Source organism: Anopheles moucheti, chromosome 3, assembly GCF_943734755.1.
Source record: "Anopheles moucheti chromosome 3, idAnoMoucSN_F20_07, whole genome shotgun sequence".
Lineage (NCBI taxonomy): Eukaryota > Metazoa > Arthropoda > Insecta > Diptera > Culicidae > Anopheles > Anopheles moucheti.
In genome coordinates this window covers 8,407,291-8,479,141 of record NC_069141.1, presented here as the reverse complement: position 1 = coordinate 8,479,141, position 71,851 = coordinate 8,407,291, and the positions used below count along the sequence as shown (strand labels likewise).

General features: G+C 43.9%; 5 protein-coding genes across 5 annotated transcripts; 4 read left to right on the top strand and 1 right to left on the bottom strand.

Moving 5' to 3' along the window:
- Positions 1-13,843: 13,843 nt before the first annotated feature.
- Positions 13,844-16,822, top strand: LOC128303248 (chitinase-like protein Idgf4). Its single transcript, XM_053040140.1, has 3 exons — positions 13,844-14,076; positions 15,449-16,172; positions 16,239-16,822. The coding sequence occupies exons 1-3, from the start codon at positions 13,959-13,961 to the stop codon at positions 16,711-16,713; spliced, it is 1,317 nt and encodes a 438-aa protein (XP_052896100.1). The 5' UTR covers positions 13,844-13,958; the 3' UTR covers positions 16,714-16,822.
- A 475-nt stretch (positions 16,823-17,297) lies between these two features.
- Positions 17,298-19,804, top strand: LOC128303247 (chitinase-like protein Idgf4). The gene is made up of 2 exons (XM_053040139.1): positions 17,298-17,821; positions 18,156-19,804. Exons 1-2 carry the CDS (start codon positions 17,692-17,694, stop codon positions 19,361-19,363), a joined length of 1,338 nt encoding a protein of 445 aa, XP_052896099.1. The 5' UTR covers positions 17,298-17,691; the 3' UTR covers positions 19,364-19,804.
- An 8,549-nt stretch (positions 19,805-28,353) lies between these two features.
- LOC128303264 (putative odorant-binding protein A10) lies at positions 28,354-50,114 on the bottom strand. Its single transcript, XM_053040159.1, has 2 exons — positions 49,619-50,114; positions 28,354-30,005 (listed from the first exon to the last, which is right to left on the bottom strand). The coding sequence occupies exons 1-2, from the start codon at positions 49,824-49,826 to the stop codon at positions 29,863-29,865; spliced, it is 351 nt and encodes a 116-aa protein (XP_052896119.1). The 5' UTR covers positions 49,827-50,114; the 3' UTR covers positions 28,354-29,862.
- A 1,019-nt stretch (positions 50,115-51,133) lies between these two features.
- LOC128303257 (exosome complex component CSL4) lies at positions 51,134-51,979 on the top strand. Its single transcript, XM_053040150.1, has one exon. It carries the CDS (start codon positions 51,225-51,227, stop codon positions 51,867-51,869), a length of 645 nt encoding a protein of 214 aa, XP_052896110.1. The 5' UTR covers positions 51,134-51,224; the 3' UTR covers positions 51,870-51,979.
- Positions 51,980-52,442: 463 nt separating this feature from the next.
- Positions 52,443-54,402, top strand: LOC128303254 (uroporphyrinogen-III synthase). The gene has a single exon (XM_053040148.1). It carries the CDS (start codon positions 52,453-52,455, stop codon positions 53,230-53,232), a length of 780 nt encoding a protein of 259 aa, XP_052896108.1. The 5' UTR covers positions 52,443-52,452; the 3' UTR covers positions 53,233-54,402.
- The last annotated feature ends 17,449 nt before the right edge of the window (positions 54,403-71,851 follow it).

The following is a 71,851-nucleotide window of genomic DNA, read 5'->3' as shown; positions in this document are numbered from 1 at the left end:
TGTGCTTTGCCCGGTTGCATTTGGTGTGAGTCCCATGTGTGGAAGAAATCATAGAAGTTGATCACTGTTCATGTCACCTCTTATGCTGCGTATTGAACTGTAAATTATGAATAGGAAATCAAATATGCATTTCACATGTTTCCAGCTAGTTTTCAAACTTTTTAAAACGTATGATCGTGTTTCGATAGAACTTTTGGGGTAAATGGAGAGAAGCACAATCCATGTTATGCACATTGCCTAAGCACAGGCGTTTTCGTGTTACTTCAGACAGTGACGCATAGATGGCGCTTTTGGGATTATATGCATTTGAGGATCACATTATAAATTGTAGTTTTTCGTTTATTTTAAGTAGTAAGATACACATTTTCTCTAATTTATCTTGTTCAAATTATACGGATCATTGCAACGAACACAGAGGCACGCATAAATTTCCATTACCCAAATGAAACAGCACCGATCACTGTTTGGCAACTTTCTTACGGAGAAGGTTAAATGTGAATGGCGACATAAACGATCCCAATCGCACACCGGCAAAAGATTGAAAATTGCAAGGCATTCACGAGTTGGTTGAAATTTTGACGGACAATCCACTTACCAACTCTCGAGCAATCACTCGATGGGAAGAAAACATGATGTGCGGGACAAAGTTTCAAACGTAATTTCGCTGATGCAGGTCCGGACGTTTGATGGCCATGAAAGTTTGGAATTAGATGGCACAGAGGTACCGCGCTCGTTTTGTCGTAGGGCTTTGCGGGGAGGGTTCTGAAAACGGAAGAGAAGAGCTATTGGATGAAGTTTTCCAAATGAAGATGGTAATTTCTTTCAGTTAAATGCATTGGAATTGCTGAACGCATATGGTAACTTAAACAATATTTTTACGAATAATAAAACATTTTGAACGATAGCGGTCCCTTGCCGCTGGAGGCATTTGAATGTCATCAGTTCGCACAGGAAGATGCGACCAACTTGCTGAATATTTATCATGCAGCGTGTGAGTAAGGACACACGTGTGGTGTGGATATGTTTTCATTTTTTAATTTCTGTTGAGCATCGCATTGCAAAACTCCTTCCATCAGGTAGGATTGACGTAGCTACTGGCGCTGATGCTCTGCTTTCTCGAGAACTAGCCCAATCCACCGGACTGTGTGCGGATTGTCGATGCAACGAACAAAGCGAAGAGGCGAAGTATTGCGAAGAAGAACACATATTGAAATTCCCGTCAGCTTGACTGCATTTGTTCACAGTGGAAAAAGGGTGAAAAAAAACAAACCAAACTCCAGAGAATTCCCTTCCACTCTGATGTGTGGGCCACGTGTGTGTGTCCATGCCTGTGGGGAGAAGGATGGTGAAAATCCATCTGATTACAAATCGTCTCGTACGGCGATGGACGCCGGGTTTTGGACGAATGCTGGTCGTATGCGTCACATTTTGGCGGTGTGAGGCGAATGAAATATTTATCAGACCATGTTGCAGATTGCGGATAGAGCAAAGAAACGTGTCGTGTTTCAAGAAAAGGATATAAAGGAAGGTTACAAAAATCTACAATACTCGGTCCAGACATGTTCCATACCCGGGCTGGTGGTGGTTCCATTTGGGTATGGAGATGAGATTACAGCACGATATGCTGATTGAGTGTAGCCGGAGATGTAGAAAGATTTTGTTGCAAGTTATATTCAGGAAAGCCTTTTTTTGTCATTGCTATTAAAAAGGAGAAATTATAAAGCTAATTCGGAAGGAATGGATTCTGTAGCGATTGAAGTCTCACTAGCATGCATAATCGATTGTTCACAAGGAACAATAAAATCAATGGTCCAATCGAAATGATTGTTTCGAACGATCGTGTTCCTCCATCAGTCGCGCTGCCTAGTGTACGTCTCCCAGTGGCTTGAGAGGCAATCGCCAACCATCGGTTAGGCTAATGAGCGCCAGGCTATGATGCATTAGCATACACTGTAGCTACCGCGCACTGATGAACCTGGACCGCATAATTATCGTTAACAAAATAGTACAATTGTTGTAACGCGTGTGGCTGTGGAGCCGACATTCCTGTACCCACAGCCATCAGGGGGCCTGCCTAATGGGCCGACCGTAGTGTGCCAGGGCACGTGGAAAGTGTATGGGAAAACCTGGATGAAATGTAGTCCCGTACACGCGGGAAAGTGCAATCACATGCGGGAGAGCGCACCCCAATGTGTGATGAGCAAAGCAAATAGAATCAAATGATTCGTTCCATTTCCGTTCGGGGCTTTTCCAGTTTTACCATTTTGTGTGCAAATGAATCCATTTCCCTGAGCAAAGCTGATTGTGGTGATATGATGAACTAATTTTATTGAAGATAAGGGCGAAAAGCAGTCTAATTGTATTATTCAGCACAAACATGCTAACCTCGTCCAGGAATCTGTCATTCGTGTTTGGGGTGTTTCCTTTCACACCCTTATCGAACTTTTGTTTGGTTTTTGCTATACAAATGGTGGGATTTCCACTGACATTACGAAAACTTAAATCGAAAACGATTTGCTTGCGCGATTTGCTTCCCCCCTTCTGATATCCATCCACGACGAGGTTGATGTGACTCGATCCATCTCGCTCAGTGCAATGAAAAGTCGAGAAGCTAAGGGCATGAGGCCAATTTGGGATTTCCCCCAAAAACCTATCCCTCCCAATGTGTCGACGGCACCAATAACCTTCATCCAAAAGTCACCATTCTCAGACAACAGACTAAAAAAATCACTTGCGCCTGGAAACACATCACACACGCACGCACGTACGCTGCCAAAAACACTACCGACATGGTACAATATTTATCCACCGTTTGGCGACATATGAAAACAAACCGGAGGCAGTTTTAGTTCAGCACCACCAAAACAAAAAAAAGGTACGAAAAACGAAACAAAAAGACGTTAAAACACGCCAACAACACCAGCAGACAGTCGAACGAAGAATTGCAAAAGTTACTCAACCACCGGCCGTGCTCTTTTCCCACCCCGGGCGGGAGGGCTCGCGGGATTTTCCAAACATGATGACACATGATGATAACAATGAGTACTTCCATACATGTTCGCACACACAAACACACCAGGCGGGGTGGTGTGGAAACCCTATGGGGTGGGAGGGAGAAGAATAAAAAAAAACAAAAGTTCCATATTCCAAGTGTCAAAGCTTGTCAGTTAAGCAAGACGATAAGGAAAGTGGATTTGGTTCCATTTTTTGTAGAGATGAGCGCTCCGGGCCGGAATCATGATTCCGATCCGATCCGATACAGTACTGAGTCCGATCCGATCCATAAAAGTGATTCCGATTGATTCCGAGTGATCCGGGTTCAATCAATATGCTTGCAATAATAGTTCAGGAAATTTTTTTATAGTGAGAACGCTTTCGATCAGAGTTATAATAAGCTAAACAGGGATTTAAATGCATTGAAAACATGTGAAAACGACAAGAAAACCATAGGACATTTTTTAAAAATCACTGGAACTACTGGACTATTTTTAAACAACAAAACTGAAAATCATGCGATTTAGCAAAACTACTCCTATAAAGTTGATTTAAAGATAACTTATAACATAACCCATAAGAAAACTGATGGATCTCGCATACTGCCAAAACTGCTTAGCAAACATACTCAACAATACAAAAAAAGTCAAATTAACCCAAGAAAATATTGCTGAAATTAGTTTGGCGAACTCAAATTCGTTCTATTTTGATTATAAATCACTGAGACTTTTTTTTTAATTACATGGAAATTTTTGCCACTTGGAAATAATTTTAAAATTTTTTGCTTAACCCCCTCAAAACCGTTTAATTTTCATATAAATCTATAATAAAATCGATAATTACCGACAATAAGTAACACACAATAATAACAGTCAAAGTAAACGACAAAACGCCGCAAAGCAACGCACACATGATAGATCCGGCGATCCGGATCAGCCGGAGTTTTCATAGTGAGAATAATTCCACTAGGTCCGGCTGTTTTGAGTCCGGCTTTTGTATGAAGATCCGGAGCAGCCGGAGTTTCTATAGTGAGAATAATTCCACTAGGTCCGGAGTTTTGAGTCCGGCTTTTGTATGAAGATCCGGAGCAGCCGGAGTTTCTATAGTGAGAATGATTCCGGTAGGTCCGGATTTTTTGAGTCCGGATCATCCAATTTTGTATGAAATTTCGTGGATCAGTCGGAGCGCCTATAGTGAGAATGTTTCCCATGTGAGATGAACTAGGTGAGAGCACACACAATTTGAGAGTATAAGCGAAGAGCAAGGAAGAAACGATCTCATGGTGGTCCTGTTGCTCAACCTGAAGTGTATATCTTTCCTGTTTGCACACGTATGTTAAAGCACGGCGAGCGGCTGTTTCATACACACGTGTCAGACTATTTGCGCTCAAAATTGTTTGTTCTCGTTCGTCTCTCTCGTAAGCTCTCTCCTTTTTTATGAATCCTTAACACGTTGATTATGCGCATTGGGGTGTTAGTATTTTTGCTACAAGAAGATCAAAAATATATTCAATAAATTTGCGTTAGATTCTTGCTTCCATTAACAAATTTACGCTTTACAAGCTAATTAATATCTGTAGTAAAAAGGAAACAAACATTTTATCGATCGATTAAAGAATGTTAAGTGTAAAATAATCACACAAATGCTCCTGTTACAATTACTACTCAATGGAATGTTACAACTGCCCACTATAGATTTCACAGGGCACATTAGATATCATAAAAGTTCTTGAAGTGTAAGGTTACTTTACTAATTCGGTCCATTGCACTGCATTGTTTTGCATTGCACGGGGTTGCATTGCATTGTTTTGCTAGGTTATGCTGTTGATAACCATGGTGAGTTTATTGACAAATATTTGTTTCAGTATTATGTCGCCATGTTTGTATTTTTTTTTCTATAAAACTTATGTATGGAATAGCATATTGGTATAAGCAATGGGGCGCAAAAGCCGCAAAGCCTGAAATTAAAATCCGGAGCGCGGAATCATGATCCGGAGCGCGCTCCGGCCCCGGAGCATACCGGATTGATCCGATCCGGCAAAAGGTCGGATCAACCCATCCCTAATTTTTTGTATTTGTCTGGTAAGTATTCCCAAGCAGAAGGGATGTAAGGGGGCCATTGGGTTCGTTGGGTGGGAGGAATGAAAATACAGCAACACTTCCGACAGCTTCCGAGACAATCAGATTTTGGAGGCGTGTGGAAAAAGTGATTTATTTTCCATCTTTTTTTTATCTTTCTCTTGCCACTAAAAGGCCTCAGCCTCACGTCCGTCTGCTCCAGTGTAGAAGCTGTTGCCATAACGACAACACACAGCAACCAGCTGTGTTTGGCGTGTGGGGTGGGAGAATCGTTTGAGTTTAATTCGATTTGGGGACGAAACCTACCGGGTAGGAGATACTTTTAGGATGGCTCAAGTGGGACAATACTAAACGACATCAAGCGTGACTGGATCGTGAACTTGAGGAGTTGGATAATTGAACTTAGCGAAAGCATTCTCGATAATCGATGTACCGTAATTGATATCCACACCAAATCTGGACGGATATCCAACTTCGTCCATCGTCATTATCCTCATCACCGTGTTTCCTAAATCTTTAAGTTCTCAGCCTAGATATTAAACCAAAAACACTAATTATAGACTCACCCCGCATCTGGCTTAACAACGGCACTCAACACAAAGAATTGCGGACATCATATGCCCCAAATGATGATGCTTTTCCACCTAATTGATTATGCGTGCATCGAGGGGTAGTTTTAGTTGAGTGAGTTTGAGCTTGTCTGGCAAGGTGGGGTAGTGCGATGCCGCGTATTCAAAGATGTGCACACCGTTCGCATCAGGCAACCGAGTGACCTTCGCGACCTAGCTTCCTACCAGGTAGATGCGTGGAAGCGTAACCATGCCCATAACTCCGACACCAACCTGAGCAGGCTTTTGTAGAGACGTAGGTCCATTGAAGGGTTGTTTTTTTTTTGTTCTCTCTCGCCTGTGCATTACTAACTGGAGCGTGTATTATCCTTACCCGATGATGGACGATAAAGTTGAAGTTGGATGACATTGATGCACGTGGCACTAATGAGAGGTACGTTGCACCGTACCGCACTTGATTCTAACGGATCGAGAATGTGGTTGTTTGATGCGAAGTATTGAGGCGCATTCGAGTGGCAATGTGGATCATCATGATTAATTAATTAGTGGATGTCGTATAGGTTTGATTTCCTAGAATACAGACAAAGCGCTTCGGTTTTAGGCAAATACGGAACAGCTTTGAAGTAGCGTTACTGATGGTTTCTAGAATGTACGTACCATGTGAACGTTTCCCAAAAAATCTAATCCATCATTTCCTTTCCGAAAAATTGATCGACATCTTCGTTCCGCTAGGCATCGGTTGGCAACGTTCTCTTTCCTTTTGGACCAATATCGCAAGAAACATCGAATCAACATCAAAAACACGTGACGCACGGAAATTCTGGGGGGAAATTCCCACCCGGCAGCAACCCACCAGCATAAAACCAGTCCAAAGTGAACGAACTCCCGGAGATGTATGCTGCAACATTGCATCTCCACTCCATACTGGGGGGGCATTGGGGGCGGTGTGGTCTGTGAAGTTGGTGGTGGAGTCTACGTTTCGTCAGCTGCAACTGCAAGGAACGCAACTGCCGTACCAGTTGGCAACGGTTTGGCTGCAACTGGACGAGAACCAGTTAGTGACACATGCATGGGTTCCAGGCACGTGGAGTTAAATCTTACGCTGGGCGCCATCCATCATTTCTGGTCGCCATACCCGCAACATCGATCATAATTTTTGGAAAGAATCTGTGTACCTGATTTCCCGAAAAATGTTCGTTTTTCTGGCTGATGAGGAACACACTAACAGTGTTAGGAAGGCAGTAGTGTAAGTCTTAAAAGAGCACGGATTGTTCTACGAATTACCGTTGCTGTGTCGGAACAACCTTAAACTCTTTTACCTGCAGTACGGCGGAGGTCTCGGTATGACATTAGCTTGCTGGCCATGTTTAGGGACTCGTCCGGTGTCCGGTTTTTGAGCAGACGACGGCTACCCTTAAACTGAAACGTGCCCAACATAGAGCGAGTCGAATGTGTGTTGTTTTTCTGTATTTTATGGCGCCCGGGTCTACAACACACAGCCAACGGGGTAGGTCCGTTCGATCGGGAGAGGGGACACCGCAACTACCCGGTGCAGTGTTGTTGCTGTTGGTGGTGGTGGTGGCGATGAGTGGTGGAACGTATAAAAACAACGGTACGGTCCGGCGGTAGCGCTTAGTAGTGACCGATAGAGAGTTGCGTACGGAGGTACCTCAGATTTCCGACGTTCGAGCAACGAAAGTGAAAACTAGCCGCGTGAAGTAGCCAGGTGAGAGCGAAAGCGTGTACCATTCCGTGCCCCTACCGTTTGTGTGTGTGTGTGTGTTTCGGTTCTTTGGAGTTGCTTCGGGCTGGTTTTGTGGGGTTTTTTTTTACGATGGAAAGTCATTTTCCATTGGCCAACGCGACGCATTTCCCTGGAGATGTTGTGTCGGTGATATAACATTGCATTTAAAGAGCCATTTCATAATCCATAACTGATGCATTTGCAGACCACTTGTAGCGCGTACGGATCCGTAAGTTGCCGTATTCAGATGCACAGCGCACATGACGATCACGGTTCGGACCATCCGGTGCGGCGCATTGAAATGAAGTGAACGTCATGACTGTGTGTGGCTGCGGTTGCTGTGGCGAGGATCACGGGTTCGATGTCGCGGGTGCGCAAATGTAGACCACGACCGTGCGCTTATGTAATTAGCGTGCTGGTTGTCGTCGGTTCTGCGCAACAGCGCCCACCACGGCACCACCGTATCAAACTCCCAAATTGGACCATAATGAATGAGCTAAGATCTGAGCGCGGGAAGGGGTGTCCACCAAGGGTGAGCAGTTTGCTATTGCAAAAGTGAAGCCAAAATGTAGCGCAAAAGCACACGATCTTACACGATCGTGGTGGTCGAATCGTAGGTCCAATCCACATGCTACCGGTATCTTGGAACGGTGGGATCATTGCCGCCCGCTGTGATGTTTCACCGAGTGATACGGCGACGCAGCCTACTTAGCCACATAATAGCTTAATAGTGCTGCCGTCCGTGGGGTCCGTCGGTTTAAGAGACCCAAGTGCCAAGAGTCTAATTAAAATGTACATGCAATGTTTGATATATTTAAAGGTCTGCCTGGGCCGTCTGGAATTAATGTTGTAGCCGCGTGCTGTACCTGTACCGGGCGGTGGAAGGTGAACAAGAAATTAGTTTTGTAATACCACTACCGCCTGTCGGGCGGGTGGGATTTACTTTTAATTGTTATGACATTTTTCACTCCAACGACAGTTATCTCCATTGCCGCCAGGCTGTGTGATGGACAAGTTTGGCAGAGCAGAGCGAAAAAGGGAATAGCCGGATAATAGTGCCGCTCGGGGGTGTTGGGGGTGCCGCGGGTAGGGTAGCCGAACAGTGAGGCACAATGTTGGCCAAGTTCATGCCATGGTCAGCTGACGTAGACACCCAGTCGACGCTGTGTTTGAGTCGCTGATTTTGTTTGTTTGTTTTGTGTCCACCTTCTGGCATGGGGTTTCCTCCCGCTCCAGACGTGTGAAGATGGACACCAAACACAATCGGTCACTCTGTGATGTGGAAAGCCGTGAATTGGATTGCGCTAGACATGAAAGCCATGTGGGTAGGGTTTATAGTTACCGTACATACAACGCATCACGCATTGTTTCATTATTGTGCGCTTTTAACGCGAGCTGCGGTCAACACAGTCAACATGCTGTACAATGTTTCTTTATTTTTATGGCTTACTGTTTTGTAAAATGTATGACGCAAAGTACGAGGTAAATATAGCGCTTGATGCTAAGGTGATTTTATCCTTTGACTCGCATATTTTTAGCACGTCGTGTATTAATCATGGAGAATTATTGACACGGAGTAGTATTTGCTCAATTACATGACTGAGAGGGTAGAAACGTCCACCGCCATCTTATACGCCAATAAGTTTCTCCGATCTACCTGTGAGCCCTTGAGGTGGTCAATGCACGTGGGAAGGTGGGGTGCCCAAGGTAGCGCGTAATGTGAACGGTAATTAGCATGCGAATCATCAGACTTCTGAGATTTGTGTTTTAAATGATTGAAGCCGTGATTTGTAAAGGGGAAAGCTAATGTAATTAACTTTCAACGGATATTTTCGTTTTCAAATAATAATAATTTAAAATGCCACATAAATCCTTGAAGAAATTTTTTTACAGACAATCCCAATCATCGCATGATCAAAGAGTTCCTCAAAGCAAACATAACCTCAAAATTGGTTCGATTTCTTGGAATCATTTCGCATTACTCTATGCGCCGTTAGTTAAACGTGGCAGGGCGAGTGTTTGCCAACGAGACGTCAATTTGCTTCAATTCTTCAAACGATTAGACTTTATTCGGTTGGAAAATCGAGTGTCGGGGAAAAAAGGCGCCACCATTATGCGGGCCTTGGTGTGTATGTGTCGCGAGGATTTTTGTTGACATGTACATGTTCGTTCCCAAGTTGTTATTTTTTTTTTGTTGGTGTCGCAAACATGTAAACCGCGAAATTGAATCTGTATCCTTCCTGCGTGGTGGAAGTGAGCGTGTAAAAGCTGTTTGGAAATTCTTACCCCCGCCGTGTCACAATGTTTGTGATAAAGCTTTTTCTTTTATTTACTTTAACAAAGAAACAAAAAAAAAATTGCGGGAACGTGCCTCAAAATGTTAATTTTCTACACGCCGTAAGCGTGTTGCCGTCTAGAACCGATTTATCATGTTTACCCGATGACCCGATGAAGGCGCCACATTCACGGACGAACGGGAAGCCCAACCGTTTGCCCAAGGCCGCCGGGAGTTGGCGTCGATGTAAATTTGGGTAATTTGTCGGATTTACATTAATTACCGGTACTAGTGGGGGGGTAGAGAAATCGCTTCCCTCGTCGCTTTCACGGTTGAAGAAAGGGGACGTTAATTTGATTTGGCAAAAAACGCGTAGAACGCGACCACGCTTCCGGTGGTGTAATTCTACTGTACATGTTGAAATGGTGAGCGATTTCAGCTCGCAACATCTTCCCTCAAACAAGCTCCTTTTGCTTGCTCCCCCCCCCCCCCCCCCATGCCTTCATTCCCTTAAGGGCCTTGGTTTCGGTATGCTAATGCAATAATGGTCCCATGCTTTTGCGTTATAATGGCAGAAGTAGCATCTGTAGCAGATTAAATTGAATCAACCTCGACAGGAGGATGAGAATCTTCGGGTGAGGATTCTTTAATGATCATCTAATCTCGTTACGAGAATTATTTGGCCAGAGCATCATTTACGGGGACAACTTTTCGGTACCGTCATGCTTGAGAAAGTGTCACCATCGGTAATAACGTTATCGAGTGCTTGTGCTTGCAGCAAATAAATACGTCGAGCGAATTGTTGTTCAAATGCGAACGGTGATTAAATGATGCTTCCGAAGCTTGTATTTGGCTGGCACAGTTCGGCAAGTTGTTTTGTTCGACGACCGCCGATTGGTTGCCTGTGGCTCAAGTTCAACGTTGAACAGCAGGTAGCTGGCCGAATAATGGGTATTTGGGGCGGGAATGGAATCGAATCCTTCAGCGTTTCGCTTGGTTTCGCTTGCTCGCAGTCGCCAGCCAGCGAGGCGTAAACTCCCGTGCGCCTGGGGCAGAAATGCTTGCACACGCCGTACCCGTGATTGGAATGATGATGAGCGATAATTTTTTTTATTGAAGTTGGAATGTGAGCGCATTGCGTAGTAATCGTTGCCAGTTAGCACGGTACACGGATGATGGAGGATTTAGTGGGTTGTTGTATTGTGTCGATATTTTTTATAGTCGATCAATGTCGGCACGTTGGCGTACGGGTTGGAAATGCCTTATGAAAAATACAATGCGCATGAAGTTGGTCTCAGAAAAAACCTCCCTGGAGTATTTATTCTTTCAGTATTATTAGCGAGCTGTCCGCTTAAATTAAATTAAACAAAACAGTAGCTTCCAATTTGTTGTGCTGTTTCTCGAGGAAGAGGAATATAAAATCAAGTTGGCCTTGACTAACACTAACAATGCTATTCCATACGTTTGCTTTCAGATAGGCAGCAGCGAAAGAAAGGAATTACAAACCATAACAACACAATGAAGCACCTGACGATGGTTGCCATTTTGGCGATGGTGGTAGTGCTGGCCAGCGCCCAGAAGTACACGGACAAGTTCGACAACATCGATGTAGACCGTGTGCTGTCAAACGATCGAATTCTCAACAACTACCTCAAGTGTCTGCTCGATAAGGGACCGTGCACCCAGGAGGGTCGTGAGCTGAAGAGTAAGTATCTGAATCTCGAAAGGGAGCAAAGGACTCTTGGAAGTCAGAATTAGAATTAAAATCTATTGAGCTAATTATGGTTTAATTTGATAGATTAAAACAAATGTTATAAGGCAATAATCAATGCAATCACAGAAAGAGCAAGAAACAAAAATCTTAACAGTAGCTATTCGGTTTTGCTACAGAAAAGAATCTCATAGGAATTTTCAAGAATTATTTACTTCAAGGGAGAATACTGCAGTCGAATGAATGCTAATTCAACGCTAATTTTCCAACCTATTTCCACAGAAACGCTTCCCGATGCGCTGAAAACCAACTGTGAGAAGTGCAGCGAGAAGCAGCGGACAAGCTCCCGCAAGGTAATCGCCCATCTCGAGGACCGTAAGCCACAGGAATGGAAGAAACTGCTGGACAAGTACGACCCGGAAGGTATCTACAAGAGCAAGTTCGAGAAGCTCAACAAGCGATCGTAAAGAGAGGGATAGATCTACCTATTTGGTCCAGCTCTGTTTGCACCGTACTGAGGAGATAAACATCCCCGTGGACAGCTGGTGGATCATGAGCGGCAATAGGGGAAATATAAGCAGAGGATTTTTACGTGAGGACTTTTTGAAGAATGTGATATAATTGTGCGCGTCGACCGTTGTCTGGGAGTGAGTGGAAGGAAGGAAATAGAGCAACAATCTATTGAGGATGCAAGTGAGCTGCAGATGCATTTGTGCTTTGTTTGTTAGGTCCCAGACAATGGCAGAGTTTATTGGAAGCATTTTTGTTTGAAAATTTATACTCATTTTGAACACAGTAGTTCCTCACGGCTATAGGGAAGTGAAACAAACAGTGACAGCGTGGTAGGAAGTGTAACGAGCCATAATTTATTTGACTTTCTATCCGAGAATTGATAATAAAACCAACCCTTAGAATAACAGAGAATTTCGTTTATTGAGTTGTCCTCTTAAATCTACAGGTAAACATACCCAGATGTGTCGATGTTGTAGAAGATTCGGAGAATTGTGGAGAAATAATATTTATCGTAATCGACAGCAACGAGAATTCAATTTCCTGCCATTTCCTAGTGTGCATCCGACAAGTTCTGGAAAACTCGAGAACCCGAATAAAATACACCACCCTGCACAGGACACGGGTGTAATCGTGTCTATTCCAAGTGTGTAAACATCGTCCATGAATAAATGCAGCACCGGGTGGGCAGAATCAGGGCGAGCTGACGATTGCATGCACATGTGAACGGCATGTTTTTCCAGCTCGTGTTTTCCCATGTCCTTTGGAAGGACCTTTCCGTTGCATCGCATGGGACGGTTGTTCGCTTTGGCTGCTGCAGTATTCTGGTTAGACAAACAATGCGTTCAAGCTGCACGAACGCTCGCCAAGCACACAAAGAATGTTATCGTTGAATGGACGTGTCCTTGCGAGTCCGCAGGACGACGGACACTACACACCGACATCGCGCTAAACAGGACGGACCTTATCCTTCCGTGCGAATCTTAACGACATGCAAAAAAAGAAGCTCTTGTTTGTTGGTGAAATGTCGCTGCTTACAACCTATTTCATTTCTATTAAGCATGTACAGCAGCCCGCAGGACAACTATGTTCCGGTTGGTGTTGTTTACATTCGCTTCCGTACTGCTTGCGCTTGGCAGTGGGAAAGTTGTTGGTGACTTGGACAGTAAATAAATTTACAACACCGACACCAACTCGAGTGGCCGATTAATGGTTACCACGAGGGTGAACCGTGTGCTCGAGTAACATGGACAGGGTATAACATTGTTGACAAGTTTGTGTTGCTTAAACGACAAACGATCCAGTAGTATTTAATTCTGGAAGTAATGTAGTTAAGTGAATATCTAAAATATAGTGCTGAGTGAATTTCAAAGTGCTGAGTCAAATTCATTAGTTTGAATCTTTGAACTAAATGAATGAATTAAAGAGTCGATTTTTAATACGAACGATTCCTCACTCCTTACTTTATTTAAAAGATTCAATAAGCACAACACTACTAAAATAGACTCTTCTACTCTGATACTACTCTTTTTGAGTTATACGACACGACTTCCTTGAGTCCTGTATTGAGAAAAGCTTAAGCTTTTGAACGATAAGAAACCCAAGTAAATATAGTTACAGTTATTTTTATTCATCATTTTCAACACGAACAGTTTTATGAAATGGATTGGAAAATATAGATTGAAGTTATTATCTTATTTATCACAAAAGTTACATTCCAAAGATTTGCGACCGTAACGTTCAGCCAATGATCAAAAAGATCGCCGAAGCTTTCGAGCTTTCGAACGATCATCTTTCACTCAGTTGACAGCTGAGGTGAAGCTGTCCGGTTGAGTGCCTTCGCTCGCGAGATCACACACCTTCCGGGTAGGGAGTGAGAGCACTGAGTGCACAACCCGACAGCCGTTACGTTATAAAAACGACCACCGACCATAGGAACTCGGCCATTTCGTTTTCTGCGGTCTGATCGGTGCAGTGATTGCGTAGCCGAAATCTTCTCTCGCTTCCTTAGTGTGTGTGTTTTTGTGTGCTACGGATCCCTTGTGAACCTGAAGGACATCGTCCAGTGGGGTGCAACATGTGGTGGAAGAAACTTGGCGTTGCCTTGCTGCTAGTGGTGGCCAGCAGCCAGTACGTGCAATCGCAGCAGGCGAAGGTTCTGTGTTACTATGATGCGGCCAACTTCCTGATCGAAGGTAAGTCACGGTCAACGGGCCGGTCGCGCCGGTATCCCATTGCCGGTCAATTGAGTACGGGTGCGTTGTAAGGTGATGTCATCTGCTGTCGACCTAGACCGATTTATGGCCACCGATGGTGTGTGCGCGTATGCGGAGACGAGCCTCGAATTGGTAATGGTGTGACTTTTTTCTTCATTCGTTGTTGCTTTCTCAACAACATCTCTTTCCATTTTCAATTGTTACAAACGGGCATAAGGCAGATGCCGGCAGCCATGAGCTGGTAAAGATAGAGGAGAGGGGATTCGTTATAGTTGTGATTTGATTTGATGATTAGCCGGTTTGGAGGTTGCACGATACGATCAAGAATAGTAAAGCGATCTTTCAGAACAGTGAAGCAAATGGAAGCTTTTCAAGGAACGGAAGAAGAAGCTACTTAAAATGTTAATAAGTTTTGTTACGATACGCATCTCACACAGCAGGGAACATTGAAGAAATAGTATGCAATGTAACAGTATTTATAAATTGGCACTTCAACTGCAATTAAATTTTATGCAGATTGCTTGAAAACGTTTTACAGGCAGGCATCTTATTAAACGATCTATCAATTTGTCAGACAAGCTGTAATTACTTTTGTCGTGTGTAATTCGAGACACAAGTGTCACATTCCCGCGAGTTGTCGGTAAATAATGTAAGACGTATTATCATAAACATTTGAATACCTAAACGATATTTGCCACGTAGGAGCGACAATATTTATTATTCCCAGCAGTGCTGAGACTAAAGATGATTGTTTGGCCGCAAGCGAGCAATTATCACCCTTCCAACAGTGCGAGTCTATGAAGTCCATGTTTAACGAAGCTTGACAAGTGCTAGAACATTCAAAAACGCATCAAAAACACTTTTCGGACATTTTGTAAACACATCAGCCGTGTTGTTTTGTTCTGCAGGAATCACCGCAATTTACGTAATCACCACCGAACTCATTTGGCCACTGTTTGATTGCTTTGTCAAGGGATTGGGTAAGCCAACCGGGTAGATGACAAAATGGGTCTCGGGGATTTTTTGTGTGTGCCCCGTTCGTTATCGGCTGCAAAACGAACGGTTGGTACCGCACAGCTGAGAAGAAAACTTGAAAAAACAGTAATGGAAGTTCCGTGGTTGAAGCATGGGGGATACTTTCGCCATTTGATTATCACTTTTGGAAGCGAAGATTCAACGGTGAATGGCGATAACCTTTTACCGGGTGTGTGGATTAGTTTGAATTGGCCTGCCCTCTGAGATCATGCAGGAATTGCGATAAGAAGGCACACGAGCGATGCGCTGTTTTTGGGGCCATGAGTTCCTTTTACATTAACATTGTGATTATTATTCTTGTCTGTCCTATGAACAGGATTGGGAAAGGTATCCCTTGCTGACATTGACGTTGCCCTGCCCTTCTGCACACATCTCGTCTACGGTTATGCGGGAATTGATGTTGAGACGAACAAAGCGGTTAGCCGTCAACCGAACCTGGATTTGGACACTGGCAAGGGCAACTACCGCACGGTGACGCAGCTCAAGAGCAAATATCCCTCGCTGAAGGTGCTGCTCGGACTCGGTGGCTACAAGTTCTCCGAACCTTCAATAAAGTACCTCACACTGCTTGAATCTTCAGCGGCTCGTATCACCTTCATCAACTCAGTGTACTCGCTCCTGAAGACGTACGGATTCGATGGCGTCGATCTGGAATGGCAGTTCCCCATGAACAAACCGAAGAAGATTCGCTCCACGGTCGGCAGTGTGTGGCACGGATTCAAGAAAGTGTTCAGCGGTGATAGCGTACTGGACGAAAAGGCCGATGAACATCGGGAGGAATTTACGGCTCTGCTTCGTGAGCTGAAGAATGCGTTCCGATCGGATGGATATCTGCTGGGTGTTACGGTACTGCCGCACGTCAACTCGTCAATCTTCATGGACATTCCGGCCATTATCAACTATCTGGACTTTGTGAACATTGCCGCGTATGATCAGCAGACACCGTCGCGCAACGGCAAGGAGGCAGACCATGTGGCACCACTGTACGAGCTGAGCGATCGTGTTCCCGGCAACAATGTGGATGGGCAGGTCCGCCAATGGTGAGTGACTGTTCCTTGGGAAATCTCAGGATCTATGTCTAATTGGTACCTTCACACATCTCACAGGCTGTCACAAAATGCTCCCGCTTCGAAGTTGATCGTTTCCATTCCCACGTACGGCCGTGGCTGGAAGATGACCGGAGATTCGGGAATTACTGGAGTTCCACCGCTTCCCGCCGACGGTCCATCGAATCCTGGTCCTCAGACACAAACCGAGGGCTTCTACAGCTGGGCTGAAGTGTGTTCCATGTTGCCGAATCCGAGCAATACCGCACTGAAGGGTGCCGAGGGCCCGTTGCGCAAGGTTGGTGATCCAACGAAGCGCTTCGGATCGTACGCGTTCCGTCTGCCGGACAGCAATGGTGAGCACGGTGTGTGGGTGTCCTATGAGGATCCCGACACGGCAGGCAACAAGGCAGGATACGTGAAGGCCAAGAATCTAGGTGGCATCGCTATCAACGATCTGTCGTACGATGACTTCCGTGGTAGCTGCGCTGGGGAAAAGTTCCCGATTCTGCGTGCGGCCAAATATCGGCTGTGAAAAGATGTTGATTGAAGCAATCGATCGTTCTTTGGGAGTATGCTTGTTGTTATGTCTGCGACACGTTTAGCGGATAATAATTTGAATAAAACTAATCAGTGAATGAATGCACGAAGATCTTTTTTATTTACACTTAGTATATTCCATGGGTTATTCCCATTTTTGATTGAATTATGTACAGTAGCACAATTTGCAATCCTATCAGGGAGTTTTATTAATCCATGGCGATCTTCAGCTGTTCAATTCCTCGAAACGTCTCTTAACCCTAGGGCAAAACAATCTCGTTACGAAACGTTACCAATTGAGCTACTCTGTAGGGGTGCAAAATAAACAACCGGCATTATCATTGGGTCGGTTCTTCGCTAACAAGAAAAGTGACACAGCATCAACAAAACATCACCATCTACCGTGTGTTGTGTCTAAATAAACGCACAATCATGTTTATTACCATGGGTCGTTGAAGGCAAAAACAAATCAAACCGGCTTCAAGAAGAGTTCGACACTACGTTCAATCTATCGAGTGATGAGATCTTGTCAAGGCGGGCCAAACACTATAAATCATTCTAAGGTCGAACTAGTTCCGATTCGGGAGTCAAGATAGGAAAAAAAACGCACACGTCTGTAAATAAATAAATTTAAACAAATCCAGTTTGAAAGAGAATCTCAAAAACCGGTCCGGCAAATAGGATTGATAGCAAGAAGCAAAGCATCGTGTACTGCTGAACTCTCTGGAACTCTCGATTTTGCAAGCATCTGTTTTGGTCTGGATGCTGTTGTTCCATTACTGCGAGTGATCGGGCGAGAGATGATCACTCATCGAGAGTGTCGGAACGGCTCCACACGCAGCATCCCGCAGCTCGACCCGTTATAAGAGCTGATCGGTACCGCGCCATTCGTATCAGTTTTGTAGAAGTCGTCGTGGAAGCAGCTAGAAGTTCGATCGTGTGCCTGCGAGTTTGAGTTTTGTCCCTACCAAAGATGTGGTCGGTGAGATTGGGCGTCCTGGCGTTGGTGCTGGGACTGCTCGGTGTGTCCGTACGGGCCCAAAACGCTACGACAGGACCGAAGGTGCTTTGTTATTACAACGGTAACAGCTCGCTGAAGGAAGGTTAGTAAGGAACGGTGGTGATGGGCCGAACATTTGTGCCTTGCATTGTGTGATTAATTAATGTCACTTAGCGTGTGGCTGTGTATTCGTTTAAGCCAAGTTGATAAGACCTTTATCAGGTTGAGCGCTTACACGCGTAGAACTTTGATGGTTCAGACGATCGTTCTGAGAATTGCAAGTAAATGTGGCATCCATTTGCTTCATTGACATGAAAATTAATCACTTGATCGCTCGTCTTATCCCCGTCCGGATCGTCCCTGTGTTTGACCTACACTGATTCACACTCACTCTGTCTTGTTCTCTTTCACTCTCATTTGAATCATCTTGTTTTTAGGTCTGGGTAAAGTGACTGTATCTGATATTGAGCTAGCGTTGCCCTTCTGCACGCATCTTATCTACGGCTACGCGGGAGTGAACCCTGAAACGTACCGAGTGCGCTCGCTAAATGAAGATCTCGATCTAGACTCGGGCAAGAGCCACTATCGGGCAGTGACGACCCTGAAGCGACGTTACCCAGGGTTAAAGGTGTTCTTGAGCGTCGGCAACTATTATGATGTGGGTGAGGAAAAACCGTTCGAGAAGTATCTATTGTTGCTGGAATCACCCGGTGCACGCACAGCGTTCGTGAACAGCGCTTACTCGCTCCTGAAGACGTACGAGTTCGATGGGCTTGATCTGGCCTGGCAGTTCCCACAGACGAAACCGAAGCGCATCCGGGGGTGGTCCGGCAAGCTGTGGCACGGATTCAAGAAGCTCTTCACGGGCGATAGCATTCTCGACCCGAAGGCGGAGGAACACCGGGAGGAGTTTACGGCGCTGGTTCGTGATCTGAGGAACGCATTCGTGCACGATAAGTTCCAGCTCGGCTACACACAGCTGCCACACGTGAATCAAACCATTTTCCTGGACATTCCGCTGCTGAAGGAAAGCATTGACTACGTAAACATCGCCGCATACGATCAGCAAACGCCGGAGCGTAACCCGAAGGAGGGAGACTACACGGCACCGATCTACGAACCGAGCGAGCGCGTCAAGGGAAACAATGTGGACGATAAGGTGAAGGCCTGGCACTCGCAGGGCACGCCGCTGGACAAGATTGTCGTCGGTGTTGCGACGTACGGTCGCGGATGGAAGCTAGTCGCTGACTCGGGCATTACCGGTGTGCCCCCGATACCGGCCGATGGCCCATCACCGCCCGGACCGTACACCAACATTCCCGGTTTCTACAGCTTCGGTGAGGTGTGTGCGCAACTGCCACACCCGGGCAACGTTAATCTGAAGGGTTCCGCCTATCCGTTGCGAAAAATTAACGATCCCACGAAACGGTTCGGCCCGTACGCGTTCCGCATTGCGGACGAGAACGAGGCGGACGGTATATGGGTGTCGTACGAGGATCCGGAAAGTGCGGGCAACAAGGCGGCGTACGTGAAGGCGAAGGGATTGGGTGGCATTTCGATCAACGATCTGACATTGGATGATTTCCGTGGCACGTGCTCTGGTGATAAGTTCCCGATTCTGCGTGCGGCCAAGTACCGGCTGTAAGTCGTGAGGGACCAGTGAGTGCCTTTTCCAATTAGTGCGCTGTGTAGCTTTAGCGAAGGATTATATCAGATTGCCAACCCATGACAAAATGAAGACAACTCGTTTATATGTTCGAAACAGCGAGAATTCATCGCAAATAAAAGAGTAACATAAGTTTTTTATTCCTCTTTAGTTGATCTTTGCGAAAATATAAAGAAAGCTCATGTTTTGTTAATGTAAATCTGATATTATCCTTTTTTGTCTCTAGGGATAGATTTAACAGAACAAACAGCATACAAAACACGAGATCATTATTTATCAAAGGTCAGTAAGAACGGTGAAAACCAAGCTGGAAGTAATTGCACCATTGTGCTTTTGGGACCAGTAATACCCTTTGCGGGCAGCATTCTCTCAAAACAAACCCCAGAATAATGTTTGGTTGATGTGGGTTAGAGAGGCTAAAGCTGAAGCTGAAGAAGAAAAGATGTTCAAGGTATGCTAAATGTAGGTAACCTTGATCGTTGACTACTTTCGGAACGAAAATGAATGTTTGTTTTGCTCTTACTTTTACACTTCCTGGAATAATTTGAAATTGAAGCTGTTTTGAACAAGAAACATGCATCACAATCGGTTGATGGAAGCGTTTCGACTGCTGTGAGATTTCTTCCGGTTACTTTGGTGCTGCCACCGTGTGTTTTTTTACGGGTGCAATCGCTACCATGGAATGTTTATTACGCCAGAGGGCCTTTACAATGTATGTTGATTTTGTCTGCAAATTGCAATCGGAAGCGAATTTCTTGTTGAACTTGTGCTTGCTATAAACGAAGTCTGTTCTGTTGATTTTCTACCACTTTCTGTTAGATTTCTCCGAGTTTATTTTTCCTTTCTCGGGGTGAGGAACTAGATTTACCGTCCCATCCTTTTATTTGAAGCACGATTTTTTGTTGCACCCCCTGCCATGGGTCGAGTCCAGCAGCGAAGCAGTAGCAGCAAACGTCATGTGCAGTCATGGTAGCCGTAACATACACGTGTTTGCTGTAGGTTTTTATTGTGCGGCTTCACAAACAAACGTTTGTAACGGTACGCGACGACATGGTGGAAAACCAGGTAGTTTGCCGAGCGAATGAATGATGCAGTGGGAGTGTTTTGTTCACAGTGGAGTCCATGGTTCGCAAGCGCCATTCGCTATCGGTAGTAAAATGAACGCCCTGAACAGCCGATCATGGGGAAAACAAAACAACAGTACCTGCTGTTGAAGGGTTTCAGCTGGTATAGTTGATGGTGGTACATTGGTTGTTGTACTAGCGAGTAACTGTAGTGTGCTGGGAATTGCACATTCCTCTCAAACGAATATTCGATATGCAGCCGTACAGCGACGGACAACATAGCCGTAGGGTTCTTCAGGATTGCACAGCGAATGGCGAACGATTGCGTTTGACGACGGGACAAACTATGCGTTTGAATTCCTGGATTTCAATGGAGTTACATTGTGTAGGAGTACAGTTTGTATTTGAAGAAGTAATGTTTGTCACCAATACGGCCTGAATGTTCATCAAGAATTAAACAAAAGTAATGTTATGTCCTTTTGAAATAATTTCATGAGCTCGAAGTTTTAAAGGTATTTATCAGTATTAAAAAATACATTTTAAACTATAATAATGTGAATATATGGATACTTCACAAAAAAAAGACTAGAATAGAACTTCCTATGTACATGGAGCAAAGCACGTCCCAAAAGGAGTGTAACATTAAGCCGACATTGTTCCGTTGCCAATAATGTGCCTTTTATTTGACAAAACAATTTTGCTAACGAAGCTACAGCGTGTCTTCAAGAAAATGCTTGCTAACCGACGAATTCGTTCTTAAGAACGGTTGGAAAGAAGTTGGAGCAGAACGTGAGAAGCATTTGATTGATACTGTACATGCTGCTGAAGATCGTTTATGTCTCTTTCACAAAGAGCGAACTGAAGAGAGCGATTAAATCTAGAATCCAATTGAAATTTGTGTGACATAATTTGAACAAACCTTTATCAAAGCGTGATATAATGAATTTAAATGCTGAAGAACTGAACTTTAGTACTTTAAGTACGGAGGTTTGTGCGTAAGAGATATTTAAAACGAAGCCGTAGTTGTAAGGAACTATTGCGTGTTGCATATTCACCACAAAAAGTGCGTAACATCTACAAAGTACTGCATAACGTTGGAATGTCTGTTCGGTGCGCGATAATACTCCAAAAACGGTCAAAGAATAATTAAATTGTTGCCGCACCTTTAATTGCGCCCATTACCAATTCTTATAATTAATATGCAAAGTGCTTCTGGGTGCGCGTATGATGAAGCTCCATAACTTATTCATCATAGGATGATTGCATAACGTGCAGTAACTAATTTCCATACCAGTGTTATGTTTTGTTATTATTTCGTCTTTTTATATCACAGGTAGGTGGTAAGCGAGGAAGGGAGAGAAAGAGAGAGAGTAAAAATAATGCTTAATTAATGTAAATTTTATGCTGAAACGTGCCATTCCTAGAACTGCAGCTACAAAATGGCAATTTGGTGGTACACCTGAATTAATGGACCCTCGCATACGGTGGGCACCCGGGTATGTCCACAGCTGAGTGAAAAAGGCAACTGAACAAATAAGCGACCCCGTTGGTGGACAATCTTTTCCTCGGTAGCACACGGGCCACTGCATAGAAAATAATGCTATTTTTCCCCTGTTCCAACATGCGCAACATCCGTTTAAGTTAGTGGGAAGGATCAGGAAATAAATAATGAGTGCGATAAAACGACAACAACAAAAATCCGTACCCATAAACAAACTACCGGTCCCGGTATTGCAGGCAGACTCATTAGTGAACAATTTGGCTGTCGGACGGCGGCAAAGCAGAGAAACAAATGAGAAAAGATTAGTACAATTAGTTGCGAGCTGGCGTAAGAGCATAAAGTGTACCAGGAGGAAGCGTAGAAAACAAACAAAAAAACCCCCGGTCAGGATCTTACGACGAACGAGCGTAATGTTGATGATGATGATGGGAGTAGGAAAAGTAATTTAAGAAATTTTAATTGCCTTCCTTTTACCGGATTTTATGCTGGCCGCTTCCGAAATTGTAGCTCCGTGCAGTGTTGTGTGTTTGTGTGTGGGTGTGAGTGCGTTTTGAAATGGAGGCGCCTGGTGAATATTTGCTTCACCCCTTAAGGTTACTCACGGTGGAGACGCCTGGTATTAAAGCGTGCCTTATTTCGCTCAAAGCTTTCCAGTACCGTTCAAAGTAGAGGAAAAATGTACGGACTCACATTAAGCAGCTGAGCTGTTTAATTAATCGTGATTAATGAAGATGAAAATATTCCTTCAAAGATCACCTCGCACAGCAACACACTTCGGTGTTGTGTGTTCTACAGTATCGCTTACCCTGCGATACTCCATCTGGCGACGTCTTGGCACTTAAAAAAATCTGGAGAAAATCCAATTAAAAGCCTAGCGACGGTGAGCGTTTCATGTTTCTTTTTACTAACTCCGTTGCAGTGTTTGCGTTGTGGGCCGTGCGAACGGAAAAAATGGCCGTTCGGGAAGGTGGCCATTATTTTGAACAGCTTCCTGCCACGGTACGGCCCGTAAAGGTGTCGGTTGTATTTGTTGAGTGCTTTTTTTAATAGCATCCTTTTAACGGCTATTGATTCGCATCACCTCGTGTACTCGGTGCCTGTTGAGCGTTGTTAACGTGTAGCGATCGTTACGGCAACGCACGTCGGTTAGTGCTGTGATGAGGGGAAAAGGTAATTAATAGGTGTAATTGGAAAGCACTAGCAACATTAAAAGGTTGCTCGTTAAAATGAAATTTTATATAACATTTACGTGTACTACAGTGTTCTACCTAGTGCTATTAAAAAGGTATTCACCTCTCGTCATGTTACATTCGCAGCCAGTAGCTCATTTGTGTTAGCTTAAAAGTTCCATTATCTCACACTATACTTCAACTTTGTTGGCAACACTGCATCTCTACGCATTGCCTCAAGCCAAGTGTTTGCGAAGAGCATGTTGATCGTTCTCATTAAGTTGCCATTTGAATTTGCTGGCAGCTTCTGACAGACGGTACCAATCACTTCACTGTCCACCCAACTCCCCCATTTCGACCGAGTTCTACTGCATCTATGTTTGTTCTGTCTTAGCTTCTCCAGCACAATTCTCGGACCGCTCTGTGAGGTATAGTTGTACCGAGCGTCACTTTACGTAAATAGAGCCTCGAAAGGTCCATCCAAGTAGCCCTAAAGGGAACTTTAGACGAGGGCGAGGTTTTCCCATACATTGATTAAATATGCATCAGTGTCAATATGTTTGTATTTGCACTGGTGCTTGCTGCAGAGGTGCGGAAGGACAAAGGATGTTGGCCAGAAGCGTTGCACCAATACAAGTACTAGGCTGACACCTCCCAAAACTATACAGCTGGTCGTTACTTTGGTACGGTTCGTGTGAATGCTTGAATATACATATATTTCCTGTGTGTGCCGTGAGTGGTTTCAACTCGAAGAAGCCCCCTTGAAAAGGATAAACTTTATCGTACACCAAAAGCTCGTGTCGGGACGGGTTCTTTCCACCGTACTCCATGCCTGAAGTATTCTTTATTAGCAACACTTCAAACTTGAGCACAGAGTACGAGGTAACCCGGAGGAAAAGAGTTGTGGTGGGCTGCGGGTTTTTTTTTCTTTTGTGGTTGCTGGTTTGCGGTCGTCAGCTGCTCAAGGCGCTGCTTGAGATACCGAGATACTAGAGACCAAGCTTCGAACACTGTTTACGACTTAAGGTATTCGATGACGTCGGGCAAGAATCGGACGATGCCACCGGTGTTCGATATTTCAATTTCGATTCCTTGTCACTCTGCTGTTTGCGCTTTCGCCGTGTTTCGCGTGGTGGCACACCGAAATCGAGGTGCATTTCCGCGACAAAAACCCAATAGAACCCCATAGTGTGCTTTCCATTTCCGTGTTTGATCGAAATGGGCACATTTTTATTTTGTCCGGCTGGTTCGATTTATTCCGACAACCAACAGGGAGCCATAAATTGTTGATGGTATCCACTGAAGCGAAAAGCACCGGACGGCACAAGATTTACTGCACAACATTTGGTCTGATGTCACTTCCTGGTGGATAGGGTGAAAGGAAGGGAGTGTTACTCGTAGATTGGTTTCGGGTGGCGGTATGAAGTCAGCATGCAATTTGATCGCCAAGAAATTTGGTGGGAAAGAAGAGAAATCGAGCCAGTGGAAGATAAATGTAACTTTGATGTAATGAGGCTCGTTGTGCCGCAACTGATTTTCGGTTCAGCATCACGATGGTAAAAGCTTTCTCGGATGATGATGATTGCTTCGAGGAGAGAAATGGATAGTTGTTAATGGAGTAACAAGAATCATGAAATGATTGATGTTACATAGACTGGAAGTTATTAGATAGGAGGCCTGTTTGAGAAGAAATAGAAATAGAATAGGAAAGACAATAATTGGTTTTAAGCACACCTGGAATTACTCATTTGAAGATCCTTTTTTCAGATCTTGATTTATTATGAGAGTCCTCTAGATCGATCCCAGATAAATACGGTAGGTTATAATGCTTACACACATGTCTTACCTCAAACTGGATCTACCATAACTCTACTGTACATCTAGTCGACTAAAAATGACTTTATGGACTGGATCTCCCAGTCCCTGTGTGATCTTACACCTCAATAATATTTATTGGATTTATTTTTAAGTTGAGGTTGAGTTTTTATACAGATATTGAATTGAATTAAAGAATTCCTATCCTAAAGAGTAACCTATCCTTTATCTCGGCGAGAGATGACCTTACTTTTGAAGTTGTTGCTGCTCTGAGCAATATTTATTCCTCTGAGCTCTTGGTGTTACTGCGTTTTCAACATTGTTTTGGAATTCATTTCTATAGTCCTGAATGTCCTTCAGAATTGTTTGTATACTTACTTTCATAGTACGGAAAAGAACTTCATACCAGATGGCTCCTCAATCTGATTATTCTGATGGCTCGCATCCACCAATAACACGTACAAAGTACATATTTAATTCGAATTTATGTATCTTTTACCTTCATTTAGCAAAAATCTCATCCGCTTTTATGGCTCATACGTGCATCCACAGATGTACATCTGAAATTAACCCTGAAACCATTACGCACAGCCATAACAGTTAAATCACACACGTCATACCGGTACAAGTTGTGCGAAAGTACATCACGAGTGCGTACACGCGAGCATAAATTATGCCGAATTTATAACCCACGACGGTTAATGGGCAATGGGGTCTTGCTGAGTACGACGTTTCGAGGTCCCACCGTTCTTTCGTGTAAGGTTGGGTGCAGAAAAACTTAGTGGCTGGTGAAAGGTTGCTTTGGATAAATTTGATTAACCTGTATATATCCTCACATCTGTCACAGTGCGGTGTTTTTGTGGTGTGCTTTCAGGTAGAGCGTTTGTCATATGATAGCTTTTACAGACGTGCGTGATTGTGAACGGTTCCCAGATACGTGGAAGCTCTTTCCATATGTGCGTTCGCCTTGTACTACGGTGGAGTATTAATTTCAATTAGTGTGCCTCGGTTGAACGCCCCCCCAAAAAAAGGTACGACAGAAGACTCCTGTACCGGTATTTTTGTGTGCGATAGTAAAATGTTTTATGAATGCAACCTTTACGGTGTGAAGGACCTTCCTTCCGGGGGTTCCTCCGTGGGTAGTGATGAAGAAATCTTATATCCTCGCCTGGAACCCCCATCGTGGACAATGTTGTTCAAAGAGCTCTCGGCACGGGACAACAAACAAACCGAATATCATTTAATATTTATGTCGAAGGTTTACGGCGGTCGGTGGCTTTTTTTTTTGGTAAAGTTTTGCCGAACGTGCTGAAACACTACGCGGTCGTATTGGACATTCCTTGAATTTCGTCGGTGCGTTTTTGGAGCCAACAAACACCAGCACCGTAGAAAATGAGATTAAATTGTGTTTTTGTCGGGGAAAGATCTGAAGCATCGGTACGGATACCAAGACATGGTCGATAATCCTTCTGCTGAGGCAGAATATATACCGACGCACACCCACACAACACTCGACAAAAAGGGGAGACAAATGAAATCTTACCCAAAGGACCGGTAGGGATAAAACAGTTTCGAGAATGGCAGAGAGCTTTCCTTGGTTTCTTAAAAGCTTAACGCTTTTTCAATCGTTTTTCATTTTCCACAGTTCCAGCACGGCGATGTCTTTGGCCTCGTTTCAATAGTGTTCCATAAGAGACGTTCGTTTGATCGTCATCATTACAACGGACGTTTCAATGGTGGCAGATTTTGATCCCTCCATACAGCCGGTTGGCACAACAGCAAGCAATGTGTGCGAAAATGTGCTTCGCTAAGCAAAAGCATTCCAGCCACACCGGCCAAGCGTGAATTGTAGTGTGGGGCGGTGGAAATCACAAACGGATATAATTTTCTCACCAATTGAACGAGAACGAGCGGTATTTCGGAAGGCATTTCATATATCTTCAAAGACAAAGAACCGACTGACAAGGGAGAGACGAGGAAAAGCGTAGGAAAGATACGATCGTTGCAAATAAATATTTCGCAGCACATATAACGAACTTGCCGAGTGGGACAAGCAATGTATTAACGAATGAAGGTACATACGCACCGATGGTGTCAGCAATTTAACGGTCTTGGTCGATGATTTCAATCAATATTCCCCACGCTCACCATTCCCACTTCCTTATTCCTCTTAATCATGGCGAATTTCTATCCTGCCTTACAATAAGCTCAACAACAGCAGTGTTTTTCTTCTGTGAAAAAAATTCTTTGGCAGTTATGAATGCTGAGCATTTCGGTTCCTCGGTTCGATTCGGAGACGTTCATTCCAGAATCGTCTAGCGCAAGAAGGGCAAACCATCCGAATAATCCGGGTGTCCCAAAACGTACCGCGCTGATAATAAAAGTAATAATAAATTTACTGCAGATGACGGCACGGTCCAGGGTATCCCGGTGTAGCTGAGCCTGAGTGTTGTGTTTTTCTGTTTGGCTGTGTGTGTTTCTGAGAAAATCCGTTTCCTATTTTTATTTTCCCGTTGTGATGGGAAGGCAGACAGCATCATATTTTCGCAGTGAAATGCTACAGCAACAAGCAATTCGGAGGATGTTGCTTTCTTTGTGCTGCGTAAAGCAAGGCGCTGTGAGCAGTTAGGTGTATAGCAACCAGTTCCGGGGCATTTACCCGACATCCACGTGTCCACGGTATGTGACATTCGATAAGCGTTTATATTCTCCAGTACGCTCTGAGGGCGCACGGATACACGGGATTGCTCAATCCCGTTTGCTAGCTCTGCAGCAGAGACGATCTTGTAAGAGTGTTTTGTTGCCGTTACTGCGTGCCGTCGATTGGCTTAAGGGCGAGGGAACTAACCAATGAAAGTAAAGCCACTGAATCATGTAGCCATTAAGCCGATTTACGGGTACCATTGGCCAAAACGTGAATGCGATCCTTTTAGGTTAGAGTTTTTTGCTGTGATAACATATTATTGGATTTCTTAAATTGAGGTTAAAGAGCATCGAGCAATAAAATTGAGATGTGTCTAAATAAACGACATTTTTAAATTAAACCTGTAGAGATATGTATTGAGGAAAAAGCGGGAAATCCATAAGCTAGCATCCACAAGCCCATTAAATATTGCACCTTAAATATTGTGTGCGCACACGTATTGCACTTGAAATTTAACCTTTTTTTTCGTTTTAAATCCAAAATTAGACAGATTACATAATTTTGATGATAAAAACTTTGAAACAACGTGCAACACAGCAACACATCCGGCATGGGTTCGATTCTCGATTCCTTTGTGTGATGACTACTTTCATAGAAAAGAAGGTTTATTTGAATAAATTTATTACTAAAATGATAAAAAAGAAAGTTTCTTTCAACACTCCACCTTAGAAGGAAAATTAGAGACCAAAATCAATAAATGTTACTTGATCCGTTTTACTTCAATCGTCTTTATTACTTCAAACTAACCTAACATAGTTGGGAGTATGTGTACAGAAATGCTGTTCACTTGTTTGTTTGTTTTTTCCTGTGTATGTGTTTGTTCTTTCCTCGTGTAAAACTTCACAACGTGATGCATGGGAGAAGACAAATATATTCACATGGAGCTATGGAACGCTAGGCTCTAGTTGAACGTGGGGATTTGATATTTACCTCTTTTAACTTCATGTTTTATTTCTTTGCCAGATTTAAGGGTTGTGTTTTTATGATATTTTCTCGCACATTACAATTTTTCGTATGCAAAATATCCAATTGTAGGTTTGTTTGTTTTTTTTTTCTATTTCCACACCGGAGCTTTTCCAGGACGATATGGTACGGGATATGGTTCTATCACATAGCATTATTATTATTTTCATCATTATTATGAGTTCGCACAATAGTAATATACCAGCGGGGGTGACATTGTACCGCCAAATTCATCAACCATCATCGGAGCCGTTTCATTTCCGGCATTCGTCTGCGCTCGATTAAGCTGCCAACCACACGGCAGTCGGCAGTTTTGTGCGGTTTCTAGGGAAGAAAATGATGTGCTGAGGGAGCGTATAGCTCACCACCGTTGTCATGCGGATTGCTTGTGAACGAACGGGGGCTGGACTCATAATCCGATTATGCATCATGCCGTTACTGTTTGTCATCGTGCAAACACATTTAGCAGATGTCAAACAAGAATTTGTATGACGGGTAGGCAAAACAACGTCACACAACAGCCCGTGCAGGACGCGTTTCACGTAAAGCTTCTTTTGCGAAACCCGTCACCATGGTGACGGGCACACGACAAGAAGCTTTCCACGGCCGAGAAGCTAAAAGCATACAAGGAACGCGATGCGAAACGAAGTAAAGTTGGATAGAGAGCGAAAGAAACAACAGTGTATCCGACACGATTGTCAAATAGAATATATGAATGTGAAATTGTGTCTTTATGCGTTAAAAATAGTCTTAAAAACGAAAAATAAAGTGTCAAATCGAAACGACTTTAATATTCCTTCTGTCCGCTTCCGGGTGGTACGTCGCGAGCCTGTCACGAGCATTTGAGCGAATGGGAATAAACCGTCCACAGTGACAACCGAAGAAGACAAGTGTTCCGGATTCACTTTCCGTTTCCGTTTTGCTCCCTCTTTGACTGTGTGTGTTTGTGTGGTTGAACGTTAAATTATACATGCTTGGACGGCAATAAGCATGTTCGCTGATATGCTGGTACGCTGGTCTCGCGATATGTTTGACGGCAAGAGCGCAGTTTTAGGGGGTGATTCGTTTTTATTGGAATGTGCCTCCCCCGACGCTCACCGACGATGGTGGTGAAATCATGGCGGCACACGTGATGGTTTTTCGTGGATGTGTTGCGGCAGAGGCCCTCCATTCGACGCGCTCGATCGGTGAATGGAGCACAACCGCTTCCTTTTGTCGCGCGTTGCACAAAAAAAAAACCGCGTTGGAATGGTGGATGTTCTTTAAACGGCACCGTACTTGCGTATCAGCATCGCCCACACCTCCGGGTAGCGGGTCTGCAGGAAGTTTGTCAGCTTTTGGGCGTTCTGTGCCTGCTGGGGCGAGCAATTCCGACAGTTGCGCTGTATCACTTCCGGCAGGGCGGCTGTGAAGGGAGAAGCGAAAAAGCACAACGAACGATTTATATATACACGGTTAGTCAAATGGGATGTAATAAATTTTGAATTATGTTTGCATAACGGATGCAGTCTTTGGGAATGCTTTGATGTACTTGTGATTTAATATTGATTCAAGAGCGACACAAACAAGCACCGTGACTCGTTAGAGTTCAATTACCTACCGCAAATGGGGCGGTTTGGAGCAAAATTTAATACTATTAGCAGTCACCCGCGATTAAAGCGATCGACTTTGGCGGAAAGAGTCCATCCGATTGTACTCCACTACCGCATTCGTTAGGCTTCGTAACTTCTTCCACTCGTCCCAAAAATCGTGCGACATATTTGTTGGTCGCCGTTTGACTGTACACTATACACCTTGAGTGTACACAGTACCGTGCTTGCAGAGCTTAAACTCACGAGTGCCAAATAAATAAGCGGCGAAAACCAACGGAACCCATGGTGGTTTCGCAAAGTTTTGAAGCATGTTGGCAGGCCATGAAGTAGGTTGTTAGTGCTCCCACGATGTTTGGCTCACACTTTAATGAGCACCGGTACGAACCGGGGTTGAGGAGCTTTGATAAACATTTACCACCCTCACCGTTACCATCGCACCGGTGCAATGCACAAAACCCACATGACAAGCTCACTGCAACTCTTACAACCGTTTTTTTTGTTGCTTTTGGTGGTTGTGTGTATAAGGCTCCGAGAAACGTGGTACGTGCCTAGGCGCTTCATGGGTTTTTTGGTAGACGCGTTCATTACTCGTACCTGTGTTCCGAAAAGGGCGGATGAAAAGCTCCTAGTATGAGACTCGGTGGTAGTAGAGCTTTGTTTAACAGCTAGGTGCTTAGTTTACTCGGCCCCGTTTTCCCAATTTTCGACCGCCACTAGTGCTACACATACCGGCCGTACCGAAGTGGAAAGGATTATAAGGGACTGAAAGTAGGAAGTTATGCGGCGATGGTATCTCCTACAGTTCCTAGAGTTTACATAATAGAGTTCAGCTGAGTAGGAGATAAACAGTCACGAGTGAAGTGGAAAGATATTCATGCTGCTGTGCTTGTGTAGCTTCGTCTGTTCGCGAGATGTTAAAGTTCTTTGCGGAGAGAGCAAGACAAACTTTCTACCGTGTGATCTGTGATCGTTAATTTTCAGCAAGTCAATCTTTTAGATTTGAAGAGTTGACTGATGACTTTAGCCTTGCTTGTTGTACAGCTAATTTCTAACCCTCGTATACAAAATAGTACATTCTTTAATGTAAGTGTAAATTTGAAAGAAATACCTTTAAAATTCCCACATCTTAGTCCTTACAGTACAGTCTTTAGACGTTGGTGAAACAGCTTTACGCGAACGGATGAATAATTTATACCGATTCGGCAACGCGATGCTGCAGGTTAAGGGTAAATTATAGCATGGGCATGCAAATGAACCTAATTCAGTACTGTTCGGTGGTTTCCAATCATCAACCGGGAATGCGAGTGCGTTCGGTCGGTGGTGAGGCTCATAACCATGCTACACGAATACACGAAAACCCATGCAGGGGAGTTTCGAGGGAAACACGTTAATTAGTGGTTTGGATTACTGGATGAAATGTCTGTATAATTGATTCTACAATTCCCGCCAACCAACGCCAAGAGTGTCGGGTGAATTATACGACTCAACCACCGAGGAGCTAATCAAGCGCAAGTGCTCTACAGAGCGAAGTGTTTTGAAGGTGGTTGCAGTTGCAGTTGAGTAACCTTTGTAAGGACTCATCATATGGGTTTTGGAATGTACATGAAGTAGGTACGAAACTTTCAGGAATACAGGTAGTCTCCGAAATTCGTGGTATTCTGATGTTGGAATATCTGAAACTGTCTCGTTTGTCAAATCCAGACGCGAAATACTTTCCATCTGAAAGTTATATTCTTGGAATATTATATCCAATCTTGAACACTACCTGTTCGGCGGAAAAAGTATGTTTATATCAAAATTTTCATACAATGTTTGCGTAACATAAATTATTATTGCCTAATAATATGTGGAAAATCGAATATTTCTACAATAGTAGAAAAATTACTCATTCTTAACAAATAGCAAGTTAAATATATCCTATTCGTGAAGATTGATAGGAAATACGTCTCTCTTGCTATTTGATGATCCAATTGCATGAATTTTCGACCAAAGAAAAAAAAAGATGACCTAAATTCAAATGGGAGAAAAACCAAACGTTCCCATTCGTGCACTTACAAGATCACATATTTTTTCCAGAAGGAATCGAAAAAAAAGGAAAGAAAATAAAATCCACACGAAATGGAAATAAAGATCCAATTGGCTTTAGCACCCTGGAAAGAAGGATACACGTGGGTTGCAAATCCCCCCACTAGCAAATCCTTTTGCCGTGAACCAAAACGTAATGGAAGCAAATGGGGAAAAAATCCTTTCCACGGGGATTCGTTTCCATTTTCCGTTGCGAACGCTCCCGGAACAGTCTCTGGGGAAGTTGGATGGTGTCTTTTTTCCCTCTATCTGTCCGTGTGCTTCCTTGGCTGAGCAGGAATAAATAATGATATGCTCTTCGTGTGATTGGCATGATTGGGAGGTATTATTGGACCCTGCCGCACCGTAACGTACTGATCCGCCGTCGTCAACTATTAGCTTCATCGTCGAATAGATAGTCACCAGCCAGGGTGGAATAGTTCCCATGGTGCATGGGGAATGGTGGCATTGATCTACGCTTCCCGGAAGCATTCTGTTATCGCTGACATTTGGTTTCTACACCCATTTCCATACGTAACGAACCGCTGAACAAATGACATAGTTATTTGTTATACAGATTGATGCAAGACACCGAAGCACGAAGCGGGTTTCGTCCTATTTGTATTGAGATTTATCCAGTTTGCTATCGACGGTTTGTGGCCAAGCGATATCTGGGCGCGTGTGGCCGAGTGGACGTATAATTTGACAGCTATCAATGGTTTAGTTGTTTGACAAATACTCGATGACCGATTTGCAGAACGGTGCGTGTCTGTGGACCATTCCGATGATCTGCATATTGTAGTGGATGCATAATTCACTAAAGAACCTAAACCATAACGTCGTTCACGTGACCGGGCGTGTTCGTCGGTATCGAGGCGTGGTAAATTCCATAAGCAAATTGCGTTAATGGCCACACACACACACACACACACACACACACACACACACACACACCCTACAATGATGTGCAAATGGAGTGCCAATGGGGTAGTGGAGTGAGGCATTGTCCTGTATGACGCAACATCCTATTCAGCCACTTTGAAAGGCTTTATCATGTGTGGGAAATGGCACCGTGGTACCGGATTGCAAAAGGATCGTACGCTAGATTGCTGACAGCACCAGCGGGAAGAAGGAGCACCATGAGCGTTCTGATAGGGTTACAAAGGAACGTAAAATTGAATCTTACAGTGCACTTGTGCCGCCCAGCGTAGTGCGCCTAAGAAACGTTGGCTGCTAGTGAAAGCATTTAAGCCACGTTGTCGTTGCCGGGGAAGATGTTTGCTTTGGAGGCAAAAATCATACTTCGCCCCGTTTCAACACCGTCTGGACCGGACGAACGCCGACGATGATGATGATGACGATGATGTGGAAAATGTTGTGTGTCTTAAGTGCTTGTCATAGACGATGATGTTGTCTGCACGTGAGATTCTGTATTCCAGCTGGTGCAGACGCATGACAGACAGTCGTGCACTCCATTAAATAGACATTTGCAATAGGTCGGGGGAAAAGTCCTTCGTGCAATGACATTGGTGGATGGTAACATTTGATCAATTATTGCTCCGGATACGATGCAATTGTCTACATATTTTGAACGCCAGTTGTTTAACAATGACAAGTAATAAGTATGTGATGGTTAAGCCAACTGCAAGTGAAAGAAAACTCTTTGCTAGATTTTCTCTCTTCCAGATTAAAAACAATACACTCACCGGCTCGCTGAACACTACTTAGTGGATTGAAGGATCATCGATAGTCGATCCCACTCGAACGTAACATAACATTCCCTAATTGGTTCTTAATCGCCCGTTGCTACTCCGGTCGGGAAAGTGTTGCTGCCTTAATTACCCGAGCCGGCAACAAACACTTCCGGGAAGGTGGGCGCATGGGATAAAATAATTCACGCCTGGCCGCTTCCGGTCCGTGCTTGAGCGGCAGCACCTCTTATCGTGCTACCGTGTGGATATCCGATACCGACCCGTTACATGAAAGATACACAGGACCATGCACTGCGTTACGGTGCGAGATATCTCAGTTTGATTGGAGATTGAATTATTTTTCAATTAAAAACTTTCGCCCGAGAAATTGATGTCCCGGTCCCTTTTTTCGGAATCACTTAGCTGCTTAGCTTCTCGTCCGGTGGTCCGATGGTGCTGATGCTCGACCCAAAAAAAAACGGTCTAACGAACCGAGGAAACTTGATGGCCGAGCGATCTAACGAACGAGTGCATGTGGATGGATGGAAAGTGTTGGTATGAGGAACGCTTCATTGACTCCTCAGTCACTCGTTGGCCAGCATAATCCTTTCACGGTTCGTACACCAGCATCAGCTGTCGGGGATGAAGAGAATTAAAAGTAACCCCGAACCGTCTGGCCAGTTTTCCCGGAAATTGCTGTTCCTGCTGCTCCTATTAGCACGCTTTCGGGCTAGTTTCCTTTACTATCCCGCCCCACTCACCATTTTCCTGCTTATCGAAGTTGTGTAATTGTTTGCTGGTGGTCGTGGAGATTTTGGTTTTACGGATAACTTTGCTGACCAATGTCGGGCACGCTAAGCACATCGGTGGCGAGACAAAAAAACGATACGATAAAAAAAGGTGAAATCAAACGGCCACACACACATTTTTTGGCTCTTACATTCTGCCCACGTGGTGGGAAAAGTCACGTGAAAAATGGGACCGATAAATAAAGTTAATTTTTCTTCCGAGAAGGCAAATTGAATTGCTGCCCCGTGATGGTACGATAGCCGAAGCGTGAACCTTGTTTTTAGCTTCAGCAAAAAAAATAATCGTCCACCGTTGGAACCAATCAAAATCGATAGAATAGCGAGAAACGTCAAGCTGTAAAGTGAGCAAATAAAGGTTTGGAATTGAGGGAATGAAAAGGTATTTGTGAGGTATTTGTTTCCATCAGTCATAGGTAGAGAAGAGTTTGTCCGTTACACCGTTTATTTGCGTTCAGTTTCATGAGGATTCATTTAGCATTACAAATGGCCATTGACATGATAGCTCAGTCAGCTTTTTTCTTCACTACTCCAAAACGGAACAGCAAAAGCAAACCCTTCATAAAATATGCAATCATCCTTATCGCACTATCCACTGCATCAGCTTGCTGGTGGCTAAAACTTTTGGGGTCAAAATGTAAAGCGATGATAAACGAGTGGTCGCCTTGGAGGTGCAAATGTCCCGCCCCGGTTCAGGTGAAAAGATTGCTCAAAAATGAAGGTCAAAAAGTAATAAATCTGAACCGTTTTTCTCCCTTTTTCTGTGACGGTTGGGGGAAGGTGTTGCTTTTAAGAAATATTATTCTGCAGGTCCCAACGTTTCGCTGTGGAAATGTGGAGATGAAAAAGGCATTTAGGTTCACCCGGATCGGGCGTTCCGATTGTGAAAATGATATATTTTTCACATGACAAAAAAAGTGCAACGTTAAGGAACTCTTTTGAAGAGCGCATCAAAGGACCAAATGATGACCCTGGGGTCACACCGTGCGATGCTGTCACGGTGGATTGTGATAAATTTTATTGACTTCTTGGAGCGCCCGCATTGCTTGAACTTTCCTACGCAGGGTACGGGTAAATTGATTCTGGCAGGCAGGTACGGCAAGTTTTGGGTGAAAAGTTTTCCCTCGCATACTTTATCATCCGCTTCGTCTGTCACCCGTTCGGCAAATCACATCTGATTCAATGTAATTATAAACTTGTTCTAGCAAAATTTTACTAACGATCTTTCCATACATGGGCGCACGCAAAGACATTCCATTATGCACCGGACAGATCGTGATTTTCGGCGATGATGAATCACGTCAAGTTTTGCAATCACCAGCTTCCCCGTTTCTTCTACCCGTAATGGTGGCGTTGAATGGAGGAAAAAATCCAATTATGCACTAAATGGCAGCAAGTGCAATGATGGGAAAGAGCAACCCATACCGAGAATAATGGTTATACAGGAAGAGCAGTCTTTTCTTTCTTTTTGTATGCGATAATTGCAAATTGAACCATCGAAGAGACTGTACGACGCAATGGATGATGGAGGGAAAGCTTTAGTCGCTGTTGAGCTATCTTTTAAATAGGGCCTAATTGCATCTTGCTTTCACTGCTCGTGCCTTTGGGATGATTAAGCTACACTTTTTAGGGAAGGATGGCTCTGTCGACGTAAAGACGTAAAGCCGACCGCTCTGTCTCTCTCTACTCTATTCCCATGGCTTCAAATGGCAGTGGTGTGTAATTTATCTCAATTAAAGCAGCACAGCCATGGGATATTGCGGAAAACACGAAACGGAGCCCATTTTCCTTTTTTCACTTCTGCATAAAAACTTGATGTAGAACACTTCGGTAAACGCGTGTAGGAGGTCCCGAAGAAAATGGTGCAGTTGTTGTAGATTTTAATTATTCAAATTAAATGCCTGCTTCCGGTTGCTTTCTTGCTTCTCCGGTGGTACGCTACGGTGGAAGGCGGTGGTTTGTAAAGATGTTTTTGATGAATGTAATTTATTTGATGTCGTTTGGCAGGAGGCAAAAATTGGATACATCAATGAATCTTGCTACTATTTTCTTATTATTTAGTAAATTAATGGATGCTTTAAGATTAATCAATTGCTTTGCTAATGTTCTGTTTAAGGATATTAGATTTTAAAATAAAAAATATCCTTATGTTAATTTTATTTATTATTTACAAAAAAGGGAACTTTATCATAGCATCAGCAAAACCAGATTTTCGATAAACATCTTGCATATATATTCTTATCATCCCAACAAGCTTATCGGCGATAAGTCATTGCTGATGTTGGAGAAAAAAGTCTCACCTCATAAATATCGGTCCTGAAAATCTCAAGCTTTAGCAGCAAAAAGTTAATCCAATTGCTTTGGGTCCATTCCACATCGATGCTTTTTGGTGTGTCTCTGTCGTTTAGGGATATTTTGTTCTACGCATTTCATATAAATCTCGGGCGGTCCCTTGCTTGTCTACCTTTTAAAGGGATTTTCTTCCATATTTCAATCACCTCATCATGGGGGATGGGAAAAACCCAGTCCGGAATAGCCAGTAGTTCATTTTGCGATCACCTTTTTCACGTTGAAGGGATGTGTTGTACTGAAAAAAAGGGAGCAAACCCGGTCAATCCAGTCCCAGTCCCAGAATAGGATGGATTTCCAATTATGGAACCATTTTTTACCACATCCATAAGGGTCGATTATTGGGTGGGCCCTACGGATAAAGAAACACGATTGACATGGAACGGGTGTGGTAAGAAATCAAATTTTACCATTCTTCGATCTTTCGCCAAAAAGGTTACACCAAAAAAGGAACACGTCACAATGACTGTTTACCTTTGTCGGTGTTTTTGGCCCCCTAAAATCAGCACCTGGTTTTTTTTTGCGTGTAACTCACCCTGGAAAACGGAACACACGACAGAGAAAAAAGTGTAACACAGTTTTTAAACCATGATTAACTTTTCCTTTTTATCGTGACCCGGTGGGGAAAATGCGATCGAGCAAAAGTTAGCTTCCGCTTCGGGCGAGAAGCAAATAAACGCACACCGGAACACACATACAAGCGCGTAAAACGGAAGCCAAAATTAAGCATTCAGCGTGATCGATAAGCAGAAATGTGGCGTGGTGTAATCTAAACTTCACGAACCTTTTCCACCACCATTTATATTGAGCGGTACGCCCGGTAACCGTTGATCCGTGAAATTAAGAATCAAATTTTCGGGCAATGAATAAATTTCAGAACATCGCGAAGGATCTACCGAGCACGGAGCGTGTTTGTGTGGATGTGTTGAAAGCGACTAAATGGCGTAGTACGGAGTAGGAGAACGGTAAGAAAAATCGACTGTTTAGCTTACAGCGAGCGAATTTCGCGAAACGTTTGCTGTGAGAAAGAATGAAGTTTTTTTGCTGTTTGTAGACGCTTTTCCACAGTTTAGTACAGTGTGTAGCATAATTACAAGGTAGGTCGAAAAACGGTGGATTTAAATGTGTAAAATTGTTTAAAAAACTGATGAAACTGAGTGAAGTAACTCGAATAAGGTAAACATTGTTTGATCGAATTCGTTTTAAAAATCTTGTGATATTCAGTATGTTACAATGAGCTTTTTTCGACCCGATAAGACACAAAAACAGGTATGTAAAGTCATAGTGTACGCAAACATGTATATAAAAAGAATTAATAATATTTTTTTTAATTTCCGAAACTATACACCATTTTAACCTGTTCCCCTATTGAAAAACACAACCTTATAATTATGATACGTACTGTATGTTTGTGTACTAACAGTGTGTGATGTGCGTGTATGGTGCTTTTCAGTGAGTCACTTTATCTTTCTACGTAACTAATGTCTCGCCTTTTCTTCGGCCCGTTTCCGGACGGCTGAAACTTAAGCCATGGACGGTAAAACATGTTATTTTGATGATGAACTTATTCGAGAAAATTGAGAAAAGCGATGGTGATTCTCTTTGATAATAGGAACCAACTCATTCGGTTAGCAATTTATGTGTTCCTCAGCTTAGATTAATTCCCTCCTTGCTTCCTCGCCGAAGTGCGTGATATGTTAATCAGTCTGTTCAAAAGTTTTACCCCGATAAAGATATTTCGCCATCCAAAAAGTTCCAACGATGCTCGAAACATGACAAACATTCTGATTTTCTCATCTTTCATCCAAAATCGTTCCATTGCCAAAGAGGAAGAAAATGAGTGGAGCGAGAGGGAAGGGAAAGGATCCCTCCTTGAAATTTGTAAAGAATTTTAATCCTGGCAGACGAATTCGGGAAGTTCCGAACAACTCGTTTCCAGCCGAGAGCTTTGGTATCTCGTCGAATTTGACTGAGCTGAAAGTCATAGTTTTTTGAGACATGTGATACGGGGTGAAAGCGAGAATGGATACCTTCCTTAGGAAAATGCAGCTATCTTCCTGCCAACCACCGTCCTTTTCCTTGCATGCGTCCCCTCTTTCCCTAAAGATCCGTCAGCTTGCGCAGTGCGGTGAATTTATCACGTTGAACGTCGCATCCAGCCCGGTTGATGCATTACAAGTAAAGGCAAAGGGAAGGTTGACGAGCGGTTGCTTTGTTTGTTTGCCAAATTTATTATCCACAAACACGAAACTTTTACCTACCGGAGGGCCAGGATGAATGTTACAGTGTTTGTGTTTTGTGAGTGTATCCTTTTTTCTATTCCGTTCTAGTTCCGCCGAAGGCTGCCGGCATGCTTTCGTTTGGTTTTGAAGGGAATGTTTGTTGATATCATGTTTTGGTGCTACCAGCATTGGATGGATGGAGAGTGAGCGTAGTTTTATGCAGCGTACTATCACGACGAACCTGCATTATCATATCCGGAGGGAATTTATGTTTTTCTGAAACTTGTGCAAAAGAAATAGGTAAGTTTAATGTATTTCGTTTTGCTAATCGCTGCTTATTCTGAAAGTTTGAGAGTTTCCCTCGACACAAGTTGCATTATTCATCCACAGAATGCCGGTGGTGTGAACAATTTTGCAAACAGAGAAGGAAAATTGCATTAGAAATAGGCCAAATTAGGCTTCCGGTGCCGCAAAACGGTCTGATTATTGTTTTTTGAAGTATTAACTCCAATGAAGCAGTTATTCAAACGAACAATTCTAGTACACTAACTGCTCCTTTCGAGGGCAAGAATGTTCAGCGTACCCAAAAGAAAAAGAATCATTCCATGCCTGCGAACCATTATACTGACGCAGTACGTCCTGTTCCGCATAGCAAAGCTGCAAACGAACGAAAGGTGTTGCACCATTCTTTTTTTCTCGCACCCGAAGGCAAAATTGGCATTTCATTAGCAGTCGTAGCCGCAGTAGAAATGAGTCCGAGACTGGAATGTGGAGTAATTGTTCGGTGCAAATGAGGTCTTGCAATGGATGGTGTTGAAAAGGGATTCAATTTAAAGCTTAGTTAATTTTGAATGAAGTTTCATGTAAGCCCTCTTTATTGTTTCGAGTTTAGCAACTGCAAAAATTTCGTAAACGATTTGAACATTGCTAAATATGATAATCAGTGATCTACTAAAATGTGGAGCTATTAAAACATTATTGGAATCGGAAATTACTCTTGTTTATGTCACTTTAAACGACCAGGTCTTAAGAGTCTCAATGAGCTTAAGGGTCGATGTCAAAATAACGTATTGATATAGTCTAAACAACTTTTTTTTACAATAAGTGTGCAATAAATTTGTGCAAGGAAAATAAAAATTTCCTGTGTACCTAGTATACTTCTTGTTAATGTTAATTTCTATTTGTAATATTCATTATTTTTTCTCAACTAACTGAGCTTTCATATTGCTGGAAGTTCTGTGGACTGATGGAAGCAGCGCCTCGGTTTTCGAGCCAAATTGCTGTACTAGGTCCTACCTCTTCCATGGATGCTCTCCTGGTACTATACATTCGGAAATCCTGGTGCAATTTCGTTTTCACTTTAAAGTCACAAAGTCGATATTCTTTTCTGCATTTAACTTATCACATAGAAACAAATGTTTTATATAACCAAGGAAGATATTTTCGATCAAATTTTTACCTTTTCAATAAAATGTTTTGATATAAATTAACTCTGCTGTTAAATTTTCAAAAATCGCACAATCGGTACAAATTTTTTGGGGCCCCCAACACGGCGAGGTCCTAGGCGACCGTTTACTTCGCCTACCGTTTGAGCCGCCGCTGATCGAACGTACGGAAAAAAAATCCATCAATCTGAACGAAGAAAGCCTCCGAGGCGATGAAATGGCGATAACATTTCATTACACGTCACGATTCATTTCCATCTAAACGATACCGTATCAGCGCCGATGTTTCCCGTTTGGCAATTTATTTACCCACGCTTCCTTCAGGCGTCCATTGCTGGACTTTGGAAAGCGAAAACGCATCGCAGAACCGCACCCACACAGGGCGTTTGGCGCTGTACGTCGTGCTGCCCTTAACGAACTTCTAATGCGCAGATTGTTTATTTTATATTTTGCTTTTTGCCCCCAACAGAAGCAAAAGATTCCCGTAGTTCGCGAGTTCGCCGCATATGACCTCACGTGAAGCAAGGGGGCCTCCGTTACCATACGTCAGCGATAAGATTTAACGATGTTGAATAATTTATGATGGATCGAATGACCTCCGGATGGTGAACGACGAGCCAGGCCAATGGTCGGATTGTGAAGGCGGACATTGGACATGGCAGGAAACTTTGTAACTTTGCATGATGGGTAGGTTTGTGTGTGTGCGTGTTATTGCTGATGTTCCGTTCCGTTGTCCTACGCCACTAAACTTTGCTCATCAGTGAGTGAGCTAAAGAACGAGAGAGGAAAAGAGACATGAAGAGCGGAGATCCTGTAGGTTCGGAACGGATAGCCCAAATGTCCTTCTGCGGGGTCTCACATTCCAACTCGCCGTATGGTGAGTTGTAATGCGCAAAAAAAAGAATGGCATTCGTGGCATTTGGCATGCCTCCATTTCACGATGTCACGGGGTTCCGGAATTTGGACGTCTGGTTCGGGGTTTTTTTCGTCTTCTATTGCTATTCCTTGCTCCGGGTTTCCAACAGCAAGAGAGATAAGCCACGGCCGATGTGGCAAGCTTGCGCCATAAAGGATGCACGCGTATCGCGCACTGGAAGGAAGTAGTTCGCAAACGGAAGGATACGTGTGTCCCAAAATTCTACCCACAGCCGCCACGTTCGTGCTCACATTGCACGCGCAAACCCCTGCTCAACTTCCTTTAAAAAAACCTGGTGGAAACATTGTGAGGGCCAAAAAAAGGTTTATGTGTTGGCGAAAAGCCTTCGAAACGTGGAGGCGAGATTTTACGAGCTGCTGGTCGCTGGTAGTAAGTAACAAAAAAGGAAAGGATCTAGGTCGAAGGGTTAGCACACCGTGGTCGTCAAACTTCTTGGGCGGTTTCCTGGAGTTAAAGGGCCAAAAGCGATAGAAGCGAAAAATGAAAGGTGTAGAACACATTCTAAATGTCGAGTATTCTTGCTTTTTTCCTGGTTCAGCTCAACAGAGACTCTAAACCAACCTTTTGCACGTTTTATGTTACGCATCATAACGAGCTTTTACAAATGAGAGCCCAGCTTTTCCAGTCGAATCTTTCACCGAGGATGAGCTGGCATGAGAGCGTGATAATAAGCGTCGAAAGTCGAAAAGGGATTAGAGTGGATTTGAGCAGCTTCGTCCGTGGCGCTGTGGAGTATCATTAGCAACCTTTTGCGCTCGTTCGGTGTAGTGTTTTTGAGCTAGTGCAAGCAGTGGGAGAGGTGTAGGTAATCTTATCGGAATATAGACGAAATTATAACACACCTCAGCGATGGTACCATGCCGTGCAGCTCAAGAATAACGTTCCATTATGTGGTCTAATGGAGAAGCAAAATTTATGAATAATTCATTTACAACGATAAGAAACATTCGGTGTTCGGTGGCCGGGTAAGAACATCGGAAGTAAACCATCATGGACAACACTGTCTCTAAACAGTGCAAAACTTCCACAAACTCCTGCCAGCTATCGTTTTGCTGATGTAATTCTAAGCAACCAATCTTCGCCCGGGCTTTTCCATTTTCCGCTTTCCCATCCATCAGCTCACAGGAAAATAAACAAAAAAGATTTATCGAGAATGAGCAGCTGATCTTTACGAGTTTGCAAGATGATGGAAGCATAGAACACCCACAGGAAGGAGAAGGGGAAGTTCCGTTGTTTCTTCTGCACGATTTCAATTACAATCTATCCAAAACAAAGACACGATCGAAGTTTTGCTGCTGTCGTTTGATTTCCACAAGGGGTCCAACTATGTCCCTGTCTGTTACTATCTTACTCTCTCACTCTCTTTTTCTCTTTCACTTCCGTGCCCTTAAAATGAAACATCTGTTCTGTGGTGATGTCGATTGTGGATTGTATTTTTTTCTTGCGTTGCCGGGGCCAGCAATGTTTTCCTTTATCCATTTTCTCTAAAAGACCATAAAATGAATCAACTTGCAGCCAAAGTTCCAACTCCCATGATCATGTCCTGCACCAGCTGTCCTCACCAATCCCTTGCTGTCGGATTCCCACCCCCTTGGATTCGAGAAATGGGGACGTGGAAATATGCTTGCTGGGCAGAAAGATTGTCGTGCGGTGCTTTCTTATGTTGCTTCTATTGTGCGGTATTGGTTTGTGGTTCGGTTCCGGTTGTGATGTTCATCGTTCGGCAAGATGCAAGTTTTTCTCCATCAGCACTGATTGCACTTTGCCGTGCCATCGTTTTTTTTAGCTTCCGGGCTTCCGGACATGGGACACAGTGTCCCTTTTTCCCCGTTTGCAGGATTAACTCTTCAACAGTTCGGTGTAATTTATGTTTTCGTTTTTGTTCTTGGGCAGAACTTTAATGAGGTTCGTTGGTTGGATAAGTTTTGTTGCTTCTGAGCTGTTGGTTGGTTGGCGGTATTTTAATATCCTTTATGGAGGGTAAAAGATGGGATAGAAAACTTGTGTTATAAGAACATTTTCCATCGAAATAAATTAGTTTTGTTCCTTTTTTTTGAGTGCGGAAATTTTGCATAATTCCATCAAAATTAGATTGCTTTTGAAGCATAAATGATTTTTTGAAAGGAGAAAATAATATATTTCCATCCACCAACGAAAGGGGTTTGTTCATGTATCATGTGACTCTTCAAACGATCGAACTTTCTAGCGCGAGTACCAGTATCATTAGAATGATGTATGCCGGAACGGGTTGATCGGGCTCGGATGGTGCAATAGTTGGGAAAGTTTAATTAATTTTTGGGTTTACATTTCGCGCTCCCTGCCTTCGCCCCAACGTGTGAGCGGATCGGAGAGTAATGAATTTTGGGACGGGCTTTCACCATCGGAGAATAAATGTCAGCGTCATTTATTGAAACCCGCGTCAGACTGAAGCACAAAAGAATCTTCCCCAGCGAAGTTGGAACCGCTGGAAGTGGCCTCACAGCGTGATGTTTAATTTTAAGTAGGATTATTTCACGGACTGTGTGATATAATTCTCTAACAAAAGGTATTGTCATGCATGGACGAGATGTTCCTGCATAAGAGGATTAAAGTATTGTTTTAGCTTCGAGCCAAACCGGGCACTGCACGGTCTACATTGTAAATGCTTTCATTTCCACCCTCCGAAGCCTCCAGCGTAGCCAGTTTCCATTTCCGATAAAATGGTTCGCTTTCCCAACGGTCGCTTGGTCACTATTAACATACTTAAACAGTAACACTGCCAGCAGCGCCTGCACAACAGCTGCAATGATAGTAAACCGGTCGGTAAGGTTTTCCTTTTATGAGGTCGAATAAATCTTTTAGGGCCGCTTTCCAAATAACATTATACACAATTCTATCCGGAAGATTTACGAGCCCTTTTACTGCTGTTGGCTCGTAAAAAGTCATCAATATCGGTGGTTTACTGTTGCTAGTCTAGCTACCGACCAGCGTTTGATTGGCTTTTGATTTCCTGGAAGGTGGAACGCACTCTCGCGATATTAAGCGAGAGTCCAGCAAATGGGCACAAAGTGAATGAGGCCACAAATCAACAGTAGAATGATGGTCGAAATTAGATAATAATTTGATGGTTTTTTAAGGTGCACAGTGTTCTTATTTTTATGGTATTACCTAAAATAGATTTCACGTATTAAAAATGGGACGAATGCTTGTAAAGAGAGTTATTTTAATGGATGATGAAACTCCCAAAAGGAAGTAATCTTCTCACTAAACAAGATGGTGAGAAAATTCAAAAATCTTAACAAGAGCATGATGAACAACCGGATAATTTGACTAAATAGGCTACTTAAAAGGAGTGAATACACTTTTAATCGATATCTGAGGCTTTAAGAGTAGCTACATGGGGTGAAAACATCGATGTCAAAAAAAACTAAGTCTTAAGAGTGTCTGTGATTATGATTTAAGTAATATTGAAGAATAATATAGTGTTGGTTTTTCTAGGAGTTTATAGTTTTAATATATTTATTTTAATTTCCATATCTAGCACCCTTATTTTTCTTCCATTAGAAGCATTTCGCAATGAATTGAAAGCATTCGTTTTTAATTTCTACTGAACTATACATTTAATTACCATTCGTGACGTGGGTCATTAATTTGCTGATGACAGTTCCTGGAAGGTGTAGATAATGCTTTTGCCCCTGCCAAAATTGGCGGCTTTTGTCTGAACCTGGTTGGATTATTTGATTACATTTGGCAACTGTCGAGTGGGACAGTCGTCGAGGACAGGGTGGGTTGAGCTTTTTGTTTTCAAACGAAACCCGTGTGATAAGCGATATCACGCTGGTTACCGATGTCACTCGCAGACACAAAGCAAGTCGAAAGTAGCTACATGACGCAAGGGCACATGAAACGGATAAGGTAACCGATAGGATTAGGGTTACAGTGGAGAGCTTTTCATTAGTTGGTCGGGTAAGGTTGAGATGCTTGTAATGCGATGGAGTTCCAATGACCGTATGGGATTACAGGGATTTAAACCACAGTTAAAACTTAATAAACAGCTTGTTTCGAAAAGAAGTTTAATTATAATTCTCAACATAACATAACAGTTCAACAGGAGAGGCAATAATATTCTCATGTCTAGGTGATTATAACAAAAGGATACATTTAGAATGTGCAGGAACAATCGTAGTACAAAAAGGAGAGAATTCTTGTTATTTCATTGTCAAAAAGGCACCAAACGGCTGTTTCCAGTGAATCCGTTAGTAACTCGGTGCCAGGAAATCCTATTGTATTTCGATTTCCAACACAAAACGAAACAGTATCACTTCAGTTTCCAGAAAAATCAAATCCACATTTCCATCCAAACACCTACACCTTCGGAATAGGATCTTTCCATTCGATTTATTCAAATTTTCCTACCGTTCCTTGCAGCTGTGCAGTAAAAAGTGTTCTGTTTAACGAAATAAGAGACTGCTGCAGCATCCGGGCATCGTCCGTATGTACGTTCGAGCTTTGCGTATCTTCTTTTTTACTTATCGTACGGCACAGTAAACCTTCCGCTTCGTAGAAAAGCTACTGCTTTAACTGACTTCTAGTGATTGCCGTAACCATTCGAACCCTCTCAACCATTATGAATGCCGACAGCCAAGGTATTCAATTTCCCGTAAATACTTGCTTCCTTCTACCAACGGCTAAATCGCGCGGACAGTCTCGAAGCAACAAAATAGGTGAAAATTCTTCATCCTTCGTACCGGCGAGTTTTGCTGGTGTTGCTGGTACGTTCTCTTGCCACTAGAGGGACAAACCGTTGCTACTGAGCAACGGTCCGAGCCGAGGTCCGAGAAGGTCTTGAGCAGTTTGCCTTCCAATCGTGTTGTACCAGCGGAGGGGGAGCTTGTGTCTAGCAAAAATGGTGCAAAAACTTGCTATTTTTCAAGCATCCAGGGAAGGAATTTTCATCCTGGTGAGTTCACTTTCTTGTGCTTGGGTTTTTTTTTGTTTCGTTCGTTACTTTCCTTTTGCCTTGTCGAGGGAGCACCGATTTTGCACGTTTTCCGTAATGCTTGTCGTGCTGTGCTTGCTTTCCTTATCAGTGTACCTTCTTTTCAATGCAACCGTAACCGATGTGTTCCTGTATGCTGTATCCTGTATGAGTGAGTACAATTTTAAGTATGATTTTTGCCTTGCAAGAAAATGTGTTCGCTTAACCATTGATGTCGCTTTGAGAATTGAAATAATTACCCGTGATTGATTTATCGCGCTTGTTGGCACAATTCTTTTGAGCGCTTTGTCACTTGATGCCGATAATAGAGCCGTTTGACAAGTGTGACGGCGAGTGGCCAAAGATAAATGGATAACGTATCCCCAAATGATGGTAACTGTCATTTCTTGAAGTCAGCAAATCTCTGAACCAAAGTTAACAGCTGTTTCTGTTATGATAGTAGCAGCAAATCCGATCCCGACTATATTCAACAGGCTTCCTGGAAAGATTTATCATCGGACGGACAAGTTTTTTTTGTTACTTTTATATTGCCCGTTGGATAAAACTACGCTGCTGCTGCTGCTGAGCGGTACGATTGAGACGGTCGTTTTTCTTCGTTCTTTTGCCTTTTTTCGCTCAAGTGTTTCTTTTAATCCTGTCCCGAGGCAAACGATTTAATAGATGGTGAAAAATGATCCTTCAAACGAGCAAAAACTTAAAAGTGAAAAAATAAACATATGAAAGGAAACGTTTCTATGACCGCTAGCGAAATGGCAAGCGCTGACCCTTTAGTCTTATCGCCTGGAGGGGTAAAAAAAAGAAACCGTTACCGGGTCAGCTAAAACAATATTCCACCAGAACAACAAAAAACCGCTGTATTGAAATATAATAATACTCTTTAGTCCCCAAAAAACCTTGCCCAACTGGAGATTGAAAGAAGAGATGAAAATGGTTATCAACAAAAACGGAACAGTCACGATTTCAGCTCTGTATTTCGGTTGCTTTTGTTTGGTTCTTGCTTCATTTATTCAACGCATCATAAAATTTGCACCGGCGAGACAAAGTGGAAAAGATCACACACCCAAAAAAGAGGGAACACCGCGCTTCTCTCAAGTGAAAAGTGTTTTCACGGATGACGCTTGTTTTTAAATCCTTTTCGCCGTTGTTCATCTTTTTTTCCATTCACTAGTTCATATTGTTTTTCGCTCCTTTTCAAACCTGTTATGATGGGAAACATCGGAATCGGAAATTGTTTTCCGATCCCGTCCCCCGAACGCAAATAAAAAAATGGGAAGCTTTGCTGTTGGAAAACAAAGAAACGTAGCGTCAAAATGCGCTCTGAAAACGCTTCTGTTGTATTCCTACCCTCCATTATTAAGCACAAACGTTCCCGTTCGTTTCGGGCAAGGGTGTTTTAATTTCGCCGATGAAAAGTGCTAACTCTCAATAGTGTAGTAGGAAAAAGCAATAAATGGAAAAGCTTCCTACGGGAACAAATAAATGCTAAATAACAACATTTGCTGTCTATTTAAATTTCAATACTTTGAACATGAAATTCGACAACATACCATAATCGAAAAAATATTTGAAATAACTTATTGGAAAATTTTAATCAGTTCTCTAGTACATGGTTCATTTTCTCCGAACCCTTCGTACTAAACTTGAAAAAAAAGGTAACATGCGTTCATTTAAATTCATAATGGAGACGCCTGGTACTTCCACGTGTTCCACCAAAAAAAAAGGACAATGAAGAAAGGTCCTCTCCAACTTTAAAGGTGAATAGCATAAATTGATAGCATTTTACCCCAGGTTCTGTTTTCCCCTGGTTCGGACACGAACTGTTCCTGCCACGGGAGCACCCCGGAAAACAATTCCAACATAATCCAACATAATCTCCTCCTATTTCACTTCATTATGAGAGCCGTTAATGAATTTCCTGACAATGGTGCTGCTTTGTTTCGTTGCTTGTTTGTTCCGGTCGTTGTGCTTCCCATCTTTTCCGGATGTCCAGCGAGTTCCGATACCCGACTGTTTCCCCCCCGTAAATAGTACTCCAGAACTTGAGCTTGTACCAAGAGAAGTGGTTCCTTTAGCGCTTGGAGGGCTTTTTTTGTTTTTACCACCGCACCCAGTAAATAAAGAGGGATTAAAGATGACAAGCATGGCAAATTGTGTCATCCGGGTGCTTTAGGGTGGCGGTTGGCGAAAGAGCATAAGAAACGCAATCGTTGGTAGTGTTTGCCGACCATTCCACTGCGGCGTATGGACTGTGGTTTATTTACTGTCTTGCCTAAATCCTCGACATTCGATGGGTATTAAAATGAAACGATTTCTTTTTTTTTGTTGCTTATACACGCACTCGTTCGGTCTCGAAAAAGTTGGTGACAGTTGGGGAATTTTGCTGAAGCCGAAATCTTTTCGGTATTTCTTTTTTCTTCTTGTTTGTAAAAAACTCTTGGCAGCTTCTGTTTCTTGAGCTTAAGTTCCAGAGGTTCGATGGACGAAGAAACGAGCAGTATCGTTGAGTGGATACACTTATAAATAGGTACACGTGTATCGCGTTGTATGTTTCATCGTAAAACAAGCTTATTAAATCTGTAACGTTCGCAACTAATGTCAATCAAGAGTTTGTGGATTGCTCGAAGGCAATTAACAATAATAATAATTCGCTTCATAGTTTCCAAAAAACAGTTATTATTAAAATTTATTTTCAGATTTTCCCAAGCCTTTGTGAGAGTGAACCCATATTTCCGTCTGTGGTTGTTCAACAATCCAATCATTCTATCAAAATCATTTATCATTCGTAAACGTAGCTAAACAATTTGCGCCAATCGTATGGAGTGAATGTGTCGGCACAACTTCCATCACAAGTACCATTCACAGCATGTAAATTCGGGCATGCACTATTGGCCTCTTTAGCCGACAAGCCTTAACGTCTATTCGCCGGTACCGTACCTTTCAGCTGTCGGCCGAGCTGGTCGCAGGGGCTCTTCTCCAGGACGCACATGATCTGCCGGCTGACAATCACCTGATTGTTAAGCAGCCGGTTAATGTTCTGGCTGTCGTTGGCCGTGGCCGGCTGTGGACCGACGATCAGTAACGCCATTAGCGCAATAACCGCCACTGATAGCATAAATAGATTTGGTAATGCTTTTGAACTCATTTCTGTTTGCTTTATGGTACGGCTGTTGTTGCTGTTGGTGGGTTACGATGGACGCAATTTATGGGAAATCTTTTCCCCGCACGCACCGAGGATACAGTTTCACTTCACTCCTGATGGTATCAAATATTCAAACACAAACCCGAACGGATGAAAGTATCTAGGTGGGGTATCCTTCACCACTCGCAGCAAACCACACTCTGACGGACGCGCAAACCAACTGAAACGCTAGTAAATCACCCTCGAATGCAGCAGCTCGGTTGCGTTAATGTATTAAATTAATGATTATTATGTTTGATGCAATCCGAAACCAGCCTCAGCGGGTCGCTTTGCATGGAAACGTTAACAGCTGACAAATCACCACGAGCCAATCAGTACAGAACGACGCACAAGTAAGGGGATGACTCTCCAGGGGAGGGCCGGCTTCCGGTTGCCGGTTAATCAATCTCGGTGGTTAGGCTTTGATATGACCGATATGTACGAGTAGATCCACCGCAGCGTTGTTGTGGCCCGATATGATAATGACGGTTTGCGTTCGTTTCCGGATACGCATCAAACGCGCCGCGGTATGACGACACGCACGTTTTCTTTGATATTTCGCGTACAGTTAGGTCACAGTGCAACTGATATCGGTCGCTAGACACACCAAACACGACCACGATCCAGTTAGATAGGAATCCCGCCAACGACTGAACTGAACTGGCAGCGAAGTGTGATGGTTTTATGCTAACCATTGTTGGGTTTGCTCTGAGGAGAGTTCATTATACCGTGATACATAAACAGTGAGAGAGTGCCGAACGTTTCCCGAGCGTTGTGTCGCTCTCGGATGAGAACATGCTGGATACAGACACGTTGTTTTGTCTGTTGAACTTAAAGGAGGCGCTTGGTGATTTGTAGAGTTGTAGTAACTAGATAATACCGGATATGAATTTAAATGAAAAAATGGAATTAATGAGTTTCATCTACATAAGATGAAAGATTAAGGAATATATAACGATGAACTGTACTGTAAGCACTACATTGCATTTGGTAATTGTCATGGATTTCCGATTTATAACAAGAATTTTGAATTTTGATGTTTTTTTATTAGTTTTTAATAAAGTTTTCGCGCTCTACATATTTTCCAAATATTTTATTCCCTTAATTGTTTTAAATTTTGATAGAAATATTTATTTTAAATTTTCCTGTCAGGGATTTGAGGATGTGCGATGCATTCCCACTGTGTGTTTTCGTACCGCTGTAAACAGCAATTGTGCCGCAGAAACAGCGACCTGTCAAAGTGGCTGTCAGTCAACAACAGTCCTGCGTTTGTTTACCTAAATCACGTTTGCCAGCATTGTGCCGTTTCTCGTCTGATTTTGTTTCAGTTTGCAAAGCTTTTTCATTTTATTTAATCCTAAAATGAGTGAAGAAAGTGCGGAGCAAACGCTCATCTGTGTGCCTGGCCAAGTGTTGTGCGCTGCGTCCGAATTCACGGTAGCCGGCGAGGGCACATACGAAAAGCTTGGCTACATCCACGCTACCCTTGCCGGTATAGTTCAGATGAAAAAGCGCGAGAAGAACACATTTCTCTCGGTGCTGTCTTTCGGCGGTGGAGCCACAGTCCCGATCATAGGCGATATTGTAACTGCACGAATCACAGCGGTGCAACACCGGATGGCGAAATGTCGCATCTTATGCATCGGAAAAACGGCACTTAATCGCACATTGCGAGGAATCATCCGTAAAGAGGACGTTCGCGCAACAGAGGTAGACCGGGTCGAAATGCACAAATGCTTCCGGCCGGGTGATATCGTGCTAGCACGGGTGCTGCATCAAATCGAGCTAAATGTGTTCCATCTTTCCACGGCGGATAATGAGCTGGGTGTTGTGGTGGCCTTATCGCCGAGTTCGCGAGCTACCTGGGGTGCAGAACCGATTCCGATGGTTCCAATCTGTTGGACGGAAGTGCAGTGCCCTGTAACGCTGGTAAAAGAACCGCGCAAAGTAGCCAAAGTGTTACCAGAAAAAGGAGAATCGCTGAAGAAGAATCTAGCGCTGTTCTGATGAGAAATTCATGGGTAAAGTTGTTAAAAGAATCACTGAAGAAGAATCTAGCGCTATTCTGATGAGAAAGGCATGGGTAAAGTTGTTAAGGAATCGAATAAATTTAAACAAACAGCTTGAAATGAGCGATTGTTTCTGGAGTGGATGTATTTTGAGAAAACGAACAAACATTTTGAAAATTGCATGTAAACATTGGGCCGACATGACGTACACGCACGTTTATAGTTCTCAATTGAAAGTTGATTTTATCATTCGCAAAGATGATCAGAAAATCTGACAAAAGTAAGTTATTGTATCATTAAATTAAGTTGTGTTGTGAATTAAGCAATTTTTCCCACCAACTCTATAGTATTCTATTCCTCACAGCCAATATTGTTCCACAATAATATTCCACATTTGTTTATCATTTCTTCCTATCAGCTGTCAAAACGTGCGCAACAAAAACAAAACATAAACATCGATAAATCGTGAAAATTTCATTCGCATAATCAAACACCAATTGCTGCAATCCGTTCTGTGAGGTGTTCTGCTGCATAGAACTGCAGTACACGTTGCGGTTTTTGGTAAGCCAGTTCGCTGCACCATGAGGAAGCTAGTGGTGATACTAAAATCCGAAAACGATAACGCGGACAACTACGGCGCACTGCTGGAGAAGCACGGTTTCGTGCCCGTATTCATACCGACGCTAGAATTTTCCTTCAAAAATTTGGACGTGTTGCGGGATCACTTACTGTCGCCTTACAAGTACTCAGGCCTTATTTTCACCAGTCCCCGCAGTATATCGGCAGTCCGCGATGCGGTTCAAGGCCAGAAGCTGAAGGACGATTGGAAAACACTGGAAAACTACAGCGTCGGTGAGACATCGCGCGAACTAATCCAGCGAACGCTCGACCTCGACACAAAGGGCCACCATTCGGGGAATGCTAGCAATTTGGCCGATTTCATCAAAACCGATCTGTACAACAAAACCATCACGATGCCGTTCCTGTTTCCTTGTGGCAATCTCAAACAGGACGTGCTGCAGAACAAGCTTTCCGAGTACGGCTACTCGCTAGATTCGGTGGAAGTGTACGAAACGGTGCCACATCGGGACCTGGAGCGAAACCTAGTCGCTCTGTTTCGCGGTGAGCGGGAGGAGAAAAGTGATCGGACGATCGACAGTTTACTCTTTTTTAGCCCATCCGGTATCAACTACTGTGCGCACGTGTTTGAAAAGCATCGGATCGATCTGACCGGCAAACGGATCATTGCGATCGGGCCCAGCACGAAAAAAGCGATCGAGAACAAAGGCATTACGGTGCATCGAACGGCGGAGAAACCGTCGCCCGATTACGTGGTCGGTGCTCTGCTTCAAGACACTTAAGGCGACACCCGGGCGAATGAAAAAGGAAAGAAGTCAGCAAAACAGATTACCAGAGAGTGCAATAATCCGTCTTCGGTGTATATTTTTCCTAAATGTTGGTGCATAGAAGACGAAGCGTTAGAAGACAGACAGGACATCATATTTGGGTACTTTTATCTCGTCATTCAGTAGCCAAGAAGTGCTGGAAACTTGTAGAATTAAGCGACACAAGGGAAACCTAACTAAATGATCGTGAATGTTATTGATATCTTGTTGTTATAAGGTGTATACTAGCCAGTTGGAATAATGGTGGAAGGAAGTAGGGTTTTATTAGAAGTATGTTCTTCTAGATGAAATGTTTCCCTTTTTGTTCTTTTTTAACGCCTATTAGATATTTTATTACGAAAACATCTCTCTATATGAACAGGGAAGAAATGAAAAAAGCATCTAAGCAAAAGAAGCGCCGAAAGGTTGCTTCTACGTCGTCGCTTCCTGTGCTCAAATTTCTCCTTAAATCTGATTCCCATCCTTAGTCCTACATTACTTTTCTTATGGTCCTTAAGTTGATGCATCTTCCTCTCCTGATATACCGGTAAACGGTTAACACAGAGTGTCGATAGCAGTAGACATCAAAAACAAAAAAAACCGTAAAGTCAATTTGTAGCGCTGTTTTAGTGATAAATTGTGTACGCTCCCGCGTAGAGAACCGAGTACTAGTTGTTACGGAAATATGAAATATGTATGCCAATAAGCCAAATGAAGATACAATAATGAACATTAAGTTCCTCGACTCACAGCACCAGTGTGAGAACTAAGGCCTAGCCGCAACGGGACACTAGTTACATTTTAGAAGGCTTTTTCAAATCAATATTTTAAACCCGAAAACGATTACCCTCATCATAGCGCACTGTTTTTTCGTTATGCGATTGCTTTTTTACAGTAGTCGATACATTTATAGATGTAGATGTTACATTATTTTAGTTAAAATTGATTTTGTTGTTTTTTTTAGAACAAAATAAAAAAATATAGTTATAGATTAGCAAAACGTCGTCATACCGTGCACGGATTAGCGCACAGCGCCACACTTGTTAGAAAATCATTGTTACACTTTTTGGGCTAGTTTCTTCTTTAAAATTACGTTTGTCGGACGCGTTTACAATAAAGCACTAGTGGATGCCACCAGTGGCAAAATGTTGACCCAACGGGCTGTGCCTTCCTTTTTGTAAGTAGTGAACATATTTTATACGTATAAGATCTATTTTTAAATTAACACGTTACTCATAAATATAGGGAAATTACGGGTTCACGGGTTAACTTTCTATTCGCTTTGTGAATGAAAGGGGTGTAGATAGTAAAGTAAGTCCTGGTGATGTTCTGCAACATATATGGTTGAATGATCAATGCGAATTTCCTGGATGATGTGTTCCACCTCGTACACCAACATAGATTTCAGAGCGAGTTTTTTGTATCGATAGCATCGACATGATAGAACGCAGGAGTGTTGATCGATTGGAATCGGACCGGAGTTATTAGATCGTTTGCAAACAGTCAGTCAATTCATTATCTGCAAAACCATCTAATTTCAAAGAAAAACTGAAATATTTTACCGATAATTTACAATTCCTTGTGCTTTCCAAACCATCTAGTTGATTGTGATTTCATTTTCGACCAAAAAAGGTGCGCTCCCTCCAGCAACTCCAATGTAAAGCGAAATTAAGCAATGATAATCCACCGTAATGTTGCATACGATATGCAACAAAACTTAATTTTATGCTTGATAAAACTCAGCAAGATCCACAACCACTTGCATTGCCACTTGACCAAAATCAACAGCTTGGCAACGGTTTCATTTCTTGCGCACCGCAGCAACAGCAGCAGCAGCAGCAAAATTATGATCATTTCCGTTTATTGTATATTAAGTGTAATTATCGTTCGCGAGCCGCATGCGCTTCGTGTAATTAAGCCGAAAGTGGCATCCGGACGGTGGTGCACATAACGCGAAACACGAGCGGACGGAAATTAATAACCAAAAATCGTCCCAACCGTGTCCCGGGATCGGACGGGCCCGGTTAGAAGACAGTAGTGAGAGGGGTGGGTAGGATTCATTATCACATCGAAGCAATGCCACTCGTTTCGCAGATTATGTTCCGCTTTCTTCTTTTTTTGTTCACCTTTATTTAAATGTGATCATAGGGAATGTTTGCTACCAAACACCGGCGGGACCGGTACGGTTCCAAATCTTCGAGCTTGTTGGAATTGCGTGGCAGAAGCTTAATTTGCGTAAAATGAAGAAATGAATGGAATCAATATTATTACTTTTATATTTGAATGGCTGCGGCCGACAAGAGCGAGTGGTGAATGGTTGTATCGCGAAGGAAGTTCACCTTTTTCTTAATGTTACCCTGGAACGGTAGAACATAAGGAAGGTTACGGTGTTTTGATAACGATATAAGATGGAACTGTGGCTGTGTAACCGAGCCCGGATGGCGAGCAACGAGACGAAAAGAAATTAAATTGAGACGGCTCGTACGATTGGTTCTGCTTGGAACCCATACGCCCATAGTGATCGTATAATTGAACAACGCTGTGCTAAATTGGTCCGGTATGGGCTCGGGGTCCCCCAGAGAGAGAGAGAGAGAGAGTTGACGCGGTAGATTATCGTCATGAAACTAATTAATTGATTTCTCCCCGAAATTAACGGACGCGGCAAGCAACAACAGCGACATAAATGCGAACGAAATGCATTTTTCATCCACCTTATGAAAATTGACTTCATGCTAATCTGTGTACACCCGACCTGGTAGGGAATGACACCAAGTCCTGCCTTCAGTGTTGTTATCGTTGATGCAAAAACAAGACATTTTTGAGTTCTGCTTGGTTGTTACTTTATTTTATGGAGACCTTTATTTTGTTGTTGTTGCTCTCTTCTGTTCTTTTCTGCTCTAAATAGCGAACCCGACGATGTCGGTCCGGTTTCAGGTTCCTCACCAGAAGCGTCGCATTGCGTTAATTCACATATTTTTAATTAACCGCGTTCCACAGTTTATTACCTCATTCCGGGTGGCGGGGGTGGTAGTGGTGGATACTTACCGACGGACGTACGGGGTCCTCCTTCTCGGGGTGATAAAAATAGATTATTTCTGCTCCCGGTCGAAGGACGCGCGGATCGGGGCGATGCTGCACACGATCGGAATGAAATGAAGCCGAGAAGAGAGGGAGATAAGACAAAAAAAATAAAGCGTGGCACAATATTGAAATTCGTCGATATGTAAATGTTTCGCAAAAACAAACGGTTCTGCTGTGCCGTTTGTGTCAGGATAAGAACCGGCCATAGTAACAGCAAACGATCAGACACACACCGATAGTAGCAGGTGGGACTCCCGCCGGTAGTTTGGACGACTTGTTGGAGGTCTTGGAAAGTTTTGGGAGTCCCAGCATTATGGCCTATCTTTCCACACCGTTCCAAGTCCTACTATGACTACAAACCAGGTTGCAATCTACTACACTGTCTCGTTCAATCAACCAATCCCATCGGCGGTCAAATTTAAACACTAATTTTCCCAATGGTTGAGAAAAATTTCTTCAAAAACTACAAGTTTCCGAATGTATGGTACAAGAAGAGCATCCAAGGAAGAGGTAGCTGGTAGTACAGCAATTTTACTACCTGGTACCTGGTACAGCAATTTTGCTCGAAAACCGCTGAAGTATACGCAATGTTTAAGCACTAATCTTCTCGTTAGTCAAGAAAAACTTCTTCCAAAACTACCAGTTCTCGAATCAAAACCGCTGAACCGCTTCGAATGTATAGAACCAGGAGAGCATCCACGGAAGAGGAAGCACGTAGTACAGCAATTTGGAGCAGAAACCTCCGCCAAATCGCTTCAAAAGCTACCGGTTTAGTACCAGGAGAGCATCCACGGAAGAGGTAGCACCTAGTACAGCAATTTTGCGCGAAAACCACCACCAAATCGCTTCGAAAGCTACCAGTTTAGTACCAGGAGAGCATCCACGGAAGAGGTAGCACCTAGTACAGCAATTTTGCGCGAAAACCACCGCAAAATCGCTTCAAAAGCTACCGGTTTAGTACCAGGAGAGCATCCACAGAAGAGGTAGCACCTAGTACAGCAATTTTGCGCGAAAACCACCGCACAATCGCTTCAAAAGCTACCAGTTTAGTACCAGGAGAGCATCCACGGAAGAGGTAGCACCTAGTACAGCAATTTTGCGCGAAAACCACCGCAAAATCGTTTCGAAAGCTAGCAGTTTAGTACCAGGAGAGCATCCACGGAAGAGGTAGCACCTAGTACTGTAATTTGGCGCGAAAACCACCGAAAAATCGCATCGAAAGCTATCAGTTTAGTACCAGGAGAGCATCCACGGAAGAGGTAGCACCTAGTACAGCAATTTGGCGCGAAAACCACCGCACAATCGCTTCGAAAGCTAGCAGTTTAGTACCAGGAGAGCATCCACGGAAGAGGTAGCACCTAGTACAGCAATTTGGCGCGAAAACCACCGCACAATCGCTTCAAAAGCTACCAGTTTAGTACCAGGAGAGCATCCACGGAAGAGGTAGCACCTAGTACAGCAATTTTGCGCGAAAACCACCGCAAAATCGCTTCGAAAGCTACCAGTTTAGTACCAGGAGAGCATCCACGGAAGAGGTAGCACCTAGTACTGTAATTTTGCGCGAAAACCACCCCAAAATCGCCTTGAAAGCTACCAGTTTAGTACCAGGAGAGCATCCACGGAAGAGGTAGCACCTAGTACAGCAATTTTGCGCGAAAACCACCGCAAAATCGTTTCATAAGCTACCAGTTTAGTACCAGGAGAGCATCCACGGAAGAGGTAGCACCTAGTACAGCAATTTGGCGCGAAAACCACCGCACAATCGCTTCGAAAGCAACCGGTTTAGTACCAGGAGAGCATCCACGGAAGAGGTAGCACCTAGTACAGCAATTTTGCGCGAAAACCACCGCAAAATCGCTTCGAAAGCTACCGGTTTAGTACCAGGAGAGCATACACGGAAGAGGTAGCACCTAGTACAGCAATTTTGCGCGAAAACCACCGCAAAATCGTTTCGAAAGCAACCGGTTTAGTACCAGGAGAGCATCCACGGAAGAGGTAGCACCTAGTACAGCAATTTGGCGCGAAAACCACCGCACAATCGCTTCAAAAGCTACCAGTTTAGTACCAGGAGAGCATCCACGGAAGAAGTAGCACCTAGTACAGCAATTTTGCGCGAAAACCACCGCACAATCGCTTCAAAAGCTACCAGTTTAGTACCAGGAGAGCATCCACGGAAGAGGTGACACCTGGTACAGCAATTTTGCGCGAAAACCACCGCAAAATCGCCTCGAAAGCTACCAGTTTAGTACTAGGAGAGCATCCACGGAAGAGGTAGCACCTAGTACAGCAATTTGGCGCGACAACCCCCGCAAAATCGTTTCATAAGCTACCAGTTTAGTACCAGGAGAGCATCCACGGAAGAGGTAGCACCTAGTACAGCAATTTTGCGCGAAAACCACCGCAAAATCGCTTCAAAAGCTACCGGTTTAGTACCAGGAGAGCATCCACGGAAGAGGTAGCACCTAGTACAGCAATTTTGCGCGAAAACCACCACCAAATCGCTTCGAAAGCTACCAGTTTAGTACCAGGAGAGCATCCACGGAAGAGGTAGCACCTAGTACAGCAATTTGGCGCGAAAACCACCGCACAATCGCTTCAAAAGCTACCAGTTTAGTACCAGGAGAGCATCCACGGAAGAGGTAGCACCTAGTACAGCAATTTTGCGCGAAAACCACCGCAAAATCGCTTCAAAACCTACCGGTTTAGTACCAGGAGAGCATCCACGGAAGAGGTAGCACCTAGTACAGCAATTTTGCGCGAAAACCACCGCACAATCGCTTCAAAAGCTACCAGTTTAGTACCAGGAGAGCATCCACGGAAGAAGTAGCACCTAGTACAGCAATTTTGCGCGAAAACCACCGCAAAATCGCTTCGAAAGCTACCAGTTTAGTACCAGGAGAGCATACACGGAAGAGGTAGCACCTAGTACAGCAATTTTGCGCGAAAACCACCGCAAAATCGTTTCGAAAGCTAGGAGTTTAGTACCAGGAGAGCATCCACGGAAGAGGTAGCACCTAGTACTGTAATTTGGCGCGAAAACCACCGCAAAATCGCTTCGCAAGCTACCAGTTTAGTACCAGGAGAGCATCCACGGAAGAGGTAGCACTTAGTACAGCAATTTGGCGCGAAAACCACCGCCAAATCGCTTCGAAAGCTAGCAGTTTAGTACCAGGAGAGCATCCACGGAAGAGGTAGCACCTAGTACAGCAATTTTGCGCGAAAACCACCGCACAATCGCTTCAAAAGCTACCAGTTTAGTACCAGGAGAGCATCCACGGAAGAGGTAGCACCTAGTACAGCAATTTTGCGCGAAAACCACCGCAAAATCGCTTCGAAAGCTACCAGTTTAGTACCAGGAGAGCATCCACGGAAGAGGTAGCACCTAGTACTGTAATTTTGCGCGAAAACCACCGCAAAATCGCCTTGAAAGCTACCAGTTTAGTACCAGGAGAGCATCCACGGAAGAGGTAGCACCTAGTACAGCAATTTTGCGCGAAAACCACCGCAAAATCGTTTCATAAGCTACCAGTTTAGTACCAGGAGAGCATCCACGGAAGAGGTAGCACCTTGTACAGCAATTTTGCGCGAAAACCACCGCACAATCGCTTCGAAAGCAACCGGTTTAGTACCAGGAGAGCATCCACGGAAGAGGTAGCACCTAGTACAGCAATTTTGCGCGAAAACCACCGCAAAATCGCTTCGAAAGCTACCGGTTTAGTACCAGGAGAGCATACACGGAAGAGGTAGCACCTAGTACAGCAATTTTGCGCGAAAACCACCGCAAAATCGTTTCGAAAGCAACCGGTTTAGTACCAGGAGAGCATCCACGGAAGAGGTAGCACCTAGTACAGCAATTTGGCGCGAAAACCACCGCACAATCGCTTCAAAAGCTACCAGTTTAGTACCAGGAGAGCATCCACGGAAGAGGTGACACCTGGTACAGCAATTTTGCGCGAAAACCACCGCAAAATCGCCTCGAAAGCTACCAGTTTAGTACCAGGAGAGCATCCACGGAAGAGGTAGCACCTAGTACAGCAATTTGGCGCGACAACCCCCGCAAAATCGTTTCATAAGCTACCAGTTTAGTACCAGGAGAGCATCCACGGAAGAGGTAGCACCTAGTACAGCAATTTTGCGCGAAAAACACCGCAAAATCGCTTCGAAAGCTACCGGTTTAGTACCAGTAGAGCATCCACGGAAGAGGTAGCATCTAGTACAGCAATTTTGCGCGAAAACCACCGCACAATCGCTTCAAAAGCTACAGGTTTAGTACCAGGAGAGCATCCACGGAAGAGGTGACACCTGGTACAGCAATTTTGCGCGAAAACCACCGCAAAATCGCTTCGAAAGCTACCGGTTTAGTACCAGGAGAGCATCCACGGAAGAGGTAGCACCTAGTACAGCAATTTTGCGCGAAAACCAACGCAAAATCGCATCGAAAGCTACCAGTTTAGTACCAGGAGAGCATCCACGGAAGAGGTAGCACCTAGTACAGCAATTTTGCGCGAAAACCACCGCCAAATCGCTTCGAAAGCTACCGGTTTAGTACCAGGAGAGCATCCACGGAAGAGGTAGCACCTAGTACAGCAATTTTGCGCGAAAACCACCGCAAAATCGTTTCATAAGCTACCAGTTTAGTACCAGGAGAGCATCCACGGAAGAGGTAGCACCTAGTACAGCAATTTTGCGTGAAAAACACCGCAAAATCGCTTCGAAAGCTACCGGTTTAGTACCAGGAGAGCATCCACGGAAGAGGTAGCACCTAGTACAGCAATTTTGCGCGAAAACCACCGCAAAATCGCTTCAAAAGCTACCAGTTTAGTACCAGGAGAGCATCCACGGAAGAGGTAGCACCTAGTACAGCAATTTTGCGTGAAAACCACCGAAAAATCGCTTCGAAAGCTACCGGTTTAGTACCAGGAGAGCATCCACGGAAGAGGTAGCACCTAGTACAGCAATTTTGCGCGAAAACCACCGCAAAATCGCTTCGAAAGCTACCGGTTTAGTACCAGGAGAGCATCCACGGAAGAGGTAGCACCTAGTACAGCAATTTTGCGCGAAAACCACCGCAAAATCGCTTCGAAAGCTACCGGTTTAGTACCAGGAGAGCATCCACGGAAGAGGTAGCACCTAGTACAGCAATTTTGCGCGAAAACCACCGCAAAATCGCTTCGAAAGCTACCGGTTTAGTACCAGGAGAGCATCCACGGAAGAGGTAGCACCTAGTACAGCAATTTTGCGCGAAAACCACCGCACAATCGCTTCAAAAGCTACAGGTTTAGTACCAGGAGAGCATCCACGGAAGAGGTAGCACCTTGTACAGCAATTTTGCGCGAAAACCACCGCAAAATCGCTTCGAAAGCTACCGGTTTAGTACCAGGAGAGCATCCACGGAAGAGGTAGCACCTGTTACAGCAATTTTGCGCGAAAACCACCGCAAAATCGCTTCGAAAGCTACCAGTTTAGTACCAGGAGAGTATCCACGGAAGAGGTAGCACCTACTACAGCAATTTTGCGCGAAAACCACCGAAAAATCGCATCGAAAGCTACCAGTTTAGTACCAGGAGAGCATCCACGGAAGAGGTAGCACCTAGTACAGCAATTTTGCGCGAAAACCACCGCCAAATCGCTTCGAAAGCTACCGGTTTAGTACCAGGAGAGCATCCACGGAAGAGGTAGCACCTAGTACAGCAATTTTGCGCGAAAACCACCGCAAAATCGCTTCGAAAGCTACCAGTTTAGTACCAGGAGAGCATCCACGGAAGAGGTAGCACCTAGTACAGCAATTTTGCGCGAAAACCCCCGCAAAATCGTTTCAAAAGCTACCAGTTTAGTACCAGGAGAGCATCCACGGAAGAGGTAGCACCTAGTACAGCAATTTTGCGCGAAAACCCCCGCAAAATCGCTTCGAAAGCAACCGGTTTAGTACCAGGAGAGCATCCACGGAAGAGGTAGCAATTTTGCTACCTAGTACAGCAATTTTGCGCGAAAACCACCGCAAAATCGTTTCATAAGCTACCAGTTTAGTACCAGGAGAGCATCCACGGAAGAGGTAACACCTGGTACAGCAATTTTGCGCGAAAACCACCGCAAAATCGCTTCAAAAGCTACCGGTTTAGTACCAGGAGAGCATCCACGGAAGAGGTAGCACCTAGTACAGCAATTTGGCGCGAAAACCACCGCAAAATCGCCTTGAAAGCTACCAGTTTAGTACCAGGAGAGCATCCACGGAAGAGGTAGCACCTAGTACAGCAATTTGGCGCGAAAACCACCGCAAAATCGCCTTGAAAGCTACCAGTTTAGTACCAGGAGAGCATCCACGGAAGAGGTGACACCTGGTACAGCAATTTTGCGCGAAAACCACCGCAAAATCGCTTCGAAAGCTACCGGTTTAGTACCAGGAGAGCATCCACGGAAGAGGTAGCACCTAGTACAGCAATTTTGCGCGAAAACCACCGCAAAATCGCTTCGAAAGCTACCGGTTTAGTACCAGGAGAGCATACACGGAAGAGGTAGCACCTAGTACAGCAATTTTGCGCGAAAACCACCGCAAAATCGTTTCGAAAGCAACCGGTTTAGTACCAGGAGAGCATCCACGGAAGAGGTAGCACCTAGTACAGCAATTTGGCGCGAAAACCACCGCACAATCGCTTCAAAAGCTACCAGTTTAGTACCAGGAGAGCATCCACGGAAGAGGTGACACCTGGTACAGCAATTTTGCGCGAAAACCACCGCAAAATCGCCTCGAAAGCTACCAGTTTAGTACCAGGAGAGCATCCACGGAAGAGGTAGCACCTAGTACAGCAATTTGGCGCGACAACCCCCGCAAAATCGTTTCATAAGCTACCAGTTTAGTACCAGGAGAGCATCCACGGAAGAGGTAGCACCTAGTACAGCAATTTTGCGCGAAAAACACCGCAAAATCGCTTCGAAAGCTACCGGTTTAGTACCAGTAGAGCATCCACGGAAGAGGTAGCATCTAGTACAGCAATTTTGCGCGAAAACCACCGCACAATCGCTTCAAAAGCTACAGGTTTAGTACCAGGAGAGCATCCACGGAAGAGGTGACACCTGGTACAGCAATTTTGCGCGAAAACCACCGCAAAATCGCTTCGAAAGCTACCGGTTTAGTACCAGGAGAGCATCCACGGAAGAGGTAGCACCTAGTACAGCAATTTTGCGCGAAAACCAACGCAAAATCGCATCGAAAGCTACCAGTTTAGTACCAGGAGAGCATCCACGGAAGAGGTAGCACCTAGTACAGCAATTTTGCGCGAAAACCACCGCCAAATCGCTTCGAAAGCTACCGGTTTAGTACCAGGAGAGCATCCACGGAAGAGGTAGCACCTAGTACAGCAATTTTGCGCGAAAACCACCGCAAAATCGTTTCATAAGCTACCAGTTTAGTACCAGGAGAGCATCCACGGAAGAGGTAGCACCTAGTACAGCAATTTTGCGTGAAAAACACCGCAAAATCGCTTCGAAAGCTAGCAGTTTAGTACCAGGAGAGCATCCACGGAAGAGGTAGCACCTAGTACAGCAATTTTGCGCGAAAACCACCGCAAAATCGCTTCAAAAGCTACCAGTTTAGTACCAGGAGAGCATCCACGGAAGAGGTAGCACCTAGTACAGCAATTTTGCGTGAAAACCACCGAAAAATCGCTTCAAAAGCTACCGGTTTAGTACCAGGAGAGCATCCACGGAAGAGGTAGCACCTAGTACAGCAATTTTGCGCGAAAACCACCGCAAAATCGCTTCGAAAGCTACCGGTTTAGTACCAGGAGAGCATCCACGGAAGAGGTAGCACCTAGTACAGCAATTTTGCGCGAAAACCACCGCAAAATCGCTTCGAAAGCTACCGGTTTAGTACCAGGAGAGCATCCACGGAAGAGGTAGCACCTAGTACAGCAATTTTGCGCGAAAACCACCGCAAAATCGCTTCGAAAGCTACCGGTTTAGTACCAGGAGAGCATCCACGGAAGAGGTAGCACCTAGTACAGCAATTTTGCGCGAAAACCACCGCACAATCGCTTCAAAAGCTACAGGTTTAGTACCAGGAGAGCATCCACGGAAGAGGTGACACCTGGTACAGCAATTTTGCGCGAAAACCACCGCAAAATCGCTTCGAAAGCTACCGGTTTAGTACCAGGAGAGCATCCACGGAAGAGGTAGCACCTGTTACAGCAATTTTGCGCGAAAACCACCGCAAAATCGCTTCGAAAGCTACCAGTTTAGTACCAGGAGAGTATCCACGGAAGAGGTAGCACCTACTACAGCAATTTTGCGCGAAAACCACCGAAAAATCGCATCGAAAGCTACCAGTTTAGTACCAGGAGAGCATCCACGGAAGAGGTAGCACCTAGTACAGCAATTTTGCGCAAAAACCACCGCACAATCGCTTCGAAAGCTACCGGTTTAGTACCAGGAGAGCATCCACGGAAGAGGTAGCACCTAGTACAGCAATTTTGCGCGAAAACCACCGCAAAATCGCTTCGAAAGCTACCAGTTTAGTACCAGGAGAGCATCCACGGAAGAGGTAGCACCTAGTACAGCAATTTTGCGCGAAAACCCCCGCAAAATCGTTTCAAAAGCTACCAGTTTAGTACCAGGAGAGCATCCACGGAAGAGGTAGCACCTAGTACAGCAATTTTGCGCGAAAACCCCCGCAAAATCGCTTCGAAAGCAACCGGTTTAGTACTAGGAGAGCATCCACGGAAGAGGTGACACCTGGTACAGCAATTTTGCGCGAAAACCACCGCAAAATCGCTTCGAAAGCTACCGGTTTAGTACCAGGAGAGCATCCACGGAAGAGGTGACACCTGGTACAGCAATTTTGCGCGAAAACCACCGCAAAATCGCTTCGAAAGCTACCGGTTTAGTACCAGGAGAGCATCCACGGAAGAGGTAGCACCTAGTACAGCAATTTTGCGCGAAAACCAACGCAAAATCGCATCGAAAGCTACCAGTTTAGTACCAGGAGAGCATCCACGGAAGAGGTGACACCTGGTACAGCAATTTTGCGCGAAAACCACCGCAAAATCGCTTCGAAAGCTACCGGTTTAGTACCAGGAGAGCATCCACGGAAGAGGTAGCACCTGTTACAGCAATTTTGCGCGAAAACCACCGCAAAATCGCTTCGAAAGCTACCAGTTTAGTACCAGGAGAGTATCCACGGAAGAGGTAGCACCTACTACAGCAATTTTGCGCGAAAACCACCGAAAAATCGCATCGAAAGCTACCAGTTTAGTACCAGGAGAGCATCCACGGAAGAGGTAGCACCTAGTACAGCAATTTTGCGCGAAAACCACCGCCAAATCGCTTCGAAAGCTACCGGTTTAGTACCAGGAGAGCATCCACGGAAGAGGTAGCACCTAGTACAGCAATTTTGCGCGAAAACCACCGCAAAATCGTTTCATAAGCTACCAGTTTAGTACCAGGAGAGCATCCACGGAAGAGGTAACACCTGGTACAGCAATTTTGCGCGAAAACCACCGCAAAATCGCTTCAAAAGCTACCGGTTTAGTACCAGGAGAGCATCCACGGAAGAGGTAGCACCTAGTACAGCAATTTGGCGCGAAAACCACCGCAAAATCGCCTTGAAAGCTACCAGTTTAGTACCAGGAGAGCATCCACGGAAGAGGTAGCACCTAGTACAGCAATTTGGCGCGAAAACCACCGCAAAATCGCCTTGAAAGCTACCAGTTTAGTACCAGGAGAGCATCCACGGAAGAGGTAGCACCTAGTACAGCAATTTTGCGCGAAAACCACCGCAAAATCGCTTCAAAAGCGGATCAAACGGTAGGCGGAGTAGGCGGTCGCCTAGGGCCTCGCCGTGTTGGGGGCCCCAAACAACTTGTGCCGATTGTGCGAGTTTTGGAAATTTAGCAGTAGAGTTAATTTTTAGCATAAAATCTTATTAAAAAGGTAGAAAATTGGTTATCCTTGGTTACATAATTTTTTTTTATTTGATTAGCTATATCGGCCCGGTTACACGGCTACGCAAGAGAAGTATGCAGTGTATTCAAACTCCTTCTTCTTTATCGGCACGACATCTTTAGGATGTTTAAACCTACCATTTCTATTTTTTTTACTTTATTTACCCGTAGGATAGTCAGTGCTGCGTACGGAGGTTTGGTGGTCCAAATGAAACTTTTCCGTGGTCCTATCTTGTACAGACTGCCTGCACTACCAATACACCATCTGGCCGCCCCGTGAACCCTTATATGCCTTTTTACTTCAACCTATTCATGTATTCTATTTCTTGAACGGAATTGTTTCATCTGTTCGTAAATGATCCTTCCGTTAGATGCTAGAATAGAAAACATGCTTATTTCCACTTCCGCAATATTCGCAAGCTATTGCCATTGCGATACTCGTGGTGTGGTATTATTTTCTCTCCCCGATTGAACCGTGAAAATATCCAGCCTACGTGTTTCGAAACAGTATTGTGGTGGAGTATTGTGTTTAGTATTTCGATTGTCACAATTTCTGCAAGTTTGCAAGCCGGTAATGATGTTATTATTGACACAATCTGTAAGTGTACTACGACCATTTCTGTCTTTCTTGATTATTAGAATCCCCGTGTAGAATACTGTTCCAACTACATTGTTGTAATCTCGGTAACATTTGCATCGTTGTTAGACTGAAATTGTTTTAAAATTTCCAACTCTAAATCCATACGGTTGAAGATCATCACTGCGAAATCGTTGATCTAAATTAAAAAAAGAACACGAAAAAAGATACTTGAAGAAATCTAGTATGCATTGATATAAAAACGATGTGTTCAGTGAAGAATCTATCATAATAGTCTTGCTAAAACATTGTCGTGCGTGCTGAAAGCGGTCTCGTTTTTTGCATTGAAACTCAGTTTGTTTGAGAAAAATTAATGAGTGCTTTGTGGTGTTGTATCCCTATAATTTGCTACTGACTATCAAATTGTGCGTGAGGAGCACACAGTGTGTTTCATACTGATGTAAATGTGCAAGTGTAAATGTGACGAAATGATCGAAATGACGAAGTGTCTTCACAATGAGCGAGATCGGCCCAGAAATTCTTGGATTTTTTGACGCACGGACAACCGACCTAAAATTAGAGCATCAAACTTAATACGCGAAAATCAAGCGAACGATCGAAATTCACATTAATATGTGCCACTAGAGTTGACAAAATGCTGACAAATTTGCCCAATGCCAGAATCAACTGGGCAACTGTGAAAACCACTATGCCGTAGCCGCGCACACAATTGTTTTCAGATTTCCGATACCAGGAGAGCATGGTTTCCCAGAGGTGACATCTGCAGCTTGGGACAAATTTGCCCATCACAATTGCTATTGCATACTATCAAACACGTGAGAACGATCGCTAATAAGTAATAACAATAAAACGGAAAGCATCCTTCATCTCGCTCAAACTTTCCGTCGGTTGGTACGAAATTCCATACAAAACCAGCTGTTTTCCGATTTCCGATACCAGGAAAGCATCCACGGAAGAGGTAGCACCTTGTACAGCAATTTTGGTCGAAAACCGCCGAAAGGTATGCAATATTTAAAGACTAACATTCCCGTTGGACGAAAGCAATTGTGCTGGAAAACCGCCGAAAAGTATGCAATTTTTAAACACTAACTTTCCCGTTGATCGTGAAAAATTTCTTCGAAAACTACCAGTTTTTGAATGTATAGTACCAGGAGAGCATCCACGGAAGAGGTAGCTCCTGGTACTGCGCCGTAAAGTATGCAATGTTTATACACGAACTTTGCAACCAATTTTCCGCCGTAAGGTATGCAAAGTTTATACACTAACTTTGCAACCAAATTTCCGCCGTAAGGTATGCAATGTTTATACACTAACTTTTCATACAAACCAGCTGTTTTCAGATTTCCGATACCAGGAGAGCATGTTTTTCAAGAGGTAACACCTGGTACCAGCAGAGCAAGATGGCGCCCAACAATAAATGAAAAAATTCATGAAATTATTTCATGAAATATTTCATGAAACATTTCATGAAAAATTCATGAAATATTTCATGAAATATTTCATGAAACATGAAACATGAAACATTTCATGAAATATTTCATGAATGAAATATTTAATGAATGACATTTTCATGAATGAAAATTTCATTCGTAAAAATTTCATTCATGAAAATTTCATTCATAAAAATTTCATTCATGAAAATTTCATTCATAAAAATTTTATTCATAAAAATTTCATTCATGAAAATTTCATTCATAAAATTTTCATTTATGAAAATTTCATTCATAAAAATTTCATTCATGAAAATTTCATTCTACAAATTTCATTCATAAAAATTTCATTCATAAAAATTTCATTCATGAAAATTTCATTCATAAAAATTTCATTCATAAAAATTTCATTCATAAAAATTTCATTCATGAAAATTTCATGAATGAAATTTTCATTCATAAAATTTTCATTCATAAAAATTTCATTCATGAAAATTTCATTCATAAAAATTTCATTTATAAAAATTTCATTCATGAAAATTTCATTCGAAAAATTTCATTCATAAAAATTTCATTCATAAAAATTTCATTCATATAAATTTCATTCATGAAAATTTCATTCATGAAAATTTCATTCATAAAATTTTCATTCATGAAAATTTCATTCATGAAATTTTCATTCATAAAAATTTCATTCATAAAAATTTCATTCATATAAATTTCATTCATAAAAATTTCATTCATGAAAATTTCATTCATAAAAATTTCATTCATAAAAATTTCATTCATGAAAATTTCATTCATAAAATTTTCATTCTTGAAAATTTCATTCATAAAAATTTCATTCATAAAAATTCCATTCATACAAATTTCATTCATAAAAATTTCATTCATAAAAATTTCATTCATGAAAATTTCTTTCATAAAAATTTCATTCATAAAAATTTCATTCATAAAAATTTCATTCATGAAAATTTCATGAATGAAATTTTCATTCATAAAATTTTCATTCATAAAAATTTCATTCATGAAAATTTCATTCATAAAAATTTCATTCATAAAATTTTCATTCATGAAAATTTCATTCATAAAATTTCATTCATTAAAATTTCATTCATAAAAATTTCATTCATATAAATTTCATTCATTAAAATTTCATTCATGAAAATTTCATTCATAAAAATATCATTCATAAAAAATTCATTCATGAAAATTTCATTCATAAAAATTACACGGAAGAGGTAGCTCCTGATACTGCGCCAGAAGGTATGCAATCAACTTGCAATGCAATGCGCCGTAAGGTATGCAATGTTTATACACTAACTTAGCAACCAACTTGCAATGCAATGCGCCGTAAGGTATGCAATGTTTATACAATAACTTTTCATACAAACCAGCTGTTTTGAGATTTCCGATACCAGGAGAGCATGTACTTCAGGAGGTGACATCTTCCATCCCCCTCCCCCCTTCCCCTCAAGATCTCGACCAAGATGGCGGCCAAGATGGCGGACAAGATGGCGGCCAAGATGGCGTACCAAGATGGCGGACAAGATGGCGGCCAAGATGGCGGACCAAGATGGCGGACAAGATGGCGGACCAAGATGGCGGACAAGATGGCGGCCAAGATGGCGGACAAGATGGCGGACAAGATGGCGGACAAGATGGCGGACAAGATGGCGGACAAGATGGCGGACAAGATGGCGGACAAGATGGCGGACAAGATGGCGGCCAAGATGGCGGACACAAGATGGCGGACAAGATGGCGGACAAGATGGCGGACATGATGGCGGCCAAGATGGCGGCAAAGATGGCGGACCAAGATGGCGGACAAGATGGCGGACAAGATGGCGGCCAAGATGGCGGACACAAGATGGCGGACAAGATGGCGGACAAGATGGCGGACAAGATGGCGGCCAAGATGGCGGCAAAGATGGCGGACCAAGATGGCGGAACAATATGGCGCACAAGATGGCGGACAAGATGGCGGCCAAGATGGCGGACAAGATGGCGGCCTAGATGGCTGACACAAGATGGCGGACAAGATGGCGGACCAAGATGGCGGACAAGATGGCGGCCAAGATGGCGGACAAGATGACGGACACAAGATGGCGGACAAGATGGCGGACAAGATGGCGGACAAGATGGCGGACCAAGATGGCGGCCAAGATGGCGGACAAGATGGCAGCCAAGATGGCGGACAAGATGGCGGACAAGATGGCGGCCAAGATGGCTGACACAAGATGGCGGACAAGATGGCGGACCAAGATGGCGGACAAGATGGCGGCCAAGATGGCGGACAAGATGGCGGACAAGATGACGGACACAAGATGGCGGACAAGATGGCGGACAAGATGGCGGCCAAGATGGCGGACAAGATGGCGGACAAGATGGCGGACAAGATGGCGGCCAAGATGGCAGACACAAGATGGCGGACAAGATGGCGGACAAGATGGCGGACAAGATGGCGGCCAAGATGGCGGCAAAGATGGCGGACCAAGATGGCGGAACAATATGGCGCACAAGATGGCGGACAAGATGGCGGCCAAGATGGCGGCCAAGATGGTGGCCAAGATGGCGGACAAGATGGCGGACAAGATGGCGGACCAAGATGGCGGACAAGATGGCGGCCAAGATGGCGGCCAAGATGGCGGACAAGATGGCGGACAAGATGGCGGACACAAGATGGCGGACAAGATGGCGGACAAGATGGCGGACAAAAGATGGCGGACAAGATGGCGGCCAAGATGGCGGACAAGATGGCGGACCAAGATGGCGGCCAAGATGGCGGACAAGATGGCGGACAAGATGGCGGACACAAGGTGGCGACCAAGATGGCGGACAAGATGGCGGACAAGATGGCGGACAAGATGGCGGCCAAGATGGCGGACACAAGATGGCGGACAAGATGGCGGACAAGATGGCGGACAAGATGGCGGCCAAGATGGTGGCCAAGATGGCGGACAAGATGGTGGACAAGATGGCGGACACAAGATGGCGGACAAGATGGCGGACAAGATGGCGGCCAAGATGGTGGACAAGATGGCGGACAAGATGGCGGCCAAGATCTCGGCAAAGATGGCGGACCAAGATGGCGGAACAATATGGCGCACAAGATGGCGGACAAGATGGCGGCCAAGATGGCGGACAAGATGGCGGCCAAGATGGCGGCCAAGATGGCGGCCAAGATGGCGGCCAAGATGGAGGACAAGATGGCGGACCAAGATGGCGGCCAAGATGGCGGAAAAGATGGCGGACAAGATGGCGGCCAAGATGGCGGCCAAGATGGCGGGCCAAGATGGCGGACAATATGGCGGACAAGATGGCGGACATAAGATGGCGGACATAAGATGGCGGACACAATATGGCGGACAAGATGGCGGACAAGATGACGGACACAAGATGGCGGACAAGATGGCGGACAAAATGGCGGACACAAGATGGCGGACAAGATGGCGGCCAAGATGGCGGCCAAGATGGTGGACAAGATGGCGGACAAGATGGCGGACCAAGATGGCGGACAAGATGGCGGACAAGATGGCGCACACAAGATG

Coding starts and splice junctions, on each gene's coding strand:
- LOC128303248 (XM_053040140.1), top strand. CDS start 13,959: ATGTGGTGGAAGAAACTTGGCGTTGCCTTGCTGCTAGTGGTGGCCAGC. Junction 14,077..15,448: donor GGCCAACTTCCTGATCGAAG/GTAAGTCACGGT, acceptor TCCTATGAACAG/GATTGGGAAAGGTATCCCTT. Junction 16,173..16,238: donor GATGGGCAGGTCCGCCAATG/GTGAGTGACTGT, acceptor CACATCTCACAG/GCTGTCACAAAATGCTCCCG.
- LOC128303247 (XM_053040139.1), top strand. CDS start 17,692: ATGTGGTCGGTGAGATTGGGCGTCCTGGCGTTGGTGCTGGGACTGCTC. Junction 17,822..18,155: donor TAACAGCTCGCTGAAGGAAG/GTTAGTAAGGAA, acceptor TCTTGTTTTTAG/GTCTGGGTAAAGTGACTGTA.
- LOC128303264 (XM_053040159.1), bottom strand. CDS start 49,826: ATGAGTTCAAAAGCATTACCAAATCTATTTATGCTATCAGTGGCGGTT. Junction 30,006..49,618: donor GCTCGGCCGACAGCTGAAAG/GTACGGTACCGG, acceptor CTCCCTTCACAG/CCGCCCTGCCGGAAGTGATA.
- LOC128303257 (XM_053040150.1), top strand. CDS start 51,225: ATGAGTGAAGAAAGTGCGGAGCAAACGCTCATCTGTGTGCCTGGCCAA.
- LOC128303254 (XM_053040148.1), top strand. CDS start 52,453: ATGAGGAAGCTAGTGGTGATACTAAAATCCGAAAACGATAACGCGGAC.